Consider the following 72,089-nt stretch of genomic DNA (forward strand, 5'->3'; position numbering starts at 1 on the left):
AAACATCAAGAGGGCCATCTTCAGTACTGCTTGCACGTAGTTGGCAGAGGAAGCCCAGTGGCCAAAGAACTTTAAAAGTCTTATTTGTTTCCTGCTAATCAAAACACCCATACAGTGATTTGCAAGGATCTAAGCATTCTCAACACTTACTGAAGTCAATGAACCTACCACCATTTTTGCCCATTGCTACCTGGTTATTTCTTTTTTAGGATTCAGTTTTGTAGACACAACAACATTGTAAAAGCTATTCAGACATGGTGCAAACAGCAACCTTACCTGCACCTTAATAAAGTATTTTATGTGAATACTGTACATCTGCTTCCTCAGGTTTTATTTCCTGGAAATAAAACATCTGTGTGTGTTCCTTTTGCAAGCGCAGGACATTCCAATAATATCCCTTTCTAAGAAAGAAAAATGAAATGGGCACAGATTTTGCTGTTTCACTGTCCAGCCCTTCTCTTTCCCTAGATAACAATAATAGCTAACTCTTTAATCTGACATTAGCTAAATGCAATAGTGAACTATTACAAATAATACATCCTTCAGGTCAGATTTATTGTGTCACCAAAAACAAAAAACAAACAAAAAACAAAACAAAACAAAAAGACCCCAATGACAACCCAAGATTACTAGATTGATTACTGATCAATATGAATGAAATCTGAAACAATTTAATGGATTGACAAAATATAAGCCATGTGTATAGGCATTTAAGAAGCATCTTCTTGTGCCTGTTATGAATTGTTTTTCTTCATGCTGGTAAGATTACTTTCTTCTTTATAAAAATCAAACTCAATTTGAACATTAATGAAGGCTATTGAGATTCATCACAACTATGGGTTTAGGATAAAATGAATACATTGTTCAAATGTAAAAAGATTAACCTGCTATTTTGTTTCTAAATATTTGCCACAAAATTCCATAACTGTAATCATCTTATAAATATTTTCAAAAGTTTGTTTGTCCCAAAAGATCTCCGAAATAGTAAGAGCTAGAAACACCAAATTTTGAACAGATACTACTGATTTCCTAACTTAAATAACTCAATTGGTTATATCTCAAAATCATTTTCCCCAGAACCCCAATTGGGCCCACTGATAATTAGCTTTTAGTAGCGCCTGATCATAGCATTTGCTTGACTCTTCTGTTAAGTGTGTCACATAAACTGCAACTAAGAGATGCTTTCCCTATGATAAAAAAAGTATTTCCATAAAATATGCTAGGTTAATGTAATTGACATAATTCATTCTTCACACCTTTTACTATACTTTCCTCGGGCAACGCAGAGTATTTTTGCTAGTATTAAATATAAATTCCCTATTCTGACAAATTCAAAGCTATAAAAGGAAATATTGCATAATGATGTAAACAAATTGAACTGGTTACAAACACCAGAGAATTAAGCAGTAACTGTTAAAAATGGAGGACCAATACATATTTAGGAATGCTATCTACATTACGCACCAGTTTAGCTCCCCTAATTTTATTAGCTACCCTGGTGGAAACCCTTAGTATAACTGCACTGCACTGATGGAAAGCTAGGCTTGCACAGGCAGAACTTACCCCAGTTTCAAACCATTCTCAGCGTTTGAAGGTTACCCCTCGTAACTATTTTTCAGTAAAAAGGAAGTTTCAATAACCATTTTGGTTCTTTTAAATAAGCAACATTTTTGTTAATAAAAAAAATTCAAAACTTTTTTTGGTGAAATAGTTGCAAAAAGTCCATTTTTGGAAGTGGCGGGGAAACTTTTAATTAAAAAAGTCAACAAGCTCTACTTGGTATTTGTCAGTACAAATCTAGAAGCCTGATCCAGAGTCCATTGCACCATAGGATGTTGGTTCAGGCCTTGCTTATATCACATAATTACAGAACTCGAAGGCCATGTCTACACAGCAGGGCTAAAGCTGATATAAGTTATGCAATTTGAGCTATGTCAATTGTGTAACTTAAGTCAAAATAGCCTATTTTGGCTTTTGGTGCTGTCTACACACCAGGAAACCCGAGGTAGAACACTCTTCTTCCAACTTCCCTTACTTCTCGTAAAATGAGGGTTACAGAAGTCAGAGTAAGAAGTCCTCCAATTCAATATTATTTTCACAATATGTCAAAATACCTGTTTGTAGTGTAGACGCTGACTATGTTATTTTGGAATAATGTCAGTTATTCCGAAATAACACTGCTGTGCAGATGTACCCAAAGGGACCTTGACAGGTCATCTACTCTAGTCCCCGCGCTCATGGCAGGACTAAAAATTATCTATGGCACACACTGTTAGTGTTTTATCGTTTATTAATAAAACACATTTGAAAATGTTTTTGCAAGGATATTATAAAAATAGATACACCCAAAATTTAACCTACCTTCAACATTCCATATTGTTCAATGGTTCTTTTGACTTTGCATCACATAATCTCAGTTTGGGGAAGTTGCTATTAGCACAGTGAAATAAATCTCTGCTTTATAACCAGCTACTAACACACGTAGCACTAGTTTCCTTTTTGGTATGAGTTAATACACAGTTAAATGTTGCACCATCACTCCTTTGCCATGCTTGTTGAGAGCAGGCAGGAGAAAGAACATCTAAGAACCTTACTCTCTGAGAGTGTGTCTACACCATAGGACAAAGTCGAATTAAGATATGTAATGTCAGCTACGTTAATTGCATAGCTGAAGTCAAAGAAGTTTAACTTGGCTTTTGGTGCTGTCCACACTGCAAGAAGTCGAAGGAAGAACACTCTTTCTTTGACTTCCCTTACTCCTTGTGAAAGCAGGGTTACCAGCATCGACTGGAGTGTCCCTCTCACTTTGAATTAACTAGACCACTAATTCAAACCCTAGAAGATCGACAGCAGCAGCTTAGATCTTCCTCTGTACTGCAGACGTACCTTGAGTGCTTCAGAATGTAGGCAAACAGCTAGAAATTGTGACTGAAGGAGAAACACACAATATATGTAGCAATGCAGTGCTGTCTATGCAAAAAGGTGTTAAAATTCACTCACAGCTGTAGAAACATTATTTCAAAATCTTTTTATTCAACTGTTATTCAGCAATATACAATACAGTTTATAAACAAATGTCTTACCTTGCTTCCAATCTTTATTTAAAAATAAATATTATTGACAGTGAATATTAATTATGGTAAGATGTGCCTTTTTTAATCAAAATGTCTCAGAAAGAAATAATTTACTTTAATTAAAAAACAGAAAAAGGAAATTCAAAAAACCTAAACACAATAAGCTACTAAAAATATTTCCCTTCTTTAGAAGGGCTTTGACTCAACATCTTTACATATTATCATAAAGATAACTGCTCAACAGTTCGTGCAAAATGAATAGTCAGAGGGAAGGTTTAGAAAAAATATTACATTAAAATAGAGAAATCATAGGTGCCACACAGAGTATGGCTTTACACCATATAATCTGGAAACTAGATGCATTATTTTAGGTGGTTTATTTTGTGTAATGTCCCCAAAAATATGTTTCCCCCTCCCCATGTACAATTTGTCATGCTTCTTTCAGTCTCTCTCTGTCCATCTTTAAAACTACAGTCCTTATCAAGGATTTGATTTGTTTTTTAACAGGTTCCTTTTTTGTTTGGTTTAGGAATATTGGATAAAATAGTCCATCAGTGGTTTACTAATAAGTGTACAAGCTTATGCAGTATCAACAGGAACATATATAGGAGAGGGTCTGTAGCATACATAGGTCCTGCTCCTAGAAAAGAAAAAGACAAGGGAAGAGGGAGAGATTAATATTTGGTCTTTAAAAAGTGTTGCATACATAAATTTTTAACACAGAAGAATATAGGAGAATTTATTTTCATCATTACAGTAAGAGGCCAGAAGCTTAATTTTAATAGTAAGATCGCATAGCAGAGCTATTCAGCTCAAACGCATTTATTCCCCAAAGCCTACCTCTCACTTAGGTCATTTCATTATGGATTACTAATGGTATGGCCTAAACTTGGCATCTGGTATAGCAGCAATTGAGATTGCTATAAATATACCTTAATCTGTTATACTATTTCCTGATAAATGACAGGTATCAACCACAAATCACTCTAAAAGAAAATGACAAATGCTGTGGCTATGCTCTGCAACTTCCTTGATCAACAAGACATACACCAGTTTCATTTGGAAATGCGACAGCAAGACCGTAGCATTTTCTTTACTTTCTACAGATAAACAGCAATATCTACAAAAGTCAGATGTGGAAGTGACATATTAAAGTCATTTAGTCCAAAACTCTAGGAAAGACAAGACTGTTTTATTCAGTATCTCTTTGGAGATTTTTAAGAGCAGGATAGACAGACCTCTGTCTGGGTGATCTAGATGGTGCTTGGTTCTGCCGTGAGGGCAGGAAACTGGACCTGATGACCTCTCGAGGTTTCTTCCAATTCTAATATTCTATGATCATCTCGAAGGCTTTCTACAGCTTAGTTTTAAATGCCTCAAGTAATGGGATTTTCATCCTGCTTCTTGGACTCCTCCACAGTCTAGTAGATCTCACTGTTAAGAAGAATTTCCTCACAAACAGATAAAATTTCTTATATGTATTACCTTGTGCTACCTTAAATAATTCTTCTCTCTGTAATGTTATACTCAAAGGCTATGTCTACACTCGTGGCTTCTTGCACGAGTAATATGCAAATGAGGCTAAGCGTGGAATATCGTCGAGCCTCATTTGCATACCTAATGAGCCACTATTTTTTTCAGAAGAGGCTCTTGTGCAAGAAGGAGTGTCTACACTGCCCCTTCTTGTGCAAGAAAAACCCTCTTGCGCAATGCCGTTCTTCCTGAAAAGTAATAGGTGTAATGACATTGCGCAAGAGGGGTTTTCTTGCGCAAGAAGGGGCAGTGTAGACACTCCTTCTTGCACAAGAGCCTCTTCTGAAAAAAATGGTGGGTCATTAGGTATGCAAATGAGGTTCGGTGATATTCCATGCTTAGCCTCATTTGCATATTACTCACGCAAGAAGCCGTGAGTGTAGACATAGCCAAAAGGTGTAAACTAGGGGTGGGGAACCTAAGGCCTGGGGTTGGATGTGGCTCCTGGGTTGTCTGAATTTGGCCCTCCAAGGCTGAGGGCCTCTCCCAGCATTGGGGAAACCATGCTGCCACTCCAGCCCCCCACTGCCTCCCTGTAACCCCTGGTCCCCGACTGATTTTTCTGTGGGTCAGCGGCTCCTAATCCAAAAAAGGTTCCCCAGCCCTGGTGTAAATAGTTAAGTTCCCAGGTAATTGGCCCATTGCCAAGTATATTTAATTCTTTTAAAGCATTCCTTGCAAGTTCGTTTTTAATCTCTGACTCATTTTTAGTGCTCTTCTCTGAACTCCCTCCAATTTGTATAAATCATTCCAGTAACAGAGTTCCCAGAGCTCAAAACAGCAGGGAGTCTCAAACTGGACCACTTGCTGGTAGCCCATGGAAAGCTGGCTGTTTGCATGGTGCTGGCTTCCCTCTTGGTTTCCATCTGCTCAGTCACATTAAGACAGATAAAAAGGCATTAAATACTTTCCTATAGTGCTTTTTCATGTAAGCCAGGGGTTGGCAATAATTTTTGATGGGAGGCCACTCTGCGAATTTGGTAAGTGATTAGGGGCTGCGTTTTTTTACAATATTAACGGAGGGAGTGCAGGATCTGGGAGAGAGCTTAGACCTTGTGTAGGGAGTTGGAGAGTTGGGAGGGATGAGGTGCCAAGGTGCAGGCTCTGGCTGGGAAGTGCTTACTGTAGGCAGCTCCCAGCCAGTGGCCTAGGGGGACCATTAGGCAGGATCTCTGTCTGCCACAGCCGCATATACCACTCAAAGCATCCAGCTCCTGGGGCCAGTGTGTGTGTCTCTAAATAGTGCCCCTTTTGAGGGAGGAGAGAGAGTGAGTCACCACATGGTGCACACCCCTAAAAGCACTGCCCTTGTACTCCCATTGGTCAGCTTCTGTGAGGATTGTACTGAGGGTAAGGGCAGCACATAGAGACCTGCCTCTCCCCATGGGGCACGTGCCACACAAAGATACAGGCTGGTTCTACCAGCCAGATGCTTTAAGCTGTGTGTGTGGCCACAGCAGGCAAGGAGGCAGCCTGAGGGTCCCGCTGGAACATCAAATGCTTGGTGGGCCAGATCCTACCCCTGAGGTAAGGGGAGGGAAGGCATTCCTGCAATTAGCACCGAGGTGTTCGCATAGTAGAAAGAACCCATCTGGAGGCAGAGTCTATTGTCCATATGTGAAGCAGTGCCTCTTTCCACAGTACAGGCAGTCCCCGGGTTATGTACAAGATAGGGACTGTAGGTTTGTTTTTAAGTTGAATTTGTATGTAAGTCGGAACTAGCGTCCAGATTCAGCCACTGTTGAAACTGACCAGCAGTGGCTGAATCGGACATGCCTGGGGCAGAGCTGCTGGGGTGCTGCTGGGTTGGTCCCGCAGCGCCGCTCCTCGGCGCTACTGGACCAACCCGGCAGCACCCCAGCTGCTTTGCCCCAGGTGTTCCCAAGTCAGCCGCTGCTGAAACTGACCAGCGGCTGACTACAGGAAGCCGGAGGCAGAGCTGCTCTGCCCCGGGCTTCCTGGAATCAGCCGCTGATCAGTTTCAGCAGTGGCTGACTTGGGGACACCTGGGGTAGAGCAGCTGGGGTGCTGCCGGGTTGGTCCACGCAGCGCCGACGTGCAGCGCTGTAGGGACCTACCCGGCAGCGCCCCAGCTGCTCTGTCCCAGGCGTCCAGATTCAGCTGCTGTTGAAACTGATCAGTGGCTGATTCCAGGAAGCCTGGGGCAGAGCAGCTCTGCCTCGGGCTTCCTGTAGTCAGCCGCTGATCAGTTTCAGCAGCGGCTGACTTGGGGACGCCTGGGGCAGAGCAGCTGGGGTGCTGCTGGGTTGGTCCAGTAGCGCCACACCTCGGCGCTGTGGGACCAACCCGGCAGCCCCCCGGCTGCTCTACCCCAGGCGTCGGTGAGAAAAGCCTCGTCTGCTGGGGGGGGGTGGCGCAGCTAGTGCGCCCCCCCCCCCCCCAGCAAACCAGGGAGACGCGGAGCGGCTTTTCTCGCTGCGGAGGACGCGGGCAGCGGGACCGCGGCGCGTCTCGGCGGTCCTGCCACCCGCGTCCTCCGCAGCGAGAAAAGCCGCTCCGCGTCTCCCTGGTCTGCTGGGGGGGGGGGGTGCTAGCTCCGCGTCTCCTTGGTCTGCTGGGGGGAAGTGCCCCCCGCACCGCCGGAGGCGGCGACAGTGGGGGAGGCACCCCGCACTAGCGGGGCCCCCCCCCCCCGGTTCGTAACTAGGGGTCTGACATAAGTCAGACCGACATAACCCGGGGACTGCCTGTATTCTCACTGATGTGGGCAAGACTGAACCAGAGGCTGTTCCTGTAAGGCTATTAAAATCTGGTCTATAGAGAATTAGTACATAGGGTTATCTTCTTGTCGCAGTCACAAAGGGTATGTCTACACTACCCCCCTAGTTCAAACTAGGGGGGTTAATGTAGTCATACAGAGTTGCAAATGAAGCCTGGGATTTGAATTTCCCGGGCTTCATTTGCATGATCCCGGCCGGCGCCATTTTTAAATGCTGGCTAGTTCGTACTGCATGCCTCGCGGCAACATGCGGCACGAACTAGCTAGTTCGGATTAGGCTTCCTAATCCGAACTAGCTGTATGCCTCGTGGATTAGGAAGACTAATCCGAACTAGCTAGTTCGTGCCACGTATAGCCACGCGGCACGCAGTCCGAACTAGCCGGCATTTAAAAATGGCGCCGGCCGGGATCATGCAAATGAAGCCCGGGAAATTCAAATCCCGGGCTTCATTTGCAACTCCGTATGACTACATTAACCCCCCTAGTTCGAACTAGGGGGGTAGTGTAGACATACCCAAAGAGAGGGAGGAGAGTCTCCGGAGCACTGAATTTAAAGTGCTGTCAGCTGCAGTCAACAGCCAACTTTCTGACTGCAGAAAACAGAACACACTGGCCCAGCCCCACACTTACTCCCTCCCCCTTCTCTCCATTGCTTATTCTCTCCCACCCTCGCTCACTCACTCATTTTCACTGGGCTGGGGCGGGGGTTGGAGTGTGGGAAGGGAGGTGGGCTCCGAGATGGGGCTGGAGATGAGATTAGGGGCCAAAGGGTTTGAAGTTTTGGAAGGAGCTCTGGGCTGGGCTGGAGGGTGAGGGCTCTGAGGCCAGGGATGAGATGTTTGGGGCGCAGGAGGGAGCTCAGGGCGAGGGTAGGGATAAGGTGCGGGATCTGGAAAGAAGTTTAGGTGCAGGAGGGGGCTCAGAGTTGAGGTATGGGATGTGGTCTCTGGGAGAGAGTGTTCTGGTGCAGGAGGAGCCTTAGGACTAAGGCGGGTGGTTGAGGTGTAGGAGGGGCTCAGGGCTGGGACAAGAAGTTGGCATGTGTGAGGTGGTTTGGCATGTGGGCTCCAGGTAGTACTTACTTCAGGCACCTCCTACAAGTGGCCAGCATTTCTCTCTGGCTCCTAGGTGGAGGTATGTCCAGGAGGACTCCAGGTGCTGCCCCTATCCACAAGGGCCACCCCAGCAGCTACCATTCCAGGCCAATGTGAGCTGTGGAGTCAGCACTTGGGGCGTTACCTGTGCCACAGGCAAGGCAGTGCATGGAGCCCCCCAGACACCACTGCACCTAGGAACCAAAGGGACATGTTGGCTACTTCCAGGAGCTGCACAGAGCTCGCCACTGTGGCCAACCAGACTTAGCTGACCGGAGCCACCAGGGTCTCTTTTCGAGCAGGTATTCCGGTCAAAAAACAAATGCCTGGCAGCCTTACTGCCAGCAGAGGAGTATAATTGCCCTGCTACATGTTATGTTGTAGATCAAAAGTGGGATTACATCTACACTGCATCCCTCTTGTACAAAAGCCTATACAAATGAAGAAGAATGGCTCTTGTGCAAGAAGATGTTTTTGAGCAAAAAGGAGCTGTGTAGACGGCTCCTTTTTGCGCAAAAGCCTCTTGCACAAAAATGGCCCCTAATTAATTACGCAAATGAAGTGCAGCAATATGCTAATCTGCACTTCATTTGCATAGGCTTTTGTGCAAGAGGGATGCAGTGTAGACGTAGCCTGGATCTTCCATGTTATTTTATCACATTCCCTACTCATCTCTAGTTTGCTGTCCACTACCACCTTCAGGCATGGCAGCTTCTTAAGCATGTGCCTTTAACTGAATAGCTGCTGCATGCATTATTACATGCTGAAGCTTTTACTGTCAAAAGTCTCTACAAGTTAAATGTTTAACTTTATCACAATGCAGAGAGATTCCAAATGTTTCTTCCCCTAGCCATCTCCTTTCCAGTACCAGTCAAAGAGTTTGCACAGAAATATTTTGAATAATGTGATATTGTGCTTATTTATTTTCTTTTCATTAGCCACCTGTATTAAAAAGAAAGTGTACACTGTGTCACGAGACCTCATCCCCTATTAAAGGTAGCGTAGAGTTTCCCTGCTCTAGAAGAAGCTTCTAGATACACTGTGACTGGGGACCAATGTCTACTAGAGCTGTTTGGGGACCAGCATTGTTTCTACCCCCTTTACAGCTTAGTCCTTCTCTGAGGACAAGGTGAAGACTAGGATTTTAATAGGATTAAAAAAAGAGCTAGATAGAATTAGGTTAGGGACACGCATCCCTAGCTTCTGTTTGTCTGAAAATGGATGACAGGAGAGGGATCACGTGATGATTACCTGTTGTGTTCCCTCCCTCTGGGGCATTTGGTATTGGCCACTGTCGGCAGACAGGCTACTGAGCTAGATGGACCTTTGGTGTGACCCAGTATGGCCATTCTTATGTTCTTATGAAAAGTGAATGTGAAAAATAGCACCTTCTTACTCAGCAGATCTGCTTCCTGTATTTCTTCACGAGCCAATCTGCATGGTGAGTTATTGCTGCTTTTCACTCTCAATGGCTCTTCAGAGCATACACAACTGGGATTATATGAGCTTGATTTGTCTGCATCATCAATTGTGTGTTACCTGCCCATTCGTTATAACTACAGAAGCCTACTGAAAGCAGTGGACTTGCATGGGCGTCACAGAGACCGTAACTGGAAGTCAATGGGGGTTGCACAAGTGTAGCTGAAGACCTAGCTTGCTCCATGGTATTTTTATTTCTGGAGATAATGCAAGAGATTGAAAGAGCTTTGCTTGACCCTTACACCCCAGGATGAGTTTGCAGGGGTGGCAGGAGAAAAAGCTTTTCACTTGTAAACCACGAACCATATTAGTTATTAAGTCATTGAGAGGCAAACAGAACCACCAGTGCTGTATTCACACTCACTTTTCAGAAAAGAAGCCTTCAAATGGGCCCTGTAAGTGCTCAGTATCTCAGAACAAAGTCAGTCTACTTTTAATTTAGAAGCCTTGCTTTATATAAGCTACTGTGAAATGTTAGTCTGAGGTTATTGCTTAGGTTTGCTCGCACTGAGTACCTTCATGTGCATTCTGTGGCTCAATCAAAGGGAATACTTGGAAATGTGTTCTTCTGTAAAGAAGACACCACTGCTCTGAGTTCAGCCTTCAGATTAACTCCTGGCCTACATTTGCTTTGCCAGGAAAGATATATTGTTATTCAACAGCAAAATATTCAATCACAAATCTGCGAGCACATTATTAAGAATTAATTTTCACACCATCTAAGTTTCCAGACTGCAGTGAGTTTATGAAAAGTCACCTTGCAGGAATGTTGCTTGCCTTCAGTTACTTGCATTTTAATTTAAGTCTTTGCATGTACATTTGTACAAGGGAACATCAACTAAGTACGGATGAGCATTAAAGAGAATTTTTACAGAAAATCATTAACAAATGCAAGTAATTTAGTAAAATAAACAATTTATAAAGTTGTTTTTGTGTGTGAAAGGAAGAAAGGAAGATAGCAGGCATGGCACAGCTGTAAAAACTCCGGAGCTAAAAGGTACTTCCTGCTCATCTTCTGTCCTATATTTGTGTTGCTGGAAGGGAGGCTTAAGATAAAAGTGGGTAAAGACAGCTAACCAGGAGAAAGGGTTGCACACTGTGCATCTAAACCAACTAAACTTCATGAGATAGCGAATGAACTTAATGTATGAAATGCGTAACTCGAAGAGCCAGCATGTGGCAGTCCTGTGGAAGCATGAAGGTCTAAGTAGGGGTCAAGTGGAAGGAGTCTGTGCCTGTCTGTCCCTTTGGAGATGGTGGGTACATTCCCAGTCCTGGCACTCCAAGAGCACAAGGATTCTGGCAAGATTCGCATTGACAACACTATAGGACTCTCCTAAATCATCCTCAGATTCTCACACAAGCAAGTGGTGCTACCTCCATGCAGGGAAGAGTGCACAGTTCACACTTCTGAAGGATGTATCAACAGCCATACTCTCTTTGCACTGCCTCAGGGAACTGCTGTTGACACAGTGGTCCCTCTCATTCCTCTTTACCCCAAATACACAGTTGTAATCCTGCACTGAGTGACTGGACAATGAAAGCTTATGACAAGCTAGCTAGAGTCACAGTACCTGGGACAAATGGAATTAGGGTTGCCGGGTGTCCGGTATTGGCCCAGACAGTCCAGTATTTGCAGCCTCTGTTCAGTAAAACAAAACCCCAGAAAATACTTCTGTTTTTCTTGGACAGAAGGCCACTTGGGACATTCCTCCCCTGCCGTGTCTAGAGGGGGCAGGGGTATTTAAAGGCGCAGTGAGTGTGTGTGGGGGGGGGGGGGGAGGGGTTTGCTCAACAACTTTGGTCTTTTTTTTTTTGGCTCAACCATTTTTTTTCCTGCCATGTTCAGTATTTTTTGTGAAAGTATCTGGCAACCCTAATTGGAATCTGCACACAGGAATGGCTCTGGGCATCCGATATGTCCCTATGACAATTGAAACTAGGGTTGCCTGGTGTGAAGGTTTCGCCCTTTCCTCCCCTCCCCCTTTAGAATGGCTTTTCTCATGCTTGTTCTTTGCCCAAAGAAAAATAGTTCTGGGGGGAGGTGCAGAAATTAATTAAAATTATATTTGCCTCGTTTTCGTCATTCAAGAAGGGGGGTGCGCATGAGGAAGTATTCACACCAAGATGTTTCCCAGATTCTTGTCCGTCCTTATATAACTCACAAATGTTCTCTTGAGGGAAGTTAATTATCTTTAGGGGCAAGTCTAGGGATAAGAGTCTTTGGCATTTAGGAAGAAATACATTTCAGAATTTACTATGGGGGAGAGCTTCCACTCTAGGCATTCTTTTCATGCCAATATGTCTGGAACTCAGTGCATTACACATCAACAGGGCTCTGTTTACTTCTGCATATGATCGTATACATATCCAGGAATAGTGAATTCAAAAGACGTCCAAGTTCAGTTAAAACTCAGTCAAATAAATGCAGAATATCATAAAATAGTTGCTGGCATTAATACACAATGCACATTAATATACAGGCTCAATGAGCTCAATCCTCTAAGATGTTAAAGGGTTCCTCTAACTTCCAAGTGGCTTTGAAATGCACGGATCCAAATGGGACTTGAGGGAGTTCAGCAGGTAGCAGATGTGGCAAGCCTGTATATTACACACATTCTAAACTTTCATTTATTTAAGTGACAGGAGATGTGAATGCCAATGCTTACAGAATCAGTGTTTACTGATATATGTGATCAATAGCGGTTCTCCAATCTTTTCCTTGAAAAAAGAAAACCAGTGCACAAATATATATAACGTAGGTTCAGATATGTCTGAAATCAATGCTTCAAGGTCAGAAAACACAAAGTTAAACTGACCAGAGATGCTGTTCGTCAACCACATCCTTTCCTGATGCTCTATCTGCTATTTTTTATGTTCTTATTGCTATCATACCGACATAGCTGTAACTAAGTATTTAAATATTTGACATTTTAAAAACAGATTATCTTTAGATCACAAATAATTAAAAGTATAATATAGCAAATGTACATGTAAAATCTGACCACTTCAACATCTACTTCAAGCCTAAAGTTTAATGATAAGTGTTTTATTTATTATGTGCATCTAAATCACTAGGGGTATGTCTACACTGCAAAGTTAATTCGAAATAACAGCAGTTATTTCGAATTAATTTCAATAGCATCTATACACGCAAACCACTATTTCAAATTTAATTAGAAATAGCGGAGTGCTTAATTCGAATTTGGTAAGCCTCATTCTACGAGGAGAAATAGCTAATTCGAAATAAGTGCTGTGTAGACACTTAATTCGAATTAGCTGGCCTCCAGCCCTTCCCAGTTTCCCCTGATGGCCACTCTGGGCCAAACCAGGAAAATTCTTCTCCTCTCCTCAGGCCCAGAGCCCTTAAAGGGGTAGACTCTGGCCACACACCATGTGCCAGAGCCAGGCCTGCCAGCAGCTGCAGCCCCTCACCCAGTGGCCGCACAATGCCATCCAGTGGCACAGCCAGATGTTCCTCGCCCAGTTCTCCAGCAACTGGGGGCCAGCTAGGGGCCATAGACGGCACACGCCCTCGTGCACTAGTGCGGAGATCATGGACCTCCTTGAGGTTTGGGGGGAGGCCCCCAATGTCCATTATCTCCGCACTAGGCCACCATGGCCAGAAAGGACCACAGGCGCACCCAGGAGCAGGTGCGCCTTAAAGTAAAGAAGCTGCAGCAGGCGTACACCAGGGCCACCAAGGTGGCACCGCAGCAGGGGCTGACACCTGCCCCTACTTCCCCACCCTCGACCACATCCTCGGGGGGTGGGACGGTCCGCACCACCCCAGGGGGCAGCGAGCTGGGACTGGAGGGCCCTGACCTGGGCGCAGCAGAGGGGCCATCGCGGAGGGTGCCACGCCGGCAGGATCACCAAGCTGTCCCAGCACCGGAGTCAGCAGGGTTGTCTGGAAGATCACACCAGGTACATGCCATCATCTTCCCCACCCAGGGGCGGGGAGGGAGACCAGGGACCACACACATGGGCCTTGCCTACCACATATCACGCCGCAACCTGTGCAGGTGCAAGCACGTGCCATGCCACTCTTGGGCAGGTAGCTCTAGCTGGGTGACACCCAGAGGCCGTGGCCTGATAGACACATGCGTGTGTGAAGAGACTTGACCTCCCCCCACCATACATGGCACAGGGGCATGGGTGCGGTCTCGGGGCACCTCCCATCCCCAGGGACAGCAGGACATTCCAAACATGGCCTCTGTGCAAGCACAACGGCTCTGATGGTGCAGGGCACGGTCATCCACTCCTTGCGGGGGGGGGGGGGGGGGGCTGGGCTTCACCCACTGTGTCCCCAGGGAGAACTGACCAATTCTCTTCTTTCTCCACAGCTGCACCACCTGCATGTGCAGGGAGCACCACCCCACCCGGGACATGCTCCCGCACCTGAGGGCTCCGCAGGGCCACCGCAACACTGCAGGGGTACCACGAGCAGCATCTGTGGGCCCTGCGAGCCCAGACCCATATCATGGAGCAGCAGGCGCAGGAAGAACGGGAGTTCCAGCAGCAGCTGCTTGCCCAGGGTCGTGGTCATGTGCAGACCCTGGTGCAGAGCATGCTGCCTCGTGGTGCTCCCACGCCTGATGCCCCCCCAGCTACCGTTCCTACTCCTACTCCTTCTCCCCCCCGCCCCTCCCTCCTCAACCTCCACACCCTCCTCCCCATTCCCCCAGAGATGCCGAGGCCCCTGCACCCGCCGTGCTGGGAAACATGTGGCCCGGCGAGACTCCCACCCCTGAGCCATGAGCTTCCCCCTCCCCTTTCTTCCCCTTGCTTCCCCCTTCCAGCTCCCTCCACCCAGGTTTCCTCCTCCCCTCTCCCACCCTCTCTCCTGCCCTCTCCCGCCTCCTTTCCCCAGAGGTTCATTCCCCCCCACGCCCTAGTTGTGTTAAATAAAGAGAGTTTATATTTTTGAAAATACGTGTATTTTATTTGACATTAGGAAGGGGGGCTAGGGAGGGGTAAGTGGAAGGACGTGAGGGAGGAATGAGGCACAAGTCCCCAGTGGGGCAGACCACGGAGACTGTTAGTGCTCTTCGGGGCGGAAGCTCTCCCGCAGGGCCCCCTGGATACTGACAGCCCCCCGATGGACTTCCCAGATGGCAGCCTGCAGGAAGCACAGCCAGGCTGATGACAACGCGTCCACAAGACACACCAGAGTGCCCAGGAGCAGCTCTATCTCCATGTTGCAGGGTGCGGTGGTGTCCCGAGTGAGGGCAACCAGAGCACTCGGAAACACAAATACTTTGCTGTCCCTCATCGAGGTAGACAAGCAAGCAGAGACACCTGAGAACTGGTTGTCTGGAATGGGGGGTAGGGTCCCTTTAAGCACGGACCTCAGATAGCCACAGGCAGCAGCCCCGCATAGGAGGTCCTGACCTGGTGCCCTGCCAGCACTGGTTCCGGCCAACCTTAACTCTGATTCAGAGTCCACTCAGTGTGGACGCGCTATTCGAAATATGAAAATGCTATTTCGAAATGCATTTCTGTGTAGATGCGTTAATTTGAACAAGCTTAATTTGAATTAACTATTTTGAATTAAGTTAACTCGAATTAACGTTGTAGTGTAGACATACCCTAGTACCATGAGCTCCAGCTGACATCATTTCTGAATGATCAGCTGGCTCCTCTCATGCCTAGACTACTCTATCAGCTTTGGAGAGGACCTTGAACTAGGGCATATAGGATTGACTATCTCTCACAAAAGTGCCACATTAGCCATACATGGACATTTGCAGCAAAGCGAAAGACTCTGAATCCAAGGCAGGTGGCAACTCTTGCTGGCTATATAGACTTTGCCAGGGCAGAGGGAGTCAGTAAGCTCCACATCTGCATAGCAGGTGAGAGGACTGAGCCTGGTATATTTAGTATGTTATTAAAATCAATTTGGTGACTAATCAGGACTTTGATTTCTAGGTTGCTACAATTCACTTAAGGAAGAAGAAAAAATGTAATAAATAGGAAAATCCTCTTGAAACAGCAGCTAAGAATTGATCATTTATAAATTAGGTCTTTTTACAAGTGTTTTGAAGTGGGATGAACAGATCCTATTTAGGATTTCTCTTATTATGTGAAGCACCATCATCTGTAATTATGTAAATTATGTAAATTTACAATTCCTGCCATGTCAAATTATAAATTCTAAGTACACCATATCTGGTTTAAATCTCAATTTAAACATCTGAATTAAAACCAACATTTAGCACGTTATGTGCAAGTGAAGAACTTGAAATCTCTGGGTTTTTACATATTTCTCCTGTCTGAATTTTGCTGGAGAACTGTTCATAACCCTTTAAGATTATCTAAGCATGCTTATTTCACAGTGAATTTTAGAAGTTAACTAAACCTTTCTGGTTGTGTGACTTTGGTTAAAGGCAGCATTATCTATTTAGACACCCAAGACCAAATTCTTCTTTCATAACAGTATAACCCAAGCCCATGAAATCAACAAAGTTATATGTGTAAAACTATTCTGAAAATAGATTCAGATGGCATTAACTTTGGAAGAAACAGGACTGGGCCATATGTATGATTTTCATTAGTTCTTCAGCTTAGCCAATACTCCTTACTGCTTCTAATAATTATTACAGGCAAATTGAATTCAGTGAGCCATACTCTGCTTTCGGTTGCCTCAGTGTAAGTCTTAGTATCTGCGTTGAGGCTAATGGGATGACCCTTAAGTTATTTCAGCAAGTTACTTGAGAAGTTCATTGAGCAGTACTTGAGAAATAACTAAGCAGTACCTGGACACATATTTTCAGGATTTTGACATAAAAAAGAACGGTGGGATTGAACCCTCAGTTTTGAGGATCCCAACCAGGAGTATATGACACTATGCAGTTACTTCCATAGTGCAGATGCTTGGAAAATTAAATTTCATTTTATTTTTAGATCTTCACTTGCTCTTTTTTATTTTTTATTGCTGTCATACAAACACATGTAACTAAATAGTTAAAAGTTCAACATTTTAGAATCGATTTAATTACTTGTGGTTTAAAGAGAAAGTATAATATAGCAAATGTATATGTAAAACATGACATATCAGTATGTACTACAACTACTGATGTCATGAAACAATGTAAAAATAAAAATATAAATAATGTTTCAAATAGTGTAAATTTTTTAAATTTCATTTTAAAACAAGTTTGCAAAACATGTTTTCTTCTTCCGAATGACTGTTTTGCTGGAAATTTTGAAAATATTCCCATTTGGAATGAAAACAAATTTCAAAATGTCAAAAATTTCCCCCAAGCAGAAATGTGAAGTTTCACAGAGCAGCACTAAGCAACAATCCTAACAAAATTAAAAGCTGACACTGTGAGATGAAGACACACTTCACACTTGAGTACGGAGGTACACCTGAGATGAACCAAGCTGTACCTGACACAAATGCCCATTTGAGAGAGTACTCGGAAGCAGAGAACAGTGTGGAAAAAAAAAGGCATATTGATCAATAACTGCAGGAGACTCTACAGTTTAATGAAATCTCAGCCTGATCTTGGGAAAAGGGGAGAACAGACCTGTCTGCTTTTAATGACAGACTACAAGAACACAGTAAATAACCATCCAATTTCTGTGCGTGGGACTACCTGGAGAACACACAGGCAAGAACTGTGATGAAGCAACTGAAAATGCATTTTGAAACATCTGAAATACTTGACATGCTATGACCAGACAAATGGGCCACAGTATGCTGCTGCAGGGTTCAAATGATTCAGCACAAGATGTCTTCCTCTGGGTACCCACAAAGCAAAGGAAGGCAGAGTGGGTAGAAAAGAGACCAATGACAGAACAGATCAGAAAGGGTCATTAGTAGCAATATTGGACCATCACAATGCATCACCCTAGAGATTAAATGTGTGTGTGGGGGGAAACCTTTGTTGGGTCGTGGGCTACTGACTCAGAATCAAAACAACAAAAAACCAACCAACAAACAAACAAACAAAAAACCCAAACAAAAAAACCAAATCAAAATCCTCAATGATGTGGGCCCCGACTGAGAAGCAGAAAGACAGTCCCCACATACCTCTCACACACCAGAGCCTAGTGGAGCCCAGGCCCAGGCCAGGGAAGCAGCAAGGGGCTGGAGTACCAGCATGGGCTCTCTAACGCTGAGTGGGGAGCCCTGAGCCTCAGGGAGGCTGGTTCCAGGCAAGTTGAGGGTTGGCCTTAGGTTCCCCTGGATTACATAGTTGTTTAGCACAGAGACTTATGGGTCAGAAGACCAAGACTGGTCTTCCTGTGAGGGACAGCCCAGCAAAGGAACAATTGCCAGAACAAGAAGCTGTTAAGAGAATGCCAACCTATGCAGCTGCCTCCGTCAACAAAAGAGCCAAGGGTCTAAGGATACTACATGCAGATCAGCTGGGCTGAGTCCAACCATCAGAGCCACACAAAGCAATGGCAAAAGATATCAGTCTAAGCTGCAGTGGGATATGCATTGTACAAGGTAGCTACAGACTCAGGACAGCAGCGTCGGTAAAACTCCAACTGCAGAGTGGCAACAGACAGCTGGTACATCCAATCAGGGCCAAGACCAAGATAAGGAGGATTTACAAGGAGCCTCAGCCATGAGCTGCCATAACAGAAATACAGAGGATTAACAGAATGAAAAGCAGCAACAGGCTAGAAACAAGCATAGATACCAATTTCCTCTCCAGCCAAGGGGTGCTTGACCCCCTACTGTGCCCACTCTACTCCTTCCTCTTGCTCCACCCCACCTCTTCCCACCCCTGCTCTGCCTACACCTCACCCCTATTCCATCTCTTCTCCACAAGCTCTTGCCCTGCCTCCTCCCTTGAGCGAGTCACATCCATGCTCCTCCCCCTCTCCCAGAGCATCCTGAACATCACAGAACAGCTGTTTCATGGTGGATGGGAGGTACAGGGAGGGAGTGGTAGGAGTTGATCAGCAGGACTGCCGGTGAGGAGAGGTGCAAGGAGGAAAGGGAGCAAGGACAGTGGAGAGAAACTTGTCTGCCAGTGGGGAGAAACTTGGCTGCTGGTGGATGCTGAGCACCTGTTAATTTTTTCAAGTGGGTGCTCCAGCCCCATGGTACCTATGGATTTGGTGCCTATGGAAACAAGTCCCCCACCCATAGTGATAACAAAAGCAAGACAACTGGTTCAAAGACCACTGTACTGGAAGAACTATGAGCTGCCAGTAACGGCTATGTCTCATGCATGGGCCCATAAATTTAAACTTGACATTATTCTTTGTATCCCAGTTTTACCACTGCTTGCCAAGGACAACATTTTCAGTGTGGTATGCAGGCTTCTGTCTACACCACTCATTAACTTAATGCAGTCTTGGTACACCACTAGTTAAAAGCAGGTGGTCCATTGTCACAAAAGTATTCCCAGCCTTTGGTAACGAAGGTTCGTGGTAGGCTACTAAACTCTTTGCACTGCACTGGCTGAAGGACCTGACTTACAACTGGCTCTGCACAGTTGGCCTCTGCACATCTAGGTAAGTGCCACTGTGAAGCCAGAGGCAGAACTGGGGCCTAGATTTGGCTGATAGAATGCTGTCCTCCCACATGTTCGTAAGCTGGTGAATGGGATGAATCCGCATTGGACAGATGAAGCAAAAAGAAGTGATGATAATGAGTGTTCCACCCGCTGCACACGTCTAATAATGACTCAGAATTTTTAAATCTCCTTCCACAACTACAGTGTCTTTGAGAAAGCTACTTCACATCAGACTGCATTTGCATTTCCATGCAGCTGCAAAAGAGGAGCAATCTCCCTTACACGGATTGCTGTGGTTTCTCAAGTCATCCACACAACTTCTTATACATAAGTGCTGAATTTCTCTCTAGTTGGGAGGTGCTCAATCCCCTCCCACTGCCCCACAGGTAATTTGGCAATATCTATCTTTTATGGCCCCCAACGAATCCATATGTATTGAGATGAATACATTGTAAAATCTCAGTTAATGTCAGTTGGTCTAAATCAGTTATAAATATATTTGGACACAACATGTATACTTGGTATTATGTTCCTGTTCATATTTTTTTAACTTAAAAGTTGACAGACAACCTTTATTACCAATAATATGTAATGTACTTTACAATGTTCCTGACATATAGTTCAGCTTCCTGGATTTTTTTTTCCATCTGGCCTTCAGATATGAAAGGCAAAGTGATTTAACACCTGTTTAGATTTGTCATCCATGTGACGAAATGAAAAGTATGCCGTTTGCAATAAACTTTGCATAAAATAGTTAATTTGTGTTTAATTTTAATGGTTCAAAGAATATCAGGCAAAATGGTCGGCCCTCACGCATGTTCACTTCATAAAATCTGGCCCTCTTTGAAAAAAGTTTGGACACCCCTGCTATAAACAGACTGGGCAGGAAGGAGAGAAGCAATGGGGAAAGCTATAAGCTTGTGCCATGAAGCAATGTAAAGCTCCTCCTTCAGGGTTTATTTTCTAAAGCAATACAATGTTTTTCTGGCAGTTAATTTGTTTACATACCTATGGGGCTACATAGTATAGACTGAGGAACTGGAGGAGAAATAAAGTATAATGTATCTTCTGTAAGCCACCAGAGTTATCAAAAGTGGATCTCTGATCACATTACAGCTCATTACAACAGAAATTCATTAGGGCCAAATATAATATTTCCAAAACATTAGGACCGACAATCCCTTCTAAATATATATAGTACAGAGGTGCATCAATCATTCTTTTATCAGGTTTTTACAGTTTCTGCTTGATCACTTGGTTTCGGACATTTTTACAAAAGAGCCTGATCTGGTGCCACATTGTTTCTATTCCGATTACTGTTTGTTATTGGTTGCATTTAATAGAGGCAAGTTAGAAATAATTGGCTTGGAAAATGTGTTAGACTGCACATAAGGAAGAGAGCAGGAAAACAAGCAGCATTTCTGTTTTTCTGTGGTAGGATGAATATAAAGAAATCATGTGTTAGTAAACATGGGAGAGCCCAGGTTTGTCTGAAGAAAGATCATAAGAGCATTTTTAAAGGAATCAGTATGCTCTTATTCCCAAACTCCTGCTTGCCAGTTAGGGCACTTAGAATAAAAATTGACACACAGAGCAGTCTTAAGGAAAGTCTCCTGTCTCTCATAAATACCAACATTTGATTTTAGAAATTGTTGAATCAAGTCTGAGCCTTGCATCCATGAAGCCCAGCAGAGAAATGTCGCTCTACACTTAATATATGGAAATGTATCCTTTATAGCTTATAAAGCCAGAATACTATTGTACAGTCTGAATTTAAATAAACTAATACAATTCCTCTTCTGGGGACTGCTGTCAGGTTCTTCTTCATGGTAAATTAATATAATAGATTTCTGCTCTGGTGTCCGTGAGTGAATCTCCATGATGTGGAATCAAGACACCAAAAATCAGATACGAATATATTGCTATGGATGTTCGCCAGATATAGAATTTCCTATCGCAGCATGTCTAGAATGCTAACATAGAAATAAGTGTCATCAATTTTTTCACTGAAGTTTTGATAATGTGGAATAAAATAGGTTTTTTTTAAAAAAAGGAAAGACTAGTGAGATTTGGTGAAAGATTGATTTTCAACTAATAAACTTTAACAGATATAATAAGATAATAATTTACCACATTAGTAGTTGTTTAAATATTAAGACATTAGGACCCAGTCTGCAAACACTTCACTGTAGTAAACTAATAGTAAACACTATATACCCTGCACTAAATATTCACAGGATTGGGGTCTTAGGTAGCAAATTAGATTTTACCATTTATGGATCCAACACTTGTCAGTGAAGTATCTGAAATTTCTGAATTACTGAAGTTAAACAGATCACAATGTACTTTTACTTTTGGATTTTCCAGACAATAACTCTCTTCCATTGGTCAAAGAATAAGTATGAGGTAAGAATAAGTATGTCAGGTTCAGAAGCAGTCTTAAAATCGGAAGACTCAGTCTGTATGAAAAAAGAAAATGTTTTAAGAGATGTAGACCTCAAACTCTGTGAAGAGAACATTTTCCCTTTGTTTATACATATATAAATTTCTAAATGTTTGTGTGTGCACATGTAGGTGTACACACACACACACACACACACTTTCCACTGGCGAATCTATCTGGGAACTGACAAAAATGACAGCAACCTTCCTTTTCTGGATTAAAAGAAAGTAGCAATAACACTCTCCAATGACAGCTATGAAATATCTTTAGAGAAACAGCCAACAAGGCACTCACTAGGGGAAAAAGTGTGGACAGAGGAATAAGAGTGTATGACATCTTTTTATGTGAAACTGAAAAAAGTTAAAAAAAATTAGGCTTCAGATTAGAAGCACTTGTAGATATACAAATGAAGAGTGCTTCCAAGGTTAGCAAAATGTGTTTTAGTTAAACTATGCTAGAGTATGTTTTACAATTGACTAATATGATAGACATAAAACAGCATCAAATTAATTGTTCATTCTAGTTAGATTAATCTTGAGGTTAACACCTGTCATGAGCACATTCAAATCCAGAATGCTGCTTCGTACCACTAATCTATGCAAATGTATGAGCAGGCCTCAACAAGTTACTGTAATCACTTGACATCATAACTAAATTTATTTTTTCCAACTGTGGCACAGTATTGCAAACGCACCAGCTTCTGTACAGAACACAGTCGCTGTTCTGCCAAACTGTTCTACTTCCCTGCTAACACAATTGCCTCCCAGCTGATGATAGCTTAGCAATAAAAAATACTTGGTTGTTAACTGCTATTGTGACAAATAATACTATTTTGCTGACACCCCCCCATTTTATTATTGACGGATTGAACAGCTTTGCCATTATCTAATTTAACAACACGTAGTAAATAGCAATTGTGAACATGTCACAATACTCACTGCTTTAGCAGAGCTAAATTAAAACCTATAATGAACTCATCTTATTACTAATACAGTCCTGTCAGACTCTGGTAAGTAAAGACAAACTACTGTCTTTATAGGACTATTATCAGACTCATATTCTAGCAGATGCTGTCATACTTTTGCTTTTCAACTACAAATCCCACTATAATAATCCTCTTTATAACTAGGTTTGTTTATTACATTCTTGGTTCCAAATGTTGGTGTTATGAAGTAGTTTAAGTGTAGTACTTTAAAGATTAGGGAAATACAATATTAAATATTACAACACAACTTATCCCTCCAAAAATTAATACATCATTAACTCTATATCAATATACTGGAGTCTTCAACTATCTATTACCAGCTTCTCTTGCAAGAAGTACTGACTGTGAACCAGTATTACATATTAGAGACTGATTTTGCAAAACCACCATTGGAAACATACACACAAAATTTGCGAAGTGTACTTGTTTGCATGCACAGAAACTTGCTTTTCCCCTACAACTTGCATAGGGCACAGACAGACATTTAGGCTCTTAGTTTTCCATCTGAAAATGACCATTTTTCACTTACAAATGGATACCTGGGCAAATATTGTTGATGCAAATGCAATTCAAAAAGCTCTTTCAAAATGTAGCCTACAATAGATTAGGCTCTCAAAAAATTTAACTTTGCTAGTACTTTTTCTTTATTACAATTTACACATAAATATATAAATAATGTCTCAATCCCTTTGTTCTAGTCTGGAGTAGGTTAGTATACTTTTGCCTACCCTCCATACAAGCATTGCATGTGAAGGTAATAAAATAAATCATATTTTTGTACAATAATTGACTTGGCTTAACTCATTTGTGCTGAAGACATTGCAGCAGAGTTCTTACTACTGACCAGTTTATGAACTAATGATATCACATTACAAAAAAGCACTTTCCCTCACTTGTCCCAACTGTAAACCAAGAGAATCCATAATGTGCCTAGGCTTTAAAAAAAATAAGTGATGTGTATTCAATGAGAAATTCCTTTTGCACTTTTATTACCCCATGACATTTTGGAGCTTATTCTGATTTCATTTATGCCCAATGTATCCTTATTTGTACCTAATTTGTATGAAAAGGTGATATAACCAAGATTTCATTTACATTGGCAATGGCAATAGTTAATCTCTTGGAATGTGGTATGTGACCTAACTAAAAGCACAAGGTGTACACATTGGAGAGCTGGAAAACTAGGCCAAATAAGAAGTTACAAAATTTGCCCTTTCCAAGTTACTTTATGAAAAACTGATGCATGAAGGTAAATTAGCTGTATTGAAAACTCTTGACTGTCAAGCACCAGCCCAGCCCTAGTCTGATTAACCTCAGCACAGCTTTAGACCCAAACTGCAGTCTTTGTCCCCAATTCCAGTTTCAAACTGAACCCAAATCCAATCTCAACAAAGGGCTTCCAACAAACCACAACAAAGGGCTTCTACAACAAATCTAAGTGTTCACAGCACTTTATCTTCCCTGCTCTGACAATTTGCCTTCTGCTTCCCAGTCCCCAAGTCCCAATATCCTCTCACATTGTCTGCCTCACCTCAATGGATTTGCTGATCCAAACTTTGTGGCTCCACAGTCATCTCAGCTCAAGGTCTGTCTATTTATATGCACTTCCCACCGAAGCAAGGAGGACTTTTGCATACGGAAGGACTGAAAAATTAGGCTCTTCCACTGGATATATAGGAACAAGCCAATGGGAATGGACTCAGACAATCTCTGAGTGCCTATTGGCTAGAAACAGCCAGCCAATAGGAGCTGAGAGATTGGCCTGGGGGGATGGGAACAGCACAAATCACTTTTCCCTCTCCGAGCTGAGAGCCACGTGGAGGGAGCAGCCTGCAGTTTCAAGCTGGGCTGCAGCAGGGAGGGAGCCAGCCTGCCTTGGGGTGCTGCAAGACTGCTGGCTTAGGCAAGCACCTCCCAGCCAGAGCCTACCTCTGGCACCATAGCCCGTCCCACATCCCAACTCCCTCCCCCAAGTCACCATCCAAACCTTCCCTAGGTCACAACTCCGTCCCAGACCCTGTACCTCCTCCTACACCTCTCCTCTAAGCCAGAACCCTCTCCTGCACCCAAACACCCTCCTAGACCCTGCACCCCATTTCCTGGCCCCAAGTCACCACCTGCACCCTCTACAGTCTTCACCCCTTTTTCCCCCTCCCAGGTCAAAGCTCCCTCCCAGACTTTGCACCATCTCCTAGTGTCCCTCCTCCAGGCCAGAATCCTCTTCTGCACCCACACTCCCTCTCTGACCCTACACCTTAATCCCCTGACCCAGGTCACAACCCCCTCTTTGCCCAGACTCCCTCTCAGACCTCACACCATCTCCTGCACCCCAGTCCCTTACCCCTTGCACTCTTCTGCACTCAACTACCATCCTAGACCTTGCACCCCCTCCACAGAAAAGTGCAGCCCTTGACCATTTTCCAAAATCTTGGAGTGGCCCCCTGCCAAAAATTGCCCAGCCCTGGCTTAGGGAAATAACTTGATTTTTTTCTTCCTTCCCCCTTTTCTGCCTTGTCTTTCAAAGCTGTACACTGTTTATGGCAAGGACTTTCTTTTACTGTGCATTTTTATAAACAAATGTAGAGTCTCTGGAATAATAGGGCTCTGATACGCATAGGGCCACTAAATGCTACGTCAATACAAGTAAAATCAAAACACAGATCCACTTCTGATAACATTAATGCTCTGTATGTTGTTGCACTTGTTCAGCCTGATTTTATTTTACAATTCTAATTTAACTCTTATTTTTGTAAAGTGAATTAAATGTTGGTCTTCTTTGCATTTTGGCGTCTATACACACATCCCCAAATAGTACAAGACAATTACAAGTTGAACCTCCCAAATCTGGGACTCTCTGGGTACGTCTACACTACATGCCTCTGTCGGCAGAGGCATGTAGATTTGTTTATTCAGCAAAGGTAAATGAAGCCGCGATTTAAATGATCGCGGCTTCATTTACATGGCTGCCGCGCTGAGCCGACAAACAGCTGATCAGCTGTTTGTCGGCTCGCCGCTAGTCTGGATGTTCCCCCCGTCGACATCAAAGCCCTTTGTCGGCAGCCCCATTATTCCTCGTGGATTGAGGTTTACCGGGGCTGCCGACAAAGGGCTTTGATGTCGACGGGGGGAACGTCCAGACTAGCGGCGAGCCGACAAACAGCTGATCAGCTGTTTGTCGGCTCAGCGCGGCAGCCATGTAAATTTAAATGAAGCCGTGATCATTTAAATCGCGGCTTCATTTGCCTTTGCCTACAACCCTAATCTACATGCCTCTGCCGACAGAGGCATGTAGTCTAGACACAGCCTCTGGTCTGGCAACATCTGTGGTCCAGCAGGATCATGGATAGTGCTGGACCAAAGAGTCCCTTAGGTGGGAGCAACGCAGAGCTAGGGAACCCCGGCTGGGCCAGGCAGCATCTTGAGAGCCCCATCACCCTAGCTGGGGAACCCCCGGTGTTAGTGGAGCGAGGTATCCAGGGATCCCTGGCCCCAGATGGGAACCCCCAGCATCAGCTGGTCCAGGTGACCGGGGAGTCCCGGACCCAGCCAGGGAACTCCTGGTTGCAGTGAGTCTGCTAGCAGCCAGATGGCTCCGGCCAGGAACCCTGGGAACCCCCCGGTGGCACTGGGGTGAGGCTGATTGGTCAGCCTGAAGCATGGCTGCTGCAGGGGGGTGGCTGGAATCCCCAGCACCAGTGGAACCAGACCTAGCAGTGGAGCGGAGAGGCCAGGTGGCCTCAGATGGGGAACCCCCAGCACAGCAGGGCTGGTGGTAGCCGGATGGCCCCAACTGGGAACTCCAAGCAACACTCTGCGGCAGCAGGGCCAGCAGAGGCCAAGCGGGCTCCGCTGGAAACCCCAAGAGACCCTGGGCCAGTGGGCGGGAAGCAGGGTGAGGAGTCCATGCTGGAGCCCGGGAGCAGTGTAGCCAGCAGGGGAGCACTAACCTCCCCTGGTCCAGCAAACTCCCTGGTCTGGGACAGCTCGGACCAGGGAGGTCCAACCTGTATTATCAAATCTTAGTAGTATGGCTTGCCTTACTTACAGGCTAAGTAACAATTTCCACATTGATTTAAATACTTTAAATAATCCACCTTAATGGCAGGCAAGCAGTAATCTCTCTAAATCTCATTAGATCACAGCTCTATTGCTTTATATATTCGTTTAAATAGAACAGATAATCTTCCATTTGACCAGCTAATATTTAACATATTATGCAAGAGTTTTACAACATCATTGGATCTATTCTCTTCTATATTTACAAAGCTGATCAGAAGTTTAAACTACATGCTATTTTTAACTACAGGCCAGAGATCCTGGAACTAGGAGAGCTGGGTAATACTGCTGCATTTCTCTTACTTGAAGTAGTTATACCAAATACCAAGCACATGGTTTCCATTTTCAGCATCTGCTCCCTCATAAAAATTGTTCTAGCACCCCTCCTACAAACTCCATATTATGGATTTCTCATTTAGCTCTGAGTCTGTCTCATGGAACAGTGTAGTCTTTAGAAAATGACTACTATAACAGCCACATTTAATCCACTTTTAAATCAATCAGAAGATAAAAAAGGGCCACATTTTGGTCCTTGAATGGACTCCCAGTGAAGTCTGCAAGCACATCTGAGGGCAGCACTTGATCTTAGAATTAAAACTGTTGGTGCATAGTAGCCAGGAAGACCTCTATTACTAACCTGAAACTGGGAAGACTCCTATTGCAGTGGGACCAGGAAGGGTCCCAAGTTATCCAACGTACAGTACCCATATCATGTCATCAACTTTTACACTGAACAGCCCATGGAAATAAACAGGAGCTCTTCTTAAAAACTGATGGCAACTATATCCCTGTGCTTGGGATCATTTCACTTTTATTCAATGACAAAACCCACATAACCTATTAGGAAGAGGGTTAGGTTAGGCCTTTTATAGCTACAAAATGGTTTGGGGCTTTTGGTAGTACAAGCATTCAACTGATGATGTTGTGCACATATTTAAGTGCAAATAACTGGACATGCATTAATTATATAGTACCATCGATGTGTTTTACAAAATCCAGAACAACAAAATATGATGTATGTAATTTTGCTGAACAGAATAGCTATGTGGGACAGATAGCACTTTATTACCTGACTAATGATACAATTAAAAGATAGACCTGCCACTCAATGGTCACACTTGCATTTCCTTTATTAAATGGCAATATTACCACAAACTCAATGGAGAACACACACATATTTCTTGTTTTAACATATTTTCTACGGTAATTATGATATTATTTATGGTAAAAGGACTACTTTCCACTACAATTGATTCAGTATGTTAGATCAATAATATTTAAGCTGCATCTATTGAAAATTAATGACTACTTTACAGGTTATTAAAATGGGACCAGTAATGGGACGCCTAACTTATTCAAGTAGTTGCATTAAAGCTCATAGATCCCCTCATGCAATAGGGCTTGCAAAGCAGTGACCTATAATATCACTTTTAACAGACATTTTATTGAGTTCATATTTAATGGGATTTGCTCCCTTCCTTCACAGTGCAGTTTCCTTTTATTCAGTTCACACCTTTCCTTGAAGATCTATAAATTTCCTTTACTCCCTGTTGATGCTTTTACATGCCCTCACTTGCTATCTTACCCATTAAAGGTCACCATCCTGCATTTTGAAATAAATTGGTAGTATTACTATGCTAATAAAATACTCCAGAGCACATCATATGCTGAACAGACCAAGACCCAGAAAGGTAACTGTGTATTTGGAGTAAAAGACACTAGGGGCACAGTGGGAAGACTTCAGAAACCAAAAGATATATATGCCCCTTCTGGATGCGTTGCCTATCACATCACTTACTGGTTTCCAATATAGAGCTATGTAGTAATGAGGTGGTATGTTTATAGCATAAAACTTCACAGTCTTTCTTGCCAACTTTGGCTTTAACTATTTAGTTTGGAATTTAGCCCAGGCAGCAATGCAGACAAATAGGTCTCTAGTTACTGTTGTTCTTCACAAACAGCACCAGTAGCATTTATGCTTCTGTAAATGATAGGGATGTTAAATTTCGATTACTGGGCTAATAGAATAGTCAATGCAATTTGCATTGACTATTCAATTAGTCAATAAGGGCACCTCTGCCTTTGAAATGTAGCAACAACCCCAGGACTGTTGCTACACTTCAAAGGCGAAAACACTGTGGGAATCATGGGGTCAGCGGGGGATTCAAGCAGTTGCTGCTGCTTTGAAGCACCTTGTCCTCTTCCCTGCCCTTTTCTGCCTCTTTCTGATAGAGAAAGCAAGGGGGGAGGGGAAAGCGACTAGTGTGTCGACTATCCGATAAGCATTTGCTTATCGGATAGGCGACTAGTTGTTCACGTCCCTAGTACATAGAATAGTCTTTCTTCATGGGAGGAATCCTCACTTTCCTCTTCTAGCTTCCCTTGTTGAAAGCCACCACATACCCTAGGGACAAGTTTGCAGTGCTCATGGGGAGTCAGAGCCCCGCAATGTGAGTTGTCACTTGTTTCTGTCAGCACCCACTGATTTACAGAAACTCTGTATTTCCACAGCTGTTGACCCTACTGAGCCTTTATAAACCAGCCTATGATTTGGTGTCTTGAGGGCTCATTCACCTCTGATCATAGAGGTTTGACTTGGACTGTCAGAGCTAAACAAACTGCCCTGAGTGGGTCAACTCAAAATAAGTTTATTGTCTGAGAACAAGACAAAGGAATAGAAGCCATTATTTATGAAAAAGCCTAGTTATTTATGAAAAAGCCTAGTTACTTCAGTCAAAATATCTACTAAATATCATCCATTAAAATATTATCAGAAGCCTTGCAGTGTGGTGCTGTTGCTTTACATTTTAGGAACTATTACGGTTTGTGCAAGCAGAGGTACAAGTAAGAGCCTTAGACTAGAGTGAAAAAGTTTTATATTTTTCTACAAAAAACAGACCAAACACCGGTAGTAGTAATGACAACCCCTCTCTCCCTCCCCCCCCCCCCAAGTATCTTGCCCTTGTGCCTTAGTTCTGAGCAGGGCCCACTTCATTCCAGTCAGTGACTCTCTACAGTAAAGACGGCACCAGCTGCAACTGTGTTTTTTAAGGTTGAGGGCTTCAGTTCACGAGAATTTGGACAACAACCACCAACTGTTTCACAAAGGCCACTAAACAGCCATCAGATAGCAATAGCTTTTGGTCACTATCAACCTGGAATGCATTAGAAAAAGCAACTAGTCCTCATATTACTAATCCCTTGAGTTTTATCCTGTATCTCCTTTCCATCCTGACATTTTATTATCATCATAAATCTAGGCTGATCCAAGTTGTGCACTACTATGGAAACTAACTGATGGAAGTAAATTTTGTCATTGGTGACTCTCTAGTAAAGTGGAGAGTCTTCACAAGACACCAGCACAGAATATAAAACACAATATATTCTCTACAGGTAGACACAAGCAATAGCTCCGGCACACTAGGGATGCAAAATCCCATATGATTAGTTAACCGGTTAAACAGTTTAATCAGATAAACAAGTAAGTGGGGATGGGAGGGGCTGCTCTAGCCCCCTTTGGTTAACCATAACTGGTAAACTGGTTAACCATTCACATCCCTACTGCACACCTTATTAAACAAGCACAATGACAACTAACAACTATCTATCTAAGCTCTATAGAGCCACCTCAACTTTCTCCCTGAAAGGTAACTAGCTTATATGCCACGGTGTGGCAGTGTTCATTGATGCTAGCCTAGGCAAAGAGGATGTCACAACAGCAAATCTTGGTTTAGCCTAACTGGTAAGCTGTTTATTGTGTCAAGTGTAACATGTATGATTACCTGCCCTGTGGGCGGGTGGTGTATGTGTGTGCATCCAGTGCAAGGCGCTCCTGACCCTCAGAGACCGAGTTCGGGCTTTGGAGGCCAGGGTGGCTGAAATGGAGGAGCTAAGGGAGGCAGAGAAGTATGCTGATGAGGCATTCTGGGACACTGTAGTACCGTCCCACCTCCAGTATAATAGCCCCAGCACTGTTAAGGAGGATGAAAGGCTCAGGGGAAGAGAGCAGTCAATGGGAGCAGAGGGAAACTATCCCATAGTTGGGACCCTCCTTCCAAAGGATGTTATGGTATCCTTTCACACTGAGGATACCTCTCCGGAGGAGGGAACGTCAGTTGTTAGGAAGAGGCAGGTGTTAGTAGTGGGTGATTCAATTGTTAGAAACATAGATAGCTGGGTTTGCAATGACTGGGAGAACCGTATGGTGACTTGCCTGTCTGGTGCAAAGGCTGCAGATCTCTCGAGGCATCTAGATAGACTTATGTGTAGTGCGGGGGAGGAACCAGTGGTCGTGGTACATGTAGGTACCAATGATGCAGGAAAGGGTAGGAGAGATGTCCTGGAGGCCAAATTTAGGCTGCTAGGAAGGAGACTGAAATCCAGGACCTCTATGGTGGCATTCTCAGAAATGCTTCCTGTTCCACGTGCAAAGCCAGGTAGGCAGGCAGAACTTCAGAGTCTCAATGCATGGATGAGACAATGTGTAGGGAGGAGGGATTTAGATTTATTAGGAACTGGAGACACTTTTGGGAGAGGGGGAGCCTATACAGGAAGGATGGGCTCCACCTAAACCAAGGTGGATCCAAACTGCTGGCACTAAATATTAAAAAGGTCGTAGAGCAGGTTTTAAACTAAGAGATGGGGGAAAGCCAATTGGTGTGGAGGAGCACATGGATCGGACGGAGACTTCTCTTAGAGGAGAGTCCATTGATGGAGATTCTCTAGTTGTTAGTCAGAAAGAGGGGAGAGATGATAAAGTATGGGCCAGATCAGACAAGCAACAATCACTTATACAAGAATCTAATACAACAGGGAAGGCAGACAAATAAACAGTGGCAATTTTTTAAAGTGCTTCTACACAAATGCTAGAAGTCTAAATAATAAAACGGGTGAATTAGAGTACCTTGTATTGAAGGAGGAGATTGACATAACAGGGATCACAGAAACCTGGTGGAATGAGGACAATCAGTGGGACACAATCATACTGGGATATAAAATATATCCAAAGGACAGACTAGGTTGTGTGGGTGGCAGAGTGGCACTATATGTGAAAGATAATGTAGAATAAAATGAAGTAAACAACTTAAATGAATCAACATGTTCCATATAATCACTATGGATAATAATTCTATGCTCTAATAAGAATATAGCAGTAGGGATATATTATCAACCACCTGACAAGGACAGTAATAGTGACGTTGAAATGCTAAGAGAGATTAGAGAGGCTATCAAAATAAAAAACTCAATAATAATGGGGGTTTTCAATTATCCCCATATTGACTGGGTACATGTCACCTCAAGACAAGATGCAGAGATAAAATTTCTCGATACCTTAAATGACTGCTTCTTAGAGCAGCTGGTACAGGAACCCAAAAGGGGAGAGGCAATTCTCGATTTAGTTCTGAATGGAGCACAGGATCAGGTCCAGGAGGTTACTATTACAGGACCGCTTGGGAATAGTGACCATAATATAATAACATTTAACATTCCTGTGGTAGGAAGAACTCCTCAGCAGTCCAACACTCTGGCATTTAATTTAAAAAAGGGGAATTACGCAAAAATGAGGAGGTTAGTTAAACAGAAATTAAAAGGTACAAGGACTAGAATAAAATCCCTGCAGGCTACATGGAAACTTTTTAAAGACACCATAATAGAGGCCCAACTTAAATGTATACCCCAAATTAAAAAACATAGTAAGAGACTTAAAAAAAGAGCGACCATGGCTTAACAACCATGTAAAAGAAGCAGAGAGAGATAAAAAGGCATCTTTTAAAAGGTGGAAGTCCAATCCTAGTGAGGTAAACAGAAAGGAACATAAACACTGCCAAATTAAGTGTAAAAATGTAAGAAGAAAAGCCAAAAAAGAGTTTGAGGAACAGCTAGCCAAAAACTCAAAAAGTAATAGCAAAATGTTTTTTAAATAAATTAGAAGCAGGAAGCCTGCTTAAAAAAAGTGGGTCCCCTAGACGATCGAGATACAAAAGGAGCAATCAAGGACGATAAAGCCATTGTGGAGAGACTAAATAATTTCTTTGCTTCAGTTTTCATGGCTGGGGATGTTAGGGAGATTCCCAAACCTGCACCATCTTTCTGGGTGATGAATCTGAAGAACTGTCCCAGATTGAAGTGTCATTAGAGGAACAAATAGAAACACTTAACAGTAACAAATCACCGGGACCGGATGGCATTAACCCAAGGGTTCTGAAAGAACTCAAAATGTGAAATTACGGAACTATTAACTATGGTTTGTAACCTATCCTTTAAATCAGCTTCTGTACCCAAGGACTGGAAGACAGCTAACATAATGGCAGTATTTAAAAAGGGCTCTAGAGGAGACCCCAGCAATTACAGACCGGTAAGTCTAACATCAATACCAGGCAAATTAGTTGAAACAATAGTCAAGAATAAAGTTGTCAGACATGTAGAAGAACATAATTTTTTGGGCAAAAGTCAACATGGTCTCTGTAAAGGGAAATCATGTCTTACTAATCTATTAGAGTTCTTTGAAGGGGTTAACAAACATGTGGACAAGGGGGATCCAGTAGATATAGTATACTTAGATTTCCAGAAAGCCTTTGACAAGGTCTCTCACCAAAGGTTCTTGTGTAAATTAGGTTGTCATGGGATAAGAGGGAAGATCCTTTCTTGGATTGAGAACTGGTTAAAAGACAGGAAACAAAGGGTAGGAATAAATGGTAATTTTTTAGAATGGAGAGGGGTAACTAGTGGTGTTCCTCAAGGGTCAGCCCTAGGACCAATCCTATTCAACTTATTCATCAACGATCTAGAGAAAGAGGTGAGCAGTGAGGTGGCAAAGTCTGCAGATGGTACTAAACTGTTCAAGATAGTCAAGACCAAAGCAGACTGTGAAGAACTTCAAAAAGATCTCACTAAACTGAGTAATTGGACAACAAAATGGCAAATTAAATTTAATGTGGATAAGAGTAAAGTAATGCACATTGGAAAAAATAACCCCAACTATACATACAATATGACGGGAGCTAATTTAGCTACAACTAATCAGGAAAGAGATCTTGGCGTTATCGTGGATAGTTCTTTGAAAACATCCACGCAGTGTGCAGTGGCAGTCAAAAAAGCAAATAGGATGCTAGGAATTATTAAAAAAAGGGGTAGAAAATAAGATGAAGAATATCTTACTGCCCCTATATAAAACTATAGTATGCCCATATCTTGAATACTGTGTACAGATGTGGTTTCCTCACCCCCCAAAAAATATTTTGGCATTAGAAAAGGTTCAGAAAAGAGCAACTAAAATGATTAGGGGTTTGGAATGGGTCCCATATGAGGAGAGCCTAAAGAGACTGGGATTTTTCAGTTTACAAAAGAGGAGACTGAGGGGGGATATGATAGAGGTCTATAAAATCATGAGTGGTGTGGAGAGGGTGAATAAAGAAAAGTTATTTACTTGTTCCCTTAATAGAAGAACTGGAGGACACCAAATGAAATTAATGGGTAGCAGGTTTAAAACTAATAAAAGAAAGTTCTTCTTCACACAGCATGCAGTCAACCTGTGGAACTCCTTGCCAGAGGAGACTGTGAAGGCTAGGACTATAACAGAGTTTAAAAAAGAGCTAGATACATGAATGGAGGTTATGTCCATAAAAGGCTATTAGCCAGGCGATAAGGAATGGTGTCCCTGGCCTCTGTTTGTCAAAGGCTGGAGAAGGATGGCAGGAGACAAATTGCTTGATCATTGTCTTCGGTACACCCCCTCTTGGGCACCTGGCACTGGCCACTGTCAGCAGACAGGATACTGGACTAGATGGACCTTTGGTCTGACCCAGTATGGCCATTCTTATGTTCTTATGTCTGAATGGCAACCAGTGTTCCCTGTAAACTGAGAGCTTGGGGAGTCACCCACTAGAGATTTAGGCACTGCCCAACTGATTAAAAGAGCATCATAGCCAGCAGCATGTGTTTCTACTGGTGGTGCACATCCACACATGCGTCGGTGCACATAAAACATTTATTCCACTCATGAATGGAAGAAAATAGAGGGAACATTGATGACAACTCTCCCTGACAGAATTACAAGACCCTTTTCTGCATTCCCGCCACCTCTTCTGTGATTTAAATGAGCCCATTATCTCCATATCTGGCTGCAGCTATTGTGGGTTTTTTGGGGGGAAATTAATCCAGTCTAGGAATGATGTAGCAGTGACACATCCCCTAACAACCCGCATGTAAAAATCAGGATAGACAGCAATTTAGATAATCTAGGCAACAGATCTTGCCCTAACAGACACAGCTAACATGTTCTCTTGGCTGCACATACTCATGCCCATCTGTTAAGGTGGCACTGTGCCAATTACAATTTGATCAGACTGTTTTATCAGGACATATGCACTATGCAAGTGTTGACATAGATGGGAAGGATGCATAAGAGTACATATCCTAAATGAGACTTCTTTTATATAGCAAGACCCTTCCTTTCATCAGTACTGGAATATTGGGATCACAAGACTTTAATCCTCTACATCTCTGTTAAACTTAGATCAACATGGAAAAGAGAAATATGGAAAATAATATGCAAAGTCAATTTTGGCTTCTAAAATGCAATCTACATGCTTAATGGAAAAGAATGGCTCACAGGCATTCTATTGTTCCAGTTTAATTCCCTGTTATCACGGTCAGCCAAGGGAGTATCTACAACCAATTGTATATATGGAAAGGTTTAAGAAAGAATATTTTCATTTATCTTGAAAAGTCAATATTAGACAGATGGCCTCTTCACTAGCCCAAGTGGCCAGTCAATAAAACAATACCCAATATTTTTTCATATGGTACAAAACAAAATGCAGATCTTACAGGAAAACAGACATAGATAAAAATCACAGAACACAGATCATCTGTGCCGCCCAACTGATTAAAAGAGCACCACAGCACTGTATGAGACACATACAGTTCCTGGATAGTAATAACTGACATGATTGGTTTCAGTTGTGTGATTCAAAGCCTGTATATATTTGATGCATGGACATAAATGGGAATAAAGAAAGGTGTGCATTTCCATTTCAATATGAGTCTCCTTCCAAGAACCGTCTCCAGTGAGAGGACCTTAATTCTTTTTTTGAGTATACTCAACTGTTAGTAACATATCATAAGCATCCTTACTTATTCTACATCATGTAAAAGGCGGTGGCTAAGACATGAACTAAACACAGCAAAAATAATAGTGATTTTTTGACAGTTTTCACAATTCAGGATTTTAGTACTTGGACAAAAAGGGACAGACCCTGCTACCACCAAAGTAAATGGAATTTTACAACTGACATCCCTGGGAACAGGATTGGACCATAACACACTAATAATTACTGTGTTTGAAGAAATTAACGTAAAGGCTGCTCAGTGTTTGCTTAGAATTCCAAATTTTGTTAAAAAGAAATGGTAGTATAATCAAGTTGACATTCTAAAAGCTAAAATGTAAAATCCATTGTACTGCAGTTGATATTTAGATTTCTTCTGTCCAAATTCTGCACACTGGTCTATTTGGGGACAACGGGTTGCTCATACAGGTCAGGTTGTAGCATTGCGGCTTTAAGACCTCCGTAGAAAAATTGTAACATTTTACTTTATGAATATTGTTACCACTCAACCCGCCACCCCCAAAAAACCCACACAGATGTTGAACATATAAGATTTTGTAGTTTATACCTATATAAAAAGCTCTGGTTTCTATCCTAGCCCCAATAGAGTTCCCTACATAACTCTCATCGACTTTAAAATAGTGCAGGACTGAGTCTTAAAACTTGATCCTTTCAACGCTTAAATATATAAATACATTTATTCATATAGTTAACTATTTGTAGAATTGGGCCCATAGCTTTACTACCTTAATTACATTTCTTTCTACTGCAGATCTTCACTACTATATTTTAATAAAGGCAACAAATTTACATTGTTTATAATGTTATCATCACAGAGACAATCTGGAGTCCTTTATTGCCACTTGGTCCATTCCACCACTCCCATATGTAAAGGTTTTAGTGCCATTTAAAAAGGCCTTCCCTTTAATTCAGTCAGAATTGTCACTCCCATTCTATCCATTACTCTCAATAAAAAATGTCTACTATTATCTATGGAAAGATAATCCATGAAGCCTTAAAGGACAACTGGAACATCCACTGAACTAAAAGGTAAATGTTTGTTTTATGTAATATCGAAAACAAACACCCGTAGAAGAGTCCAAAAAACTCCCTCTTGTAGATACGAAGACTAGGCCAAAAGTGACTGCAATACTGGTGGCAAGTAGTGGAGTTTTCCCCTTTAGGAGAGGATATCATTTGCTGTTGTCAGTAAGAAAGGAAACTGATGTAGCCACAAGCAAACAACCCAATCCTCAAAACCTCCCATTCGCCACCCATTCATTCATCTAGGGCCCACACTAGCAGCCTGTTTTCTTAGCTTAGGATGCGTCTAGACTGCACCTTTATTCTAGAATAGCGGCTGTTATTCCCAAAAATATATATTAGCATCCACACAGCAATTGTGTTATTTCGAAAGAAAATCAAAATAATGGAGGGCTTTTTCTGACCAAAAGGCTCTGTTGGAAGAGGGTGTGGGTGTGGACGTTCCAATGCTGATATGTCAAATAGCTCCTTACCAGGGCCATTCTAAGCTATTCCGCCTCAGTGCCTCCTGGGGCTCTGAATCAGGGTAGTGCGCCTACATTAGTGGAGCCTGCCTTGGACTAATTGGAAGCGTGGTCACACTGTTCCAAAAGTAGCTATTCCGGAAGATGTCCCCAATAGCTTTTTCCAAAAGAAGCTTACAGTGCAGACCTGCCGGTAGAGGAGTTTTGGCTGGTGCACGTGGAATGATCAGAAGGGAAAGGAGCGGGGCAGAGCCCCACGAGTCCCCCAAATACGAACACCCCGGGTCACACGTTATGGCAGGGCCACTCTTATGGCCTTTTATTTCTTCCTGCCAAATGAGGCGGCCACAGCGGCCCGCGCTCGGCTCCCGGCGCTGCCCCTCGCGCCCAGCTGGGTGTCGCTGCGCTGCCGCGCGCTCGCACCTACCTGACCCGTGCTGCTGGCGGAGGATGGCGGCCCTGCCAGGCGGGGGCGAGGCCGAGGAGGCCGCCGCGGTGGTGGAAGCGGCTGCGGAGGCGGAGGCAGCCGCGGCCCCAGCCCCCTGGGGCGGCAGCAGGCGCTTCTCCAGGCCGGGCTCGGCGGTGGCCCTGCTGGCCGGGCTGTACCTGCGCGGGCCGCTGCTCTGGATGTGCGACACCGCCTCGGCCGCCTGCATGTCGGGCGGGGAGAAGCGCGACAGGACCCGCAGCAGCGCCTGGGCTTTGTGCTCCTGGGTCTCGTCGTCGCTGTAGTCCGACACCCGGCACTCGTACACGCCCTCGTCCTGCCGCCGCACGCCGGACAGCCGCAGCCGGTGCGAGATGTCATTGCCCTGGACCCGCACCGTCTGCAAGAGACCACAGCCCGCGGGCCGGTCACTGCCCTGCGCTGCCCGCCGGCGGCCAGCGCCGCGCCCCCGCGTCTCCCCCCCGCGCCTGCCCCACTGCGCCCCTCCGCGGCTCCTTCTGCGCCTGCCCCTCTGCACCCCTCCCCCGCATCTCCCCCCGCGCCCGCCCCACTGCGCCCCTCCGCGGCTCCTTCTGCGCCTGCCCCTCTGCACCCGTCCCCCGCATCTCCCCCCCCGCGCCCGCCCCACTGCGCCCCTCCGCGGCTCCTTCTGCGCCTGCCCCTCTGCACCCGTCCCCCGCATCTCCCCCCCTGCGCCTGCCCCACTGTGCCGCCCCGCATCTCCCCCCCCGCGCTTGCCCCACTGCGCCGCCCCGCATCTCCTCCCCGCGCCTGCCCCACTGCGCCCCTCCGCGGCTCCTTCTGCGCCTCCCTCTCTGCACCCCCCCCTCATCTCCCCCCGCGCCTGCCCCACTGCGCCGCCCCGCATCTCCTCCCCGCGCCTGCCCCACTGAGCCCCTCCGCGGCTCTTTCTGCGCCTGCCCCTCTGCATCCGTCCCCTCATCTCCTCCCCACGCTTGCCCCATTGTGCCTCCCTCATCTCCTCCCTGCTCCTGCCACACTGCTGACCCACTGCACTCCTCCATCTCTTCCCTGCACCTGCCTCCCTCCCCCTATCTCCTCCCCAGCCTACCCCATTGTGCCCCCTCATCTCTTCCCTGTGCCTTCCCCATTGCGCCTGCCCCCACTGCACCCCCTGCACCTCCTCCTGACTCCTGCCCCACTGCATTCGTCCCCGCATCTTCTCCTCACACCTGCCCCACTGCACCCCTCATCTCTTCCCTGCACCTGCCCCACTGCAACCCCTGCATCTCTTCCCCGCGCCAGCCCACTCCACCCTTGCGTCTCTGCCCCAGTGTGCCCCATGTATCTGTCCCTGTATCTGCCCCAAAGCATCTCTCTACTTGTACCTTTCCCCTGCCTCAGCCCTCAAGTCTGCCCCTCCTGGAAAGTAATGCACCTCCCCTCCAGCTTGCTGCACTCATCACCTCTAAGAAATTAGTGTATCTTCCCACTTAGCATCTGAGATCACCCCAGCTCCTCTCCAAAATCAAATCATTCTCCTTCTGTAAACCAACCTTCCAGTCCCTCCTTGAAATAAATTAGTCTCCCTTCCACAGTTACCAAATCACTGAATCTATCCCAGGCCTTACAAAATCAACTTTATTAAGCAATGCATATTCCCCTCAAGCATCAAGCTACTGAATCCACCAATTCCAAACAATGCACTCAAAAGGGAGGACACTCTCCACCCCACCCTCAGCTCCAAATGTAAATGAAACTCTTTCCTTCTCTCCCAGGAGTCAAACACAAAACCACACAAACCATTGTGCTCAGTCTCACCCCATTACCTTCCATAAATAAATACTGTAAGCATGGCACCCCTTATGTAAAGAACCCGGCCACCAATTCAAGTTCTTCCCTTCCAAACTAAAGGCATCTCTCCACAGAACTCTAATAATGAGTCACTAATCCTGTCCCTCTCTTCCCAAAGTTCATACATAGAGCCATCTTTCTAAATTTATTTTTAAAATGCTAATCATCCTGCCCTCATCCTTTTTTAAAATGAAAGACATCTCCCATCTAAATTTCAGCATCCTGCCACTAATCCTCCAACTGTCTTTCTAAAAAAGAATCTGAATGGTAATCTTCCCTCCAAAATGAAACACCACCTTTCCATCTAATCCTTCCAACTCAAACACCTCGCCTGCTAAAAAGAATGAATTTCCTCTGTTACCTCTCCAAAGCAGAACATATACCACCCAACCACTTCCCCTACCCTTTTAAATCCACACAGCTTAACTGATGTATCTCTCCTTATGTCCAAATCCACCACAAAATACCCATATACCTTCATGTGGAATCGTCAGACTACAGCCACCATCCCCAATTCTGACACACTAGCCATTATCTAGTGTCTTCTATCTTCAGATTTCCCTGTTACAAACATGGGATGAAGGATCAAATCCTGCTGGCTTTACTGATTGCCTTTAATTTCGGTGGCACTATTAGCCTATGAATTAAAGATCTCATCCTACAATCTTACTCCCAGTGTGTAATTGTTGCAAGAGTCTCCCTACTTTCCGTAACACCCTTTTCTTCTCTGGCTAGTCTGTCCAGGTGGAAATAGAAGAAGGACAGTGATGGAATTAAAGCAAAACAAATAAAAGGGCCTGCTCTTGCGCCCATTGAAACCAGTGCCTGGATCAGGCCCCAAATCAACAGAAATAAGATGTAATGTGCTATAAAGAAATTTCACATTGCTGGGGAAGTGGGTTTTCAGGGACAGAGGCAGCTGAACGAAAAGCATAGTTATCTTGACCTGACCTCCAGTACTTTTCAAGGGAGATCAAAGAAAGGGGGGAAAAACAAATAAAACTGGACAATTAAAATAGCAATGGATGGTAACATTTTGATGGAGATATGACACACACAATGTACTCAGTAGGACACCCACTCATGGTGCACACACACCCTCTCTCAGCTCCAAAAGTAAATTTATTGCTCCAGGGTTCAAACTGGCTGAAATCATGGGGGGAGGTAGGAGGTCATAAAGCCAACATATACATATAAAAATTGTGCACCACTCAGTTTGATCCACACTTACGCTGATTTTAGTTGCATCCTTATTTGTTACCTAAAAAGCAGAGAGGGAAATATATTAGACTAGACTCCTAAAGCATATTAACATTATTATAAGCACTCACATGCCCACTTAAACAGATGGTCAGACAGATCTTTAGAGCAACTTTTATAACTTGTTTCAAACTGGTGGGAGAATTGGATTTGATTTAATCATTTGGTGTTTGAAGAACAGGATTGCTTTGGTAAAATTTAACTGTACCTATTAGATGCCTGTAGCAAAAGTTTTGCCATTGCTAAGAAATATATGTATGCAGAAGAATGTTTGCTCCTTGTATAAACAAGGCAGTAGTCATTATAAAAACATCATTTAAATTGGAAATAGTCATTGTAAGCAGTAGTGGGTTTTTTTTATGGCAGTGCAGAGTTGTGCATGGATGTGACTTGGGAAGGCCAGACCCTGAATTGCTTTAGTGCAGGAATGACGTCCCTAAACAGCACAAGATCAGATGCAGCTCATCAACTTTTGGATCCGATTATTTCCTTGTTACAATCAACTTTATTGAAAAACTAAATGATGCCTCTGATCTCTCTGATGCGCTTTCTATCATTTCCCAGGCATTCCTTGTCACCATTTATTGTAAAAGCACCTTACAGTTATATATAAGGTTAAAAGACGACATTTAGATCCAAGTGATTTATTTCCCTCTCATGACAACTGACTTACATTTCTCCCAACTAGACTTCATCGCATTACTTTGGAGTGTATATGCTTTGCATCTATATTTGATCTTTGCAAGAAAACAAATCTTCTATATAGAGGGGACCTGGTGTAAGGATTACAGGCTCCTCGAGGAGTATCATCAAGCTTAATGGCTCTGTGGTCAGAAAAGGTCGTATGCTGTATACTTTAGAAATACACATTTTGGAACCCTTGCTCAAGACTTCTCTAATATTTAACTTTGTTTATATACTGGGCAGCATTATGTTGCCAATAAAGGATGTTGCACCAAGATCTAGGCTGCAGAATAAACTGGAGTGTCAGGAAAATGCAGCCTAGAAATTAAGACTGGAGTTTCTATTTGAGCCAAGAGGCCTTTGGTGGGTTAAGAAAGAATACACAAGATTTAACCTGGTCTCCTTAATACATGTTAATCACTTCATCTGAATATGTAAATAAATCATCCAACTGCAGAACTGTCCTTCAGAATCTCCAGCTAGAAGCATTTCACCCTCTCCTCCATCTGTTCTTATTAATCATCTACACAGAGGATCTCATCTTGTTTAATCAACCTTTCCCACGTTTACTCGCAGTGATTTCCAGCTTGGTTCAGCATAACGCAGTTTTCTCAGTTGCCTCCTGTTTATCCCCGCTTTGTAATGTAATACAATAAACCCGTTTAGAGCGGCTCTCTGGCTGCGTCTTAACGATGGAGCTTGCAGTGAGATGTTGATGGTTCTTTAAGAACATATTTACAATCCCCAACGTGCTGTCAGATTTTCTGGGGAGAATGACTAAATACTATTCTGTCCTCCTGTCCCCTATTCTACTTGGGTTTCCTGCCTGCTTCACGGTAGGTCACAGGAGAAGCTCCTTTCACTTGCAGTGTTTGTTAGCTTTATTTTAATCACATTCTGAGCATGTTGCACTTAATGAATATGTACGTTTCCGTGGCAATTTGTTACCTTGCTTCTGCTGCCAGGGGCACTGATGGCTAATTCATGGGCAAGTTCTCTGGCTGGTTCTTTAAGGTACCACCACTGGATTTCCAAGGAGTAAGAGGTGGATCCGCTGGCCCGAAAAGCACAAGGCATCTCAATATCATCTCCCTCCCTAACAGTCACATCTTTGGGAACTTCAGTAAATGTAGCTGGGAGGAGAAGATAGAATTACAAGGGCTGGTTAACAGGAGAGATTAAGAGACAAGATCAGTCTGGTTCATCGTAATCTGATCCGCGATAACTCGAGGTCTAAACGCTGTCAGGCAAATGAGTGTCTCGCGTTTCAGCAGTTAAGGAACCAGCCCAGCAGCCCGAAGGGAACACAGGCGAGCTTGGTTCTCCACTCCGCAGCCTGGGCACCCACCTACTGGTGCATCAGAAGCGCCAGTGACAAAGGAGACAGCTCTGTGTCGAGTGCCTCACAGAAAAGCCCCTCTCCGAATACGAGGGGACTGCTGTTCAGATTCCAGGGCAAAAATCGCTCTCACAAATGACTGCCAACACCTGCATAATACAAATCGCCATTCTCTGAGCAGCCCGTTAGCGCTTGCAGAAGAGTGCAGGCAGACAGCAATCCCGCAACCCATGGTGTGCTCTGTACCTTTTGGCTTCAGAAAACACCTCCCCCCGCCCCGCCACTATGACCATCTGCAATTGCCAAAGCGTCAACTCGCTTTCCTTGTCTGTATAAAGCCCCCCCCCCCCCCAACAACAAATGCTGCATAAACAGTAAAGTTCTCACACCACAAAGGAGCAAGCCAGGCACGTCTATAGAGCTCAACACCGATTTTTGACAGGAGCAAGGATTTGAGACTATATAACAGATTTTTTTTAGAAGAATAACGTTTTACCGAGTCAAAAATACTGATCCCCTAGCTACTAGTCCTTCCCACCCATCTTAGAATTCGCCCCGCACGGTTCCTTTGGCTACCTTTCCAGTAAGCTGTCTTTGGGGTGGCTGTCTGCTAGGGAGATACAGAAAGTTTGCTACTTACCGTTTACTATGAACAGCAGGGGTGCATTTAACATCAGGTAACAAAGGGCGCTGAACAGCCCTCGATTTCCCATTTCATATATGTAGACTTCAGGGTGGAGGGCAAGCCGAGAATTTAGCCTGACCAAAACGCAGCTAAGAAATCTTCAGTCCCATTGCAAAGAGAAGACGTGTCTCTGACACTACGACTGTTTCCAAAAAAAGAAAAGCAAACAGTCTCCACGCTAACTTAAAAAAAAATAACGTTTGGAAGCAAGTATAAAATCCACAGCCAGCCGATCAAACGCGCTGTCGGGTGGAAGCGTAGTTCCTGAGGATGAAATTCGGAATCTGGTCTCGGGTATTTTCCCCCACTCGATTCTACCCAACAGTAAACGGGATTCAACTTCCTTGTGTTGAATAGGATTTCTTGCTGTCCAGAAGCAGGGAAAGGATCCTGGGCTCCCCTCCAAGACCCATCACAATGGCAAGTGTGGCTCAGATTTGAAAGGAAGGTCTAATGAGGCGGCAAGGATTATTCTCTTCCCTCTAAAGCTGGGGAGCAATCGATACGTTCCTGTTTGTGGCCCGGGGTTTCTCTGCCTGCGGTGGGGATGGCTACAGTCAGGAGGCGCTTTGGCAGTCCAAATCCGCCGTTTGCTTGGCGTGCGATGTGCAGTCCAGACCGGGAACTAAACCAAAGGGTCCCCCCTCCCCCCAACTCTCAAACCAACACGCTCTTCGACCTGTAAGAGGAAATTTCACGAGCTGACGTTCCAGCGTAGCGCAGCGGTAACACCGGTCCCTACCATGCAAAGGGAATTGGACCACTCGGACTCTTTCCCCATTCCCCGCAGCCACGCGGCTGAGTAGAAAGCGCCCCCAGTTTGTGTTTATAATCTCTCAAACAAGGCAGGACAAAACCAGACAAAATCCCTGCCTGGCCCCGAACCCCTCCTACTGCCCACCGCGTCCGCTCGCCTGGGGTCTTGTTACACGTTTGCTAGCGCGGGCACCGGGCTCGGGGGAGGGGGAGATTTGCTACGCGAGTCTGTTCACTGCTCCCCTCTACTCCCACCGCAGCGCTTACACCATCGGCATCCGGAGTGGAGGGAGCCACCCGACCCACAGGAGAGCACGGGGGGGGGGGGGGGGGAGTGGAAGGAGGAGGGACGCCTGGAACAGCTACAAGGAAAGTTGGCAGCAGCTGGAGAGATGCTGGCGAGGCTGGCCCGGCTTTCTGCCCGCCAAGGCTGGAGAGCACCCGGCTGGGAACTCCTCTGCGCACCCCCGGGCTGGGCGCGGTAGCCTCCAAACCCCACAGCCACGAGCTCAGCGCCTTACCTCGGGCTCAAGCCATCTCTCCCGCCGCGGGCCAGGGGCGGCCGCCGAGCCGGGGGGGGGGGGGGGGGGAGGCGCGGGGAGAGGGCGCCGAAGTGCCCGGTGCCCTGCCGAGCGCACAGAGCGAGCGACGGCCCAGGGCGCGCAGGGGGGTCCGCAGCGAGCAGGTGCCGCTCCCGGAGCCGGGGGCTGGGGAGAGACAAACTAGTTGATTCGGATCAAGGCAGGTTTCCGGTTGGGCCCCGGGCCGGGAGGGGGCGTTTCCTGCCCTCGGCCCGGGAGAAAGCCCATCCCCGCGCCAAGTCTCCCGCCGGCTGCGGGGGCGCCGCTGACACTCTGCAGAGCGAGCCCGGGGCAGCCGCCAACGCAGCCGGGGTCAGGGCCAGATTTACCTCCTGGAGAGCGACACGGCGATGGCGGGGCAAGGGACTGACCCGGAGCTGGGCGGGCGCTGCCAGTGACTCCAGGGCTGGCTCGCGTGGAAACAGGAACTCGCCGCTTTTCCCACCGCGCGGGGACACCGGCCAGCACGGCCAGAGCGCCTGCAAGTCCGACCTGCCTCGGGGGAGGAGACGGACAGGGTCACGGGCTCTCGCGCTCCACCGCGCCGCGTACTCACAATCAAGTGCCGAGCACCAGTGTGTCTGGAACGAGTCATGTTCCGCTTCGAACGAGTCCCTGAGGAGCTGGGCGGTTTGGAAGAGGGGTGAGCGATAGACGACCCAGGACATCCACCCCTTCTCTCTTGCCGGGCACAGACTACATTGGTCCCCTCGCCCTCTTCCCCCTAGTGCTCGGGGTTGTATACTGTATTTTCCCAAACACTGCAACACACCACTCACCCCAGGCTGCAGCATTTGCCAGTGCTAGTCAAAGTTACATGGTTATTCGTACAAGTGCTATCACAGTCTTCGTCAGAAAGCTCAATTCCCGGTAGCTTTTCAATTGGCACCGAACATTTACTACAAACTGAAAAGTGTCAGAGAAGGTGTTGGCAAAGCAATCTTCAGAAAGATTATTTCTTAGAGACATTAAACACTTTCAACGCTAGATGAAGTATTACGTTTATTAACTGAAAAGATGACTATCCAGTTAATAAAAGTAGCTTATTTTTTTTTTTTTTTGCATTTGCAGCTTTGGAAGATTTTCAGTGCTGGTACTAATCAATAAACTTCTGTTTTCCTGAAACCTTTACAGCAAATAGCTTGAGTGCGCTCTGGGTAACTAATCACATCTTTGGCTGGGGCTCTCTGCATGCCTCTGTCCATCACATGGTCTGTCCACTCCAGAGGAACTGCAGGTACCTATTTTACATCTTGGGCCTGGACTTTATTACTTGAAGAACCAGTTGCTTCCACTACCACAGTTAACAGAAGTATCCCCAGCTTAATATTATTCTGTTTCTGCTTACATATTTGTCAGCCAGAAATTTTCCCTCTGCTACCTGGATGAGAAGAAAAGGTGAGGTGGATATGGTTGCTGTGTGTGTGTAAACAGTGAGTTGTGAGGACAGTAGTCAATCAGTGCAAGGAATGATACAGAGAACACACTAACACCAGCCCCCCCCCCCCCAACTTATTAGTTACCAGTTAGTAACCATGAAGCATCTTTGTATCTGCCACTAGCAGAGACCATGGTGGTTTGAATACAGGTTAGTATGGTCCACTCTCTAAACTCCCATGGTGGGATTGATCAGAATAGGAGTCTCTCAGGTGCCGCAGAAAGCAGCTTTGGGAATTCAGTAGATGACACCCTTCTGGGTTAGTGATTAATCAATACCCAGTAGTGGTTTAGTGCACAGTGCTGTTGAAGGTGTTCTCTTTCACATGGGAGGTGAAACTCTAACTCAGGTAATTGCGTACTGTGTACTCAGATTTGCCATGCATTTCCAAATGGAAAGACAAGCTTAAAAGCTGTGTGATGTGGCCATAAAGGAACCTGAAAAAAGAGTCATCAGTTTTAACAGAAGAGGAACAAGTTTGTTCAGCACATAAACGTATGTCCTAAAACAGCCTATCTGAAAAAGATGATGTATACAATTCCCCCTTCCCCAAATCCTGCAGGTAATACAACTAGTTTATCTTCAACCTTGGTAGCAAGAGTGGGAGAGGTGCGATAGGACTCCAGTGGCTGTCAGGGTTTCAATTATCCCATCCTCTAAGCCTGCTCAGAGCACATCTTGAAAAAAGTAGCCGATACCAGCAGCTGTCAGTGCTTTGTATACACTAGCTTATCAACACATTGTTGATATCACTGAATTAGTCATAGCAACTCTGAAAAAGTTAAGTACAAAAACGGTCTACGTCTAGACTGGCATGATTTTCTGCAAATGCTTTTAACGGAAAAGATTTCCGTTAAAAGCATTTGCGGAAAAGAGCGTCTAGATTGGCACAGATGCACTTTTTGCGGAAAAGCGTCCGTGCCAATCTAGACGCACTTTTGCGCAAAAAAGCCCTGATCACCATTTTCGCGATCGGGGCTTTTTTGCGCAAAACAAATCTGAGCTGTCTACACTGGCCCTTTTGCGCAAAAGCTTTTGCACAAAAGGACTTTTGCCCGAACGGGAGCAGCATAGTATTTCCACAAGAAGCACTGATTTCTTACATGAGATTGTTAGTGTTCTTGCGGAAATTCAAGTGGCCAGTGTAAACAGCTGGCAAGTTTTTCTGCAAAAGCAGTTGCTTTTGCGGAAAAACTTGCCAGTCTAGACACAGCCATAGTGTATAGGAAGGTACCTTCAGGCTTCCCTGTTACTCAGTTTCACTTCCTGTTTTGTACAGCTGCTGTGTTCCACCTCCAGAGTGACTACATATCAGTGAGAAGGAATGTGACCTTTTGATAGGCTTTGGCAATCTCAGAGTGGATACACAGAAGCTTATCAGGCATTAAGTGTTGTGGTGGTCGTAAGTTAATACATCCTGAGATCCTTCTATATCAGAGAATATAGATTTTATTTTATGATGCTTCAAATATGCATATGGGAGTGAGAGAGACACCAAATCATTAATGTAACTGATCCTTCCCAATGAATTAGAAGTCTAAGTCTATAGCTTCATACATTTACAGCCCTGCAAATTGTATTAATTGAATTCTTTTTGTTTGTTTGTCTGGATAATATCATTTATACAGGTAATGTCAGCATTTTTCATGCAATGTAGTTTCTTTGGCACTCTAACTATTACCATAACTTTTTAAAGATTTTATTCACTGACTAAAAGTAACTTTAACATTACTTAAGTGGAACAGCAGTAAATTAATTTTGCACTGCGCGCACACTGTTCAACATCCAGGATTTTTCCTGGAGTGCTTGCTCCATGAGCAGAGTTGATTTCTCAGCTATCAACGGATTTTCCATAGTCAACAGATTTGTCCCTTCTTTAATAAAATCATTTGTAGTCAGTGCATTTTCATTTAAAATACAGTTCATTTGCATCATAGAGAGAAAAAGGTTCACAAGACTGAAACCTTCTCTGGAAAAATTCCAAATGAAAACAAAAAGTTTCCATGAGTAAAGGCTCCAGGGCCAGGCTTACACTATGAGTTATAACAGAGGTGGGCAATAGTTTTCATAGGGGGTGCCACTCCATGAATTTTAGTAAGTTGTCAGGGGCTGGCTCCAGGCCCCAACAAGGGGTGGGGCTTTAGGCAGAAGGGATTGGGGCTCAAGAGGAAGAGTGTGTGTGTGTGTGTGTGTGTGTGTGTGTGTGTGTGTGTGTGTGTGTGTGTGTGTGTGTCAGGGACAGACAGACTGTGTGTGTTCGTGTGAGAGACAGAGGCTTTGTGACACCGATGTTGTGTGTGTGTGAGAGAGAAAGACAGCAACTGGGAGAGTGTGCATGGCACAGATTAAGTGTGTGGCACAGACTATGGGTGTGTGACAGAAAGTATGTGTGCTGACGAGGGGTGGCCCGTGCATACAGGCCGACTCCGCTGTCGCCTAGGGCGCCACTTTCAGCGGGGCGCCCAATGATGACGTCACACCACTGAGGGCCGTGTAGGCGGGGGCGCTGATCGCGTGTTCCGCCTGGGGCGCCAGCGGCCGGCAGCCCACCTCGGGCCGCACCTGGTGCTGACTGCTGCTGGGTAAGTTTCTCAGAGATGTCGGGAAAGCAGTCTTGTTTTGTTGTCTCCCCCACCACTACTCCATAGAGATGGGATATATGGGAAGGAGCAGGGAACCAGGGTGGGGGGAGGAGGGAAGGGAGATGAGAGTGAGAGTGCAACTGGCTGCTGGAGAAATCTTAGAAACAGTGCTCTGCCTCTTACAGCAAGCACTCATCTCAGTCACTCACCATACTTCAGTCTGGAGCAGCTCCATTGTGTGTCCCTCTGTCCCTGGCCCCTGCTGTGCAAAGATGGGGTACAGGGGCATCGCGGAACCCCTAATAACAGTCTTATATATGGAGCTGAAAAAGAAGACCACAAATAAGTAAGGGTAATAAACAAATGCTAAACAAGGTCATGAGATCAACATTTAGTTCAATTGCACATATTTAAAAATAAAAGCCACATTTAACGTGTAAAAAAAATAAAACTCCAAAACTAATATGCATTATATTGGCAGTTTTCAGTGCAAACAGTGGTTTTTCTTCTTTCCTTGGACAATTCTTTTTATATGTAGTTTAATACTGGAAAGTTGGATTTGCTTATCTGATGCAGCATTCAGTTGATTTCTGTATTTCATTTTTGTTGCTGCGTAATTCGAGAACCCAGTTTCGCTCAAGTACGTGCTGGCGAAGGGTAACAACCGATGAATTGCACATCCTGATAAAGTTGAATATTCTTGACATAAGCCACCCCAAAATGTAATAAGATAAACTTCTTTAAATTTTTGCATTAATCGGCCGTCTGAAACGATTTCGATGAGGTTTTCATAATCGTGCGTAGCAAAACCGACTGGCTTTTCTGTTATACTAATGGATTTCGAATCCAGTTATTGTTGTCATTTCTGGTTAGAAAATACTTCATGATGTTTGTGTATAAATCGTGAAGATGATCTGCAATGCCCTGGCCAGGAGGGAGGGTACAAGAGGGAACTTGGGGCAGGGTGCCAGAGCAAGCTGGGAATGTGGGGTCTTGGTGAGGGGAAGGGAGTGAGTGAGGGGGATTTGGGTGCGGGGTCTGGGCATGAGGGTGACAGTTACCTGCATTGGCACCCTGCTGCAGCAGGGAAAGTGTCCAGGCAGCACGCTGTCATTCCCCCATGTGGGGGGTGGGAGAGGGAGCTCAATCCCCTCCCATGCAGCAGGGATCCCAGCACAGGTGCAGCACCAGGTCAGGGTTCCCTTTGAAAGGGCAGAGCAGGAGGGGGTTGTAGAAACTCCGACTTTCCCCGCCAGACCAGACTCTGCCGCTTCCCCAGCAAGGTGGGGAGGGGCGTGGGGAAGAGAGAGCGGCAGCACACAGGGTAGTGAGCCCGAGCGCACCCCGGGGGAGGAGGGTAGTGAGCCTGAGCACACCCGGGGGCAGCTACTTGGTGCCTTGGACCTGGCCACTCCTCCCCCTCCCAGCAGCAGCAACCACTATAACAAGCTGCCACCTGCACATGAGGAAGAGGAGGCTGCACAGCACCGGAGGCCCTGTGGGACAGGGGCCATCCTGCAGGTTGAGGAGGGGGGCCGCGCCGTGCGTGGTGGTGGGGCAGCTGCAGTGGGTGGTGGAGTGGCCAGAGCTAAGTGCCGACAGAAGCCCATCTCTACTGGCAAAGCTCCAATGGGAGTTGCCTTGGGCTCTGCAGGGGGCAAGGGAGTGAGAAGAATTTTCTCGCGGAACCCTTAGTTTCACTTCATGGAATCCTGGGGTTTTGTGGAACATCATTTGGAAAACACTGCTCTAGTCATCAGGGCTCCAACCGTTCCTGTGGGTACAGCTGAATTATACTAGCAGGTTAAGTCACTCAGCTCCAACCATGATATAGGAGTTGATCTGATAATAATAATGCAATAATCTTGCACAACATTTTGCTTCCATCAGTCTCTTTGTGAAGCAGATGAGCACCTGTCCTCATTTTAAAGATGGATCAGGAAAGTGAAATGACTTATTCAGTCACCCAGCAAGCCAATGGCACTGCTGGGAATAGACTCCAAAGTCTTAGGAGTCCTTATCTGGTCCCAATATCCACTAAACCATATTGTTTCTCTAAGGGGGGAGGGGGGGAGATAAACATGGTTTAGGACAGATAGATCCTTCAAGGAAAATCTAGGACTGAGAAAACTTGTATTGTTGTTGACAGACCCTATCAAGCAGGAATGGGGAACTTCAGTCCTGGAGGCTGGATGCAGCCCCCAGCTTGCCTGGATCATTCTTGTGATCACAAGATCATTCTCATCACAACTCTGGTGGCCTATAGATATCTTCTAAATGCATTAATAAAAATGACAAACATTTCACATTTATAAAATAGTTTTAATAAAAACCTTAATTTTGAGTAAAATATATAAAGTAGTCCTTAAAATATTTACAGTTCAAGCACTGCAGCATTACATTAACTCTAAATAGGTTATACTCATTTAGTTTCATTCAGACAAAAGTAAGAATATAAAAAGCAAAACGTCAATGTAAATTTTATAAGAATTTTGGATTTGCAATAAATCTAAGGATATTAGGGTATGTCTACACTACCACCTTAGTTCGAACTAGGGTGGTTAATGTAGGCAACCGAAGTTGCAAATGAAGCCCGGGATTTGAATTTCCCGGGCTTCATTTGCATCTTGCCGGGCGCCGCCATTTTTAAAGCCCCGCTAGTTCGGACTTCGTGCCCACGGCTACACGCAGCACAGAGTAGGTAGTTCAGATTAGGCTTCCTATTCCAAGCTACCGTTACTCCTCATGGAACAAGGTGTACCAGTAGTTCGGAATAGGAAGCCTAATCTGAACTACCTACTCTGTGCCGCGTGTAGCCGTGGGCACGAAGTCCGAACTAGCGGGGCTTTAAAAATGGCGGTGCCCGGCAATATGCAAATGAAGCCCGGGAAATTCAAATCCCGGGCTTCATTTGCAACTTTGGGTGCCTACATTAACCACCCTATTTCGAACTAGGGTGGTAGTGTAGACATACCCTTAGTTACAGACACAATTTTCAATGTCTTTGTCTATTGGCAAGGCCCATTGTACTAAACAGTCATTCTCTAGGGATGCTGTACTTGTATCACATCCAGGCAATATGATTTTAGATGTAACAACTGAGTGCTTTAGTTATGTTGCCATTCCATATAATTAGAACAGGAAATATGCAATATCAAGTATCATTTTTCACAATTATTAACATAAGATAAGGATAAATCTCTATGCTTTCATCTAATACTAAATGATAATACTGTTATATTCTAATAAAATACAGGACTATGTAGCACTTTAAAGACTAACAAGATGGTTTATTAGATGATGAGCTTGCATGGGCCAGACCCACTGTTCTTCAAATAGTGGAAGAAAATAGTCACAACCATATATACCAAAGGATACCTTTGGTATATATGGCTGTGACTATTTTCTTCCACTATTTGATCTGAGGAAGTGGGTCTGGCCCACGAAAGCTCATCATCTAATAAACCATCTTGTTAGTCTTTAAATTGCTACATAGTCCTGTATTTTGTTTCAGCTACACCAGACTAACACGGCTACATTTCTATCACTATTTTATATTCTAATGTGAGGAATAAACATTTTGTCACACATCACTGTGCTTCTACAGTGTCAACATGTTTTAGAGTTAGCTATTGATTGGGCCCAACACCGAAAAAGATTTGCTAGAACAGGGAATCCATCACTTACCTGCTTACGTCTATAAAGCGAAGGTGAAAGCAAAGAATGCCATTCCTTGGAATCACAAGAAGCCACAAACATATATTGCACATTTAGTCACAAATCTTTCAATGGGATCCAGTTGAACAAATCCCAGAGAACTGCATTTCTGCTGTATAATTCCACAAGTAGTTCAACATCTAGAAATCTGGTTTTAGAGTATTTTCTATAGGACCATACTAGATTTTATTTGGACCTTACTGCTTTCACCCATATTCTATAAGGGAGAGGAACAGAATAAAATTCACTAGTCCTGTTTGAGTTCTAAGTTCAGATACAACTTCTTGTACGGGAAGAAATGAAATATGAGACTATCCCCATCACAGCTACAGAATTTCTTTTAGAAAGAAGGATTTATAGTTTTCTGTTCTACTTAGCCCTATTCTTCATACTCTGTTATCACTGTAAGACAAAAGTGCCAAATCTTCAGCTGAAGTTTAGCGAGGGAGCTCTGCTGATTTCAACAGGGCTATGTTGATTAACACAAGATGAGTATCCAGCCCTTTAAAAAAAATTGCCAGTCATAATTATGAAGATTATTAATATGAACTTGCCTTTGCTGTTGCTGAATTATGTTTTATAGAAACCTTTGAAATCCCATAAATGATACCAGTAATCTGTAGCTGGTGACATTTAAAGCCATTTCTCTTCCCTGCCCAAATTTTTAATAAACCAGCAACTCCATTACCTGACTCTTGTAAATACTTTCATATGGCTGGCTCAGGTTAACACATCATTCTGCTGTTTGGAGCGAACTCATTAAAGAATAAAAAAATTGTAGGTCACCCTTTATAAAGGATAAAACTGTAAGTTATTCCTAGTTATTTCCCCCTTCCCTCAAATCACAAGGACCTATTTTGGTATTGCTAGAGGGGTTAGTTTTCCTGGTGATTCCAAACAGTGTTAGTAGCAGCTTTGCTCATTTATCCCCCCTCCCCAACATGCACAGATGGGAGAAAAACACTTGCAAACTGTTCAGTCTAGCACCACTTTGTAGCTTAGACACAGGTTTCATACAAAACTTTAGTGCTTGATGTTTGTTCTCAGGAATATGAATACTCTGATGGTGTATTTTAACAAGCTTCTGTAGGCTCTATGTTTAGAAAATAGGAGCAGAGAAAAAAATAAGTATTGGCTACAAACAGCAGCAACAAAAAGTGATTCTAAAATGTTCACATCTGTGCTTCCAGCACTGTGACCTTACTGTGGAGTTTCTGCTTCACTGTAACTCATAACAATAGACGGGGCAACTGCCAGTATGGTTCTTTTTAAAATGTCAGTGGTTTAACATCAATTCATGAGACTTTATTGCATTTTTCCTTCCCCCTCCACACCAATGGAATTTCAATTCCAATCAAGCCAAAACCAACGTGACAGAATATTTGTATTCCCATAAGAAGTTGGTAAAAGGTCATAAATAGAGTAAGTTCAAAGGGTACACCTTACTTTCCATATACATGAATACTTTCTTATTTCCCATTAGCAAAAAGGGGGCTACTTGTCTCAAAGCAATTCCAGGAATTAGAAAATAGGGGGAAATCTAACACATTTTCCTAGCTGCAATTGATTGGCACAATGGTATTAAAACAATGAGATAATCGTGTGTCTCTTAATGGAGTTATTTGTAAAGCATCTTCCCACTTCAGACAAATCAAGTGTTCAGTGCTAGGATTTGTTTTACTTTCAACAGAGTGCGCTTAAGATAAAGCTTCCTGCAGTTTGGCTAGATACATTTACTTTATAAAGCAAACATGTATTTTTTACTGTCTTTCATTTCCACCTTGTTCAGCTTTCTCATCTGCTTTTTGTAAATAAATGTAAGATCTAAAGGTATAGTCCAAGGTATGCACTTTAAGGGCACGTGGAAGCAGGAGGCAACATATGCTTATCATGAGGGAATAGTAATGTCTCATGCAGTACATCAAGCTTTGCAAAAATATGCTAACTGAATAGACACAGCCAGGTTTTAATGCCACTGTTGGGCACATGTAACCTGTAACCCACATGCCTAATAGGGAGATATCTCTTTAAGAGACCTATGTGGGATCAGCAGGAATGGGTTGTGGTGGGGCTATATAGATTCATGGAGGTTAGGTCCATCGATGGCTGTTAGCCAAGATGGGTAGGAATGGTGTCCCTAGCCTCTGTTTGTCTGCAAATGGGTGACAGGAGGAATCACATGATGATTACCTGTTGTGTTCCCTCCTTTTGGGGTATCTGGTATTGGCCACTGTCAGCAGACAGGATACTGGGCTAGATGGACCTTTGGTCTGACCCAGCATGGCCATTCTTATGTTCATTGATCAGGCCTCAACTGGAGTACAGATTGTACCTCAAAAATCCAGCAACCTCTGGTCTGGTAACATCTGTGGCCTGGCAAGACCACGGATACTCCTGGACCAGAGGGCCAGCCAGGTGGGGCATGAGGTTTGGTAGCCCGGCAGGGGGCAGTGTGGGAATGGGGCTGGAGCCCTGTAACTGTCCCCAGCAGGCCCCGGGAGTGCAGGGCTGAGACCGGAGTCCTGTGGCATGGAGGCAGAGTCCCTGCAGCAACCTCCAGTGTGAGATGCTGGAGCCCTGCAGCTGCTTCCAGCTGCACGGGGTCAGGGCTGGAACTCCACAGCGTCTCTTGGCTGTGCAGGGCCGGGGTCACAGCCCCAGCCTGGTGGCTACTCCCAGCTGCGCCGGACTAGAGCCCCGCAGCAGGAGTTGGAGCCTGTGCTGCCCAGGAAGCCAGCAGTAGCTGGGCAAGCAGCCCAGCCAGGTTGGGGAAGGGGGAGGTAGGGTTGCATGCTGGGGCAGCCTGCTTAGCAGCAGGTGATGGGTTTGGGGGCCGGTGGCAGGAGACCTCCCCTGGTCTGGCAAATTCTTTCATTCAGGACCAGTCAGGTCCCAACAATGCCTGACCAGGGAGGTCCAACCTGTACTATATCCAGTTCTGGGTGCCACATTTCAGAAACGATGTGGACTAATTGGAGAAGGTCCAGAGAAAAGCAACAGAAATGATTGAAAGTTTAGAAAACATGAGCTATGAGGGAAGACAAAGAATTGGAGTTGTTTAGTCAGGAAGATAAATGATTGACAGGAAACATAACAGCTTTCAAGTACCTAAAAAGGAGGAGGGAGAAGAATTATTTTCCTTAGCCTCCGATGGTAGGACAAAAAAAGTAATGGGCTTAAATTGCAGCAAGAAAGGTTTAGGTTGGACTTTAGAAAAAACTTCCTGTCAGGTTGGTTAAGCATTGAAATAAATTGCCTAAGGAGATTCTGGAATCTCTGCACTGGAGATTTTTAAAAGCAGGTTAACAAACATCTGTCAGGAATAGTCTAAATGGAGCTTAGTCCTGCAATGAGTGCAGGGGACTGGACTTGATGATTTCTTGAGGTTCCTTCCAGTTCTATGAGTCAGGTACAAAGCACCAGGAAAGAGGTTTAAGCCACATCTTGGGGGCGTGGGAGAAGGTGTACAAATAAAAATTAACTGAGTGATTTTTATTCATTTCTTACATTGTTTTTACTAACTTGAGATACCCTATTACCTAAAATGAAAATATGTCACTACTAAAGACTCACCATCCAGCTCTCTTCATTTAAGGTTGAGGCTGCTTTCAACATCTTCCAAGAATACCTCTAACAAAATCAGGGAAAACAGGCTGGATATTCTTGCTATCTCCTTGTAACTTCCCAACCTTCTTTATAAATCATTAAAAAGCAGGAAACAGTCAGAAACCCAAATATCACAACACCTGCAGTCTACTTCATGTTAAGGGCTCTAACATCAGAGTTACAGGGAGTCCAGCATAGAGGATATTACCTTGATAAAACTGCAGACCTGGCAGATACTTCTCACGTTCAAACTTCAGAATAACAAGTATCCAAAGGGCAAAGATGTGCTTGGGGTGGGTATGCAGAAGATACCCTAACAGGGAGCATTAGGACTAATCAGTTCCTCAGATGTAATGTTCACAAATGTCCACAGAGGGTGATGTTTAAGGGGCTACACTGGGTATGTTTGCCCAGGTTGCTATCTAGCCAATGTAAACTGGAACCACAGCAGTGGGGTTATTGCTCCTGCAGAAAGGAGCGGTAAAAATAAGTGAAGTCAGCATGATGTCCTGCCGTGTGTTAGCAGGATTTCTCATTTACTGGCTAGGCCTAACTGATTATCCAAGTACGTGCTGCTTGTGGTCACCTTGCCAGAATCTGCCTGCCAGCCTTTGTTTTCCATACCGCAAGTGTTTTATTTTAAAATTTTTTGTGTTAAAGCAGAGTAGCCCTCTGCCATGGCCTAGCCAATGTTTATTGTTCTTTAGATGTTTGGTTAGATTCTATGTTGTAAATACCTCCATAAATGCAGTTTGAGTAGTGTTGAAGAGGGGAAGTTAATGTGAATGAGAGCAGCTTGTTGCAGCTGCTGGCTATGTTCACATTTGAATATGCAACACACAATATGCAACAAACCTCAGTGCTGAGCGTTTGGTTCATGATGTGTTAATTAGAGATGTTGTTCTTGTAATATCTCAAGGGGGTAAGTAAGATAGAAAGAGAAGCCACCTCCGTTCAGGCTGAAGGGAGTCCTAGCAGTCTTTCTTACAGTAGTGCAATTAGAAAACATGCAGTAGTTCCACTTCTCAATATGAATGTTAATTAGTAAAGCAAAGGAGAGAGACTAAGAAAAAAAGTTTCGGGTATAACCAGAAAGTTATGCAGATTTTACATGATCCGTAAATTACATTAAGAATAAATAGATTGTTAGTCTAACCACATGTCTGCTTGCCCATAGTAGAAAAAATATTCTCAAGTTTTATGTTCATATTTTGTACAGGTACCTCTATAGTCTGGATGTCCCTCATCTGGCAACCTCTGTGGTCTGGCATCCATGTAGGTGCTCCCAGGCTGGAGCACTCCAGTGGAAAAGCTGGGACCCACGCTCACCAACTCATCCCCTGCTCTTCCAGAGCTTCTGGATCGATGCAAAATTCTCATTTGCAGCATTCAGGCTTGAAGAGGGAGGGAAAGGAGTAGGAATGGGTGGGGGAGGTACTCGAGGAGAAGAGGCAGATTGGCTGTGGAGCCCAGCAGCTGACAGCGGGGCCTGAGAGCTCTGCCTGTTAGCCAGAGATCTCAGTGCATTTCCATGGAGCTGCACTCCTGGCCCCTGGCCACAGCTACCTTGCAGCTACCTTGCCCGTTCCCCCAAGTATCCCACTTAGTCCTCACTCAGTCAGTACCCGCCTTTGTGCTGCCACTGAGCAGAGCCCCACAAAGCAGAACAGGTGGCAGCAGAGGGCTGGCATTGGCTTCCCATGGTCCAGCAAATTCCCTGGTTTGAGACAGGTCAGGTCCTGAGGGTATCTCTTGATAGGAGCTGATTTTGACAAGTCTCTGTATTAAACCACATAAAAGAAGGGGCGCTCTGTCTCTGGAGTGGAACTCTGGCAGGAGAGATCAGCAGGACCTGCTCTATGAAGAGGTAACGTTTTCTCTGCCATCCTGTAACTTAGCTGAGAATGCCTTAGGTTAAATCTAGTCATGAACAGTAAAACGTTTTTTGGTTTTAAATTAGGTTTCTATGTTTCTTATACATGTTCCTTGAAAGAATTCCTTGATTAGGCGGGTGTTTCTAGTTGCTCCTGCAACCTCAAAAGAGAGATGTTGGAGAATAAAGTGTTTATGGGACTTAGACCACTCAGTCTTGGTCAAAAGACATAGGCAGCAAAGTCCTCTCCAGTTAGGTTTTTGCCATGAGGCTAGAGCAGGTGAACAGCTGGCAAAATACTAACAGCAAAAAGGAAGAGATACAAGTTGAAGGATGGGTCACAGTCATGTGTCCCCATTTGGGGGTAATGGCAGCTTTTCTCACCAGCATTAACATGAAAACAAGACAAAGAAAAACATTCAGTTGGTTATCATGACAGATGTTTTCTGGCCTGACTTTTTTGATGTTTTCATCATACTAAAGTTGGAATCACCAAAACTTCAACTGTATCCAATATGTTTAAATTAGGAGATTTGTGCTACAACAAATGACTAGATATTACCATATCAGGCAAGAGCTACCCGATTAGAAAGACAATGGGTAGAAAATACTGATCACAGACAAACCTGAGCAATCCAGCTAAGTAGGAAACTTCTAGAACATATGGAAAGAATAATTAATCGAAAACCAGACAATACTTTGGCTATTGATGTCTCGATAGAAAGCAATACAGAATTTTGACACACTTTCCTATCATCTTTGTAGTACTAGTGAGGTTTAGCAGTTGATCCTCAAAGCTGTGTTGGAAAAGATTCTCCCAGAAAGGATCAATGAATTATTAGATATGAGTAAGTGTAAGCAGGGAAATGGTCCTGCTATTATGGGGAACTTTCCTGGCTTTTATACTACCCCGGTGAAATGGACCACAGAAAGGATCTGAGTCCCCATGTCAAGGCTCAGCCCCCTAACCGCTCCCCAGGTATTGTGCGGGCGGGGACACTCATGTTGGATTCACAGAGCCCCCGCTCCTAGTTTGCTCTAGGCCTCGCCCTTAGGGGCTGGGAGGGGCCCCGTGCACTCAGATTAGATCCGTAGCACGGAACCCTCACCTTTGGGCCTCTACAAGGTCTCGGTCCTGAAATATAGTCTGCGCCCGACCGGATGCGCCTCCCTAAGCCTATTCACGGCGTTGCAATATGAGTCGTTGAGTTGAAGTTGGGGAATTCAGGCCCTCCCACACTCCTGAGCTTCGGTCCCAGGACCCTTAGGGTAAAGCCTGTGAGCTCCTACCCGAACGGCGAGTCGAAGTGAATCTCGCTCACCACGCCTCTCAGGGGTGCTTGTGGAGGGGGCTCCTTGCCAACCCTACCGCCGTGTCCCCGTCCTGGGCCCACTTCCTACGTGGCCTATACGCTCTATCTTCGGGGTCTTTGCCCCCGGGATGGTGTGGCCGCTACCCAAGTCTCTGCCCCGTGTCCTTCCCTGTGTGAGGGTTCCCCGTGGTCATCAGCATTGTAAGGTCCTGGCCCAGTCTGGTGGCTTGCCTCCCCCGCCACCAGGTCCCCCGCATGCCTACCTGCTTGGGTCACGGCTTCAGCGTCCTTCCCGGGGTCCGCCGAGGTTCCGGTGCCCTTAGTCATCCTCATGCCGGTTCCGGCGTCTTCACCTGGCTCGGAGCCCTCTGCCGCCTCCTCCCCCTCCTGCATGCCGGTCCAGGCATCCTTTTCCTCCCCTGTACTGGTTCCGCCGTCCCCTTCCGGTCCTGTGCCTGCGTCAGCACTCCCCCCTCCTGCTGAACGGGCACTGGGTTTGAGTGTGGCGCTCGGAGGAGGGCGCATGCACAGCAGTGGTGGAGGAGGCTGTGCCGGTCTCGCCCCTCACCGCTGGCTGCGGGTGCGCTCTCGCGCAGGGTAGGGGACTGGCTCAGCCCGTCACACCCCGCTCCCACTTTTTACCCAAAGGCCTCCCTGACCCTGAGGGCTCCCCTTCCACTCTTCTGCATAGCAGAGTCCTCAAAATCTCAACAAGGCTGGGCCCAGGTTTTCTGGGGCTTAATCCCCAACCTTGTAGTTAGAGTAGAGGCTAAGGTGTCCCACTCTGGGTGCTCTGTTCACACTGGATGCTTTCTTGATCCACTGATCATTACGTACAGTTCAAAGCGAATACAATTTATTAAACAGCAACTGATTAAAAAGAAAAGAGTAAGGAAAAAATGAAAAAGGTTAAAATCGAACACATAGCCCCACTCTGAAGCACGGGGACATCACAAACAGCAGTTTGCAGAATGTAAGGACAGTTCACAGTCTGTTCCTTATAGGCCCCAGGGCTCTCTCTCAGGCCCTAGCTGTGCTGCAGGGGAGGCTACAGGTTGGACACGCTTGCTCTGGTAGTGACCACACAACTTCAGGCTCTAGGTGGCGGGATCCCTCTCCCAGTTGGAGTTACAATCCCTCTCCAAGTCTGGCCTGCAGGGCCGCTTGGCTGGTGGTGTCTCCCTGCCTAGAGTCTCTTTTCCCCACTTTGCTGGTTCCAGCTGCTCACCACACTCAGATGCAGTCTATGTTGCTTTGTCAGCCTCCATCTCCTTGAGTTGCTCCTCTGACCCCTTTGGCTCTGGTCACTAAGTCTGCCTCTCAGCACAGCTTGCACTCCTTGGACTGTATGTGTCTGGCTCTGTCAATGCAGGTCTGCTTCTTAGCACAGGGTCTGCATTCTGTGGGCTGTATGGGCCTCTGGCTCTGTCGCTGCAGATCTGCTCCTCAGTACTGCCTGGACCCCTTGCTACTCTTTTTAGTTCTCTCCCCCTTTGACTCACACCCAGAAAATACCAGCACACACAGACGACGGGACCTGGACTCCTCATTCCCCCATTGGCCTGTCCAACCTGTCAAGCAGGCTGACCTGAAGTGTTGGCTTCTTCCCATTGTCCCTGGGGACTGTTAGTCTCAGGGCCCTGATTTCTCATGGACCCTTCCCCTTTTGGTTCTGGGAGCTGGCCAACCAAAAACTCCCACTGAGTTTTAGTAAGGGGCTAACAGTCCCCTTACATAAGAAATCATAACAAACCATTGCGTAGACAAATTACATCTATTCTTATTAGCAGTCAGCAGTGGTTGTTGCAGCTCCAGAGTTTTGGTATTCAAGGGTTAAGCAATAAGGAGAAAACTAGACAGATGTGATGAAGACATTGACAGAGATAACCAGAATTAACCCAGTCACTGTTATTTAGCAGGTGAACTCTACAAGAAGAAAATCAAAATAGAACATTGATCAAAGATTTCTGATTACAATGGATATTTGTTACAGCTTTGGATCCATTTGTGTTCTGAACTCAGTGCATTGAACTTCTACCAGTTTCTGTGAAAGCTCAATATTTTACCTTAGACTATTTCTATCCATCAAAAGCTATACAGCACATTTCTGCATAACTATTTGTCTTGCATAGTAGTGACAAGGTCCCTTTTAACTGAAGTGTAGGCCTTGGATGAAGTCTGTGAGCCAGATGTGGCTGTTACAAATGCAGGGGAGGGGGGAGAAGATATCACAAGGGTTTTCACTCAATGGCACAGGGAGGAGCAACAGTACCATTGCTTGTACTTCAAAGGATGGGCAAAGCTGGTACCATCAACAGCCAACAGGAAGCAGGGTGTTGCATGGCCTTGTCTTTGTTAGTACTGGGTGGTGGACTATTGAATAAGAGTTCTGCATTGCCAGTAGGAATGTGGAATAATGGAAGAACACTACCTCCTGCCTTACCTGAGGCAGCCTGCTAGGCCGTGCCCTCTAAATTCCCCTTCCATCCCAATCTGTGCTTTAGAAAAAGTATGAGAGAACTGGTCACAGGGTGATCCCCTAAAAGGCCTTTCAGGCCTTAATCACAGTCCACCACCATTTCAGGTGTTCTCAACCACCTTGCTTTATTTTTTATATATTATAGTCAGTAGCTAGCCACCCCTGACTGCCCAGGAAGAGTATAACAACAGTAGCCAGACCTGTTTACTTTTTCCTTCCTGTCAGATGTGTTGGAACTTGGAGTGCTGCTGCTGCTCCCCCTAGTTTTCAATAGTAATAGCAAATACATGATTCCATCAGCACCCCAGCCCAATAAAATTGTTCCAGCCACCCTGCATCTTGTTAGTTTATATAGCCCTGGCTGCTGGCACCTCTTCTATTCGATTAGCCCCTCAGCTGTATCTCCACTTGGTTAATTGGCCTCCTCTGCCAACTGCCTGTCTTCCAGGCAGTGCCCAATTGATATAAATTAATGGAGATTTGACTGACAGGATGCTGAGTTAGCGCCTGAGTCCATACACCCTGTTACAGGGTCTTAGAATATTTTCTTGCTGAATTGTACATGGTGCTATTGCTGTCAGCTGTGTGGTGGAGATTTTCAAAGCAACTAGGGGATTTAGTCCCACAAATGTGATTCATTTCAGAGTGACTAAATCTCCTAGTTGTCTTTGAAATCAGCCTTGGCATGCGTTACCCTCCCTATCTTAGGCTACAGTGTTTAAATCCCATAAAGGGAGAGCAGAAGCAGGGAGAAAAAGGGATGTGTTGGAGTCATCTGTGTTTTTGCATATGTGCAGAGAACAGAGCAGGGAACATTCTGAGCTACCCAAAAGAGATAATGGTGGCAAAACATGTTGTTTATAATAATTAATAATGAATAAAATCACAACTTTAAACTTGTTTTCATTTTGCAGGATTTAGGGTTATTTTTGACGATGGAGGGGAGGAAAACGTTTCACCATTCTTTTCCAAATTGAACCTGGCAGACCTTTTTTGTTCATCACAATGTGGATTTTTTAGCAAACAAAAATTGTGATAACCATTTCAACAATGTTTTCCATAAAAAAAAATAAAGATGTTGTAAGAAACAGTGAAAACGATAAAAAGGTCAACTGTTTTATGTGACATTTGTTCATTTTTTTAAAAAAAGACAGTTTCTCAAGAAGAAAAATTGTCTGAAAAATTTCAACCAGCTGTAGTTCTTGCTAGTTACCAAACAGGCTCAGCAATTACATGGACCTAGAGTTACCAGGTCGGTTTAGAAAAAATACCGTACACACTTGATGTGGGGGACCGGCCGGGGGAGGGGCGGGGCTGGCTGGGAGGGAGGGCGGGGGCAGCACGGCTGGCTGCAGGAGATGGGGGGGGGGGGGGGGTTGGAGCTGGCGGTCGCGGCGGCTGGCCGGAGGAAATTGGGAGGGAGTTGGGGGAGCGTGGCTGGCTGGGAGAGATCGGGGGGTCGGGGAACAAGACTGGCAGGCGCAGGGTCGGGACAGTGCGGCTGGACTGGGGAGATGGGGTAGGGGTCGGGGGGAGCATGGCTAGCCGGAAGAGATGTGTGTGGCGGGGTCGGGGACAGCGCGGCTGGCCCAGGGAGATCGGGAGGAGGAGAACCAGCCGGCAGGAAGCAGGGGTGGCCGGGAGAGGGTCGGGGGTAGCGGAGCGGGTCGGGGAAAGGGAGGGAGCATGACTGACCTGGGCACGTGCAGATCCCGGGGCGTTGTCACGCCCATGCACAGACCGGAGAAGCGCGAGTGAGTCTGGCTGCAGCTCCACCACGCGCTCAGGAGCAGGGACAGGGCTTCTCCTCTTCCCCAAGGCATCAGATGAAGCCGGGGTTCCCAGCACCGATCACGCCCCACCTTCCAGCCACTACCCTAACCCCCGCCAGGCTTCCGTCCGGCGCCCAGCCAGATACCCAGGAAGTACCGGACAGTGCACATGCCCGGTATTTTCTGGATTTTTTTTACTGGACAGGGCCCGAATACCGGACACCTGGCAACCCTACGCTGGACCCAATCAAGCGTTAGCTGTCTTACTGGTGTTCATGATGAAAGAACAATATCCCATTAAGTGGAAGTCTGATAGCTATTCATGTTTGGGCAAATTCTGGGGTTGCTAGGGCTAGATTAAAACATTCTGGCAACAATCAGATGACAGCAACCCAAAGAAGGCGATGCATATAATGGGACATTATAAAGCCTGTAGTTTGGTTCTGCTAATTTTTCTTTTGTGTATATTGTGGAATTGTACCTCTACCATTGTGACTCTAGTACTGTACTGTATCTCTGAAAGGTCTGATCCACCTCTCAATTTTAATGGTAGCAGAATCAAGTCCACAGACTATTATCAAAGTGGAAGGACTTCTCCCCACACTCCCAAAAATCTCTCTACCTTAAAAAAACCCCACTCTTTCCCCCAAAGCTTTTATTTTTGTTTGTTTTGGGCTGCACTTGGATTGACCTTCATATCCAGCAACAATGAATTCAGGCTTTCGGCAGCTTTTATTCTTGACCTTTTCTTATGTAAAGGGTGATGATTTTCTGTACTGTTGTTTTATGGCTGAAGTTAAGATGAGACCAAAATGTTCCCCTGACTGCACTTAGGTGGTAGTTTCAGTGCATAAAACAAGAGCTGTTCTTTTGACACTGATCCACTTGCAAACACACTGAAGAAATTCTGGGATAATAATTTAATATGATATTAAGTTGCACTGTGAACAAAGTTTTTCCTCAGTGCTCCATATAAACAGAAAATTGCCTTTGGAATTAATATTTCATCAATCACATAACATGAATTTATGCAAATGCATAATTAGAAATGATAGCCTGGGAAAAATTCACTCATTTATAAAATTAGACTTGTAAAATTAAAATTGCAGCTAATGACTTGTATTTTACTCTTTAAACATGCCAGATCTCTGTGTATTCACGAATATTGCAATGTAATTGATGGGTTTTAGTATATTACTGATAATATGCAAAAGCACATTACATGAGTGAATGTTTTTGGATGTAATGAGTCCAACTGTTAATTATAGAAAGGCCTTCTTATATATCTAGGATACCATCTGTCCTAAAGCTATCTTTTAGATAGCATTATGCTTGCATTCTGTGCATCTGTACTTTGCCATTATGCTAAAAAATAAGTAAAGAGAATGTTACAGTACAAGTTAATGAATAAATGAGAAATTACTAAAACTGTCTAATGAGATTATATACAATTGCTTCACTGTGAGTTAGAAATTCAACTTATTTTTCTTCATCATCTGCATTTATGCTCTTATTTATGTGTGTGCTTACTCAAACCATGCATTTTTGTTATTCTTATTACACATTTTAATGACTAATTAGATTAATCAGACTTCTGTCAATTCAGTGAAATACCAGATAGTGAAAATAAACCAAAAGCTAGACTGGTTGTAGTCAGGAATTATCATAATTCCAATATCTGACTTATGCTGGTGTTGAGAAATGGGGACAGACTCGTGTTTACCCTGCTATTGCAGAACATTATCTAGGGAACACTTGACAGTTTAAAGGAAGTATGTATGATTTTTTTTTCTTGAAATGAGAGAACCATTTTGAAGAGGCTTATGTTTTTCAAAACAGAAGTATGTGATTTATCTCACTCCCTTAATAGATGGCACCACTGTTATTAATATTAACCAACTGAATTGTACAATATTTATTCATACAACACTTTTGGTAGAAAGATGGAATTTCACAATATTATATAAATTCAAGCATACCTTTTAGCATCCTAACTGTAGAAGGTATAATCCAAATGACTCTTCATGACTCCATGTGTGTCTATAATTATGGGGTGTTTGTAATTCCATTATTGCATAACACCCACCCTCTTCCTATAACTGGATTTTTATACCTTGTCTATTAAAATTTGCTGGGGTCTGAATTTGAGTGTTTCTATGGATATTATGAATTCAGATTCATGAATACAGATTTTTGTACTGAAGTCTCACAGCCATTTGCTGATATTAGATGTGAAACAGCCTGCCTGCCAACACTCTACTAGATGGTGTGTGGTACAATACAATAGGCTGTATCAGAAATGTCCAGGCTTGTGGCAATGCTAGAACTGGGAACAACCAGCTCCAGGAGTTGTTCTTCCAATTAGTCTAATGATGCTCTGTACTCTGATGCTCATAAGCTTACAAAGTTGCACACAGTCCATTAGTGGTCTATGTACAGACTCAGAAATATTTCCTCTTTCCTGAGAACAGCAAGATACTTCTTTCCCTTCTTATATCTTGGGGCATGTCTACACTAGGAAATTATTTTGAAATAACTAAATTAGAAATAATAACTCTCGAAATAACAACATTGAAATAACATGTCCCCACTGCAGGAGAGCCTCAAAATTAGTCTGAGGCAGCCTCTGTTATTGTAGATGTGCTACCTCAACATAGAGCCCCAGGAAGCACTAGGGAGTAATTACTTTGAATTACTTTGAGGAGTAGTTATTTCAAAATAGCAGCACTGGAGTTTCCGCACTAATGCTATTTTGAGGTAAGCGTTATTCCCTGAGAAAATCAAGAGTACAGATTTCAAAATAACAGGCTTGGTAGTGTGAATGCTTTGCTTATTATTTTGAAACAAAGGGGGTTATTTCAAAATAACTCTCTAGTGTAGACCAGGGCTTATAGAAATAGCTGTCTCTGATACTAAATTTCTTATCTTTCCTCTTAAATCCTTTCCACTAGTTTTTCTCTATTCCCACTGACAATTCTACTTCTTTTAAGAAACCTGACTGCATCTTTTTCATGTTTAAAAGTCTCAGGGGGTAGCCATGTTAGTCTGTAACTAAAAAAAACTTAAAAAACAACAAATGGTCCTGCAGCACCTTAGGCTATCTCTACACATGTTATTCCAAAACAACAAAGGGCATGTCTACACTACAAGCCTTTGTTCCAAAATAATGCCAAGCTGGAGGACTTTGTACTGTGGCTCATGGTAACCCTAATTTTATGAGGAAAAGGGAAGTTGAAGAAAGAGTGTTCTTCCTTCAACTTCCTGCTGTGAAGACAGCACTAAAAGCCGAATTAAGCTTTTTCGACTTCAGCCACGCAATTGATGCAGCTGAAGTTGTATGGCTTATTCCGACTTTAGCCTTGCTGTGTAGATGTACTCGTTAGAGACAAACCAAAACTTACATACAGATACTTATATAGCCTTCATGGATGTAGTTTCTGAGCATGTCATAATTGTAATGTATTTGTTCTCACAGCCTCTCTGTGAGATAAAACAGTGCTTGAGACTAGTTGACTTAGCCAAGGTCACACAGGGAGGTCTGTGGCAGAACAGGGACTGAACCCAGATCTTCAGCATCCCAAGATGTTTCGTACAAAGAACTACCATCACTGCCTATGTGGATCAAGCACTCTATGTGCCCCTTGACTACAACTCAACTGTCACTAAGTCTGTGCTCAGGATCATCATCTTCTATATTCTTTGACCCTTCATAGATCAATAAGGCAGCTACAATTAGCTGGAGGGTGACTGAAATGCACTGGAATGTTAAGTGATATTGTTACACAGCTAACATTCACTGTGCTATAATCATATGCTTATTTTTGTTTTCTATGCCCATCAGCTAAGCACATTTTTATTCCTGATTGAAAAAAGTACTTTATAATTACTTAGAAGTTCTGTGAAATTAGACAGTATATTTTTATTCATTTCAATTTCCCATGCAATATCCTTTCAAAGTTATCCTTTTTTTCGTTTCCTCTGAATGCATATTCAGAGCATGCAGATTTGTAAGCACACAATAAAGAGCTGATTTTGAAAAGAGGTAAATAAATTGCACTGGCTGGAAAAGGGCTTCCTGCTGCCCTTTATTATGATGTTCACATAATTTGCTACAAATTTGTGACTTAGCATTTTCTATCACAAAGACAAATGAAATTGTCAATCCTGTTCACATTTCCCTTTGGTAGTTATGTAAAAGGAATAGTCAGGGTGCCCTCCAAAGCAGTTTTCATTAATTTTTCTATTTATTAAGGTGAAAGGAGGACTTTTTCGAAGGACAAATAGACTGAGTAAAATGTGTGCTCTCTTACATAAGAATGAATCTTATGATGCTTTCTGACTTTGGGTGCCTACCAGCAGCTCCTCAGAGAGATGAAAAAACTGGGAGTCAGAGATGTGTAAATGTACAAGATCTTATTATTAGACCTCTCCAAAACAGAAGAGGATAAATGAGGCTAGCGGGTAATAATGCTGATGCATAAGCCATGGAGTCTGCACTACTCAAAAGGTGATAAAGAAAAAGCATGATGGGTTCACTGGTGACGTGTGGCACATAAACCTCACAACTTTGCTTATGTGTGTTGGACTAGATAAGGGAGTCATTTCCTGGGCACTTTAAAACTGACTGGGGCAAAGAAGCCCCTTCTACAAATAGCCCATATCTGGGAGTAGTTTGGAGCTGGCCAGGCCCTTGGCCTACTTAAGGGCCAAACTAACCTCTATTGAGTTCCGTCTTCCAGCAATTCTCCATGCACCAAATGAGAATGAACTATGGCTGAGAGAAGGACACAACACATCTCATGCTACTAGCAAGGCTGGGAAGGAGAAGGGTGTGTGTGTCTGCCATCTTCATTACTGCTATGAGAAAAAAGTAAAGAGATTATGGCAGGAATGTTTCTCTGGGCAGAATAGAGAACTGTAATGGGTAGAGAAGTGCCAAGGAATCTCATAATTCTCTGAATTTGTGTTCTTTGCCAGCACTGAGGACTGTGGGGTTCTGCTGCTACGTGGCACATACATGGCAATACTGCTGCTTTAAGCTTTTCACAAGAGCGGTAGCTATCAGCAGTAGCTTCAACTCAGCGCTCCTCAGGAGGGAGAGCAAACCTCACACTGAGGAGGAAGAGGATGAGAACATCCCTGCAGGGCAAAGGGAAAGGGGCAAAGGATGGGAAATGCTACAGTAAGAATGGGAGCAAGGAAGACCCATCAAAAGTGGTAGAAGGGGATGTGGGTGAAGACATCACAGGGAATAAGTGGAGTGGGGGGAGGAGGGAAGGAAGCTTAGTGAAGTAGAGAAGAGGAACAATATACACCATGAAGAAATGAGCAGGCCATGCAGGTCATAGTGGTTGGAATACCAACCCACTAGGCTTATCCCCGAATATGATGCCAGGTAGGAGAGTGAGGGCCCTCAAGGGAGAGGTAGTTTGAAGCAGATGTCAGAGCGTGGCTTTATGTGGGAGAGTTCTGGGGCCTCTCCAGGGTTTGGATAAAGAACAACATTTTAGAGTGTTAATCCAATGTCAGACCTTTTGGGTTTTCCTCCTGACTGGTTTTTACGTGTTATTTGACTGCACTGCTGGAAGGCTCTGTTACCCTTGTATACCTCTACAACGTTATATCATTGTGCTGAAACATCAGGTAGGGATACAAAAGGTAAAGGCAATACATGGAACAGAGGAAAAAACAGTGGATTTGGAGCCTGTTAAGAAAGCAGACCCTAGCAGAGTGTCAGTCTGGGGTCTTCTGATCATTGAGAAAGAAATATTCTTAAGTTCCTGAAAACTCATTCGAATGGCAAGTGGCTATATTGGTCTCCAGGCTCCTGGCTCATTTAGAAAACTCTCTGTCATGTCTCACGGGCTGGTAACTATGTGGGTGGAGAAATAGCCTAAACTTTCCTTCAAAAACCTTGCTCACCGTGGGCTTGATTCTGTACCCAGAGAAATGAGTGAGAAATTTGCTATTGAATTCCATGAGTGCAGGACAAAACCAAGAGCCTCATCATTTGTTAGCTTCCAGGGATGTGGGAACTCTTGGAACAATTAGTTTTGTGCCTTTCATGACCTCAGTTTAAAACCCTTTGACTTTCATCCAATCTACTTAGTTGTGTGCTCATTGTTCAGATGACAATTAAAAATGAGAGGCAATGCTCTATGTGTGGCAGAATAGGAACACTGTATTTTATTTTGTTTTCCTAGCTAGCTTGGGTTAACACACCTCTGACTTTTCTTTCTTCTTGCATTTGTACCTAAAAATACCTCCTCCTTTTTCATAGTTTTTAAATCTTCGGAGTCATTTTTATAACATCTCCTACTAGCATGGAATAAATAAGACATTCTCGAAAGGTCTGAGATTTCAGAGTACAAATTTTCTTTGTCAGTTTAGATTTAGTTCTCATTCACTTAAACATGTTCACAAGGCATTCGTATTTACCCTCACATTGGTCTGCAAGTCAGATTGCTGAATCTATCTCTGGTGCAGTGGAGTGCTATGTTATTCACAGCCAAAGTCCTAAGATATTTTTCTATTCTACCCTAAGGAATAATTCTCTTTATCAGTGAAGAATGCCACCTACTTGTCTGCAACTACTGCTGGAAAAATTCCCCATCAGCGGCAATACAAACATCAGTGATGGGAGACAAATAACGCCGTGCCTGCTGATGCGATTAATTAATAGCCCATTTAAAAATCTCTGGATGTGAGCAGAGTTTGGCAGAAAAATAAAAGCTCAGATCTACAAATCCATGAAAAACACCAATCCACCACTGGCAAAAATGTGTATCCTTTTCAACCAGCAAAGGATTTAGCAGCTATGAGTGAGTGATGTTATTAAAATTATTTTTAAGTTTACCTATACATTATTTCTGAAACTATATGAAATCCAGATCCAATTCCAGACAAAAATTTGGGTGACAACACAGCAGGAAGGAAAGCCTGAGTTTTAGCTTGAAAAGGAAAGACATTTTTAAAGTAGAGATTTCCTTAATAATGCCACGCTTCAAAGACCAACTTTTACCTGGAACAGAGAAATGCAAGCCAATCCCCCACCCCTCAAACTCCTCTCCCGCTACAAATGACTACTTCACATTGTGTGTCAGGATAGCAATTGATATGGCAAAAGTTACTTTCTATGGTACTTGTGGATTATGGATTTAATGCAATGATGGAGACACTAGGCTAAATTAGTGCTCTGTGGAAACTGAAATTCCAGAGTCCCCATTAGTGACAATCAGGATAGTGATCAGATGTGAAAAAATACACTGCCAGAAGAGGGCTAATTAAACTGTCAACTTTCTGAGCAGTGATCATCTTCTATGGGATTGTTTAGCCCAGGCTTCAAGCAATAGGAACCTCATCCAGGTTAAAAAGGACAGGTTCTTTTGCTCTGTAAGATCAGCAGCCACCATACTCTGGATGGTTCACTGCTGCTGAGCTATCCACTTCTGAAATTTTAGCTCCCTCAGTACAGTAGGACTGGTGGGTCTTTGGATACTTCTGCTATGTATAAAGGGAAGCCCACCACCAGAAGAATACTACATGACTACCTTACTGTGCTTGCATTTTAGCCAAAGGTTCCCCTGGTGAAAGTGCCTGCAAGTAAGAGATCAGTCTTTGAACCATGGAAAAATTAGCATCTTTTCTCCTCTCTCCCCTTTTATTTGGTCAATTTAAGTTGCTTCTCCCTGTCCCCAAGTTGTTTTAAAAAAGGGGCTGCCCATAAAAATATTCATACACATAGATCTATCTTCCCCATCCTTTTGTAACAATATTATGAAACAGCTGAGATGTCTGCATTTAAAAATGGTTAAAGATGATGCTCACCAGCTACTTTTGGAATGCTCTTTGCTGTGCAAAGTCTGAGTAATATTTTACTAGTTTCTTATAATGTCAGCTTTCAGACTGTGATAAGGTATATCAGCTATTTCATATTGAATCGAGTGGAAATTCAGCATGCAAATTACTGGCTTAGACAGGAATATTTTACACAGAATTATTTAAATTAGAGATGCTGTTTTCAATGTTACAGGAGAAGGTGGAATGAGTTCTTTTGGTTTCCTATGGAGGAAGATTTTATTTTTTTGGTAAGAGGACATAACCATATTCCATGGTATAATCCAGACCAATAAGAAGTTGAATCATCTCTTTAAACAAGAATATTTTACATGTAAGAGTTTTTTACCTTTGTTGAAAATCAAATTCCTTCTCCAAGAGGAGATTAGATTATATACCTC

The 72,089-nt window shown here is 44.3% G+C and overlaps 1 protein-coding gene across 3 annotated transcripts; it reads right to left on the bottom strand.

Annotated features, from left to right (window-relative positions):
• Nucleotides 1-3,026: 3,026 nt before the first annotated feature.
• LOC102460340 (V-set and transmembrane domain-containing protein 2B) lies at nt 3,027-59,972 on the bottom strand. 3 transcript variants are annotated; one of them, XM_075940187.1, is made up of 9 exons: nt 59,865-59,972; nt 49,302-49,415; nt 45,402-46,947; nt 45,013-45,198; nt 43,691-44,271; nt 42,660-42,844; nt 40,999-41,028; nt 37,932-38,331; nt 3,027-3,714 (listed from the first exon to the last, which is right to left on the bottom strand). In XM_075940187.1, exons 5-9 carry the CDS (start codon nt 43,761-43,763, stop codon nt 3,626-3,628), a joined length of 777 nt encoding a protein of 258 aa, XP_075796302.1. In that variant the 5' UTR covers nt 43,764-44,271; nt 45,013-45,198; nt 45,402-46,947; nt 49,302-49,415; nt 59,865-59,972; the 3' UTR covers nt 3,027-3,625. The 3 variants fall into 3 exon arrangements, with proteins under 3 accessions (XP_075796302.1, XP_075796300.1, XP_075796301.1); XM_075940185.1 differs by having other exon boundaries at nt 43,691-44,414; XM_075940186.1 differs by lacking the exons at nt 45,402-46,947; nt 49,302-49,415; nt 59,865-59,972 and having other exon boundaries at nt 43,691-44,414; nt 45,013-45,373.
• Nucleotides 59,973-72,089: the final 12,117 nt, after the last annotated feature.

Source organism: Pelodiscus sinensis, chromosome 12 (assembly GCF_049634645.1).
Source record: "Pelodiscus sinensis isolate JC-2024 chromosome 12, ASM4963464v1, whole genome shotgun sequence".
Classification (NCBI taxonomy): Eukaryota; Metazoa; Chordata; order Testudines; family Trionychidae; genus Pelodiscus; species Pelodiscus sinensis.

What these genes read in the sequence shown, in the direction of transcription:
- LOC102460340 (XM_075940187.1), bottom strand. Translation starts at nt 43,763, where the DNA reads ATGGGAAATCGAGGGCTGTTCAGCGCCCTTTGTTACCTGATGTTAAAT. An exon ending in CCTGCTGTTCATAGTAAACG is followed by an intron (nt 42,845 to 43,690) that starts GTAAGTAGCAAA and finishes TTCTCCTCCCAG; the next exon opens with CTACATTTACTGAAGTTCCC. An exon ending in AGGATGCAACTAAAATCAGC is followed by an intron (nt 38,332 to 40,998) that starts GTAAGTGTGGAT and finishes GGTCTCTTGCAG; the next exon opens with ACGGTGCGGGTCCAGGGCAA.